At 38.5% G+C, this 72089-nt stretch overlaps 2 protein-coding genes across 4 annotated transcripts; both read left to right on the plus strand.

Moving 5' to 3' along the window:
• The first annotated feature begins 18552 nt into the window (after nt 1-18552).
• On the plus strand, nt 18553-37973 carry LOC110908394 (protein CHROMATIN REMODELING 5). 3 transcript variants are annotated; one of them, XM_022153331.2, is made up of 29 exons: nt 18553-18888; nt 19198-19942; nt 20073-20140; nt 21213-21644; nt 22554-22778; nt 22877-22960; nt 24849-24908; nt 24994-25091; nt 25739-25790; nt 26081-26147; nt 29042-29135; nt 29229-29316; nt 29407-29541; nt 32076-32264; nt 32340-32407; nt 32567-32660; nt 32754-32878; nt 32967-33030; nt 33149-33361; nt 33637-33879; nt 33967-34077; nt 34179-34265; nt 34359-34541; nt 34682-34762; nt 35144-35539; nt 35625-35802; nt 35881-36389; nt 36718-36811; nt 37273-37973. In XM_022153331.2, the coding sequence occupies exons 2-29, from the start codon at nt 19276-19278 to the stop codon at nt 37617-37619; spliced, it is 5052 nt and encodes a 1683-aa protein (XP_022009023.1). In that variant the 5' UTR covers nt 18553-18888; nt 19198-19275; the 3' UTR covers nt 37620-37973. The 3 variants fall into 3 exon arrangements, 2 of the variants coding, with proteins under 2 accessions (XP_022009023.1, XP_022009022.1); XM_022153330.2 differs by having other exon boundaries at nt 19213-19942; XR_002574579.2 differs by having other exon boundaries at nt 18608-18888; nt 19213-19942; nt 35861-36389.
• A 19384-nt stretch (nt 37974-57357) lies between these two features.
• On the plus strand, nt 57358-58374 carry LOC110906684 (uncharacterized mitochondrial protein AtMg00860-like). Its single transcript, XM_022151785.1, has 2 exons — nt 57358-57849; nt 58276-58374. Exons 1-2 carry the CDS (start codon nt 57358-57360, stop codon nt 58372-58374), a joined length of 591 nt encoding a protein of 196 aa, XP_022007477.1.
• Nucleotides 58375-72089: the final 13715 nt, after the last annotated feature.

Consider the following 72089-nt stretch of genomic DNA (forward strand, 5'->3'; position numbering starts at 1 on the left):
CATACTTGGGATCTGTATAAATATGTGTATCTTTTGCACGTATCAATTCTTGTTCGATTTCGGGCTTTAAATCGCTTTCTGGAAGGTTATACGCGATCTGATTCGTAAATATAACCAGTTTAATGCAAAAAACACTCTGGAATAGTGACATAGGCTTAACATACCTTAAATAACCCTTACATAACTTAGAAATAAGTTTTGGATGGTTTGGTATGCCGAAATCAAGTTTATTCGCTTACAGGGACTAAATTCGACAAACTGCGAAAGTATGTCAATTTGAACTGTAATGAACATTCCGGAACATGATCATAAGTTAAACACACTCTAAGTATCCTTCACATAGCTTAGAAATAGGCTTTGAGGTGTTCGGTGTGCTAAAATAAACTTTATGCTCATTCAGGGACTAAAAGCGTCAAAAAGTGCATAAGTTTGCATTTTCGCGCATATTTTACGTTCTAAATACTTCCGGACTTCCAAAAATTTATGTAAGCATCCTTGTATTATGCCTTTATGTTTGGCATGAGAAAAATCCATTCGTCGCGCAATTTGGATCGTCCTTCGCGCTTATACGCATTCCGTCGTAATTAAGCGAACATCGCGATCGTACGACCAAACGAACCGACATCCGTGATATTTTTGAGCATGTTTTGAGTTCCCTACACTTTAACTTCATTTTAGAGCCTTTAAATGAGGTTAACGGGGCTTAAACGTGCCAAAAATGGGCCAAAACACATGTTTCTGAAGTGCAGGGGCTAAACTGTCATTTCTGAATAGTTACCCATGCGGCCCGCGTGAGCCCATATACATATCTGAAGCGGGCCGCCTGAGGTGCCCAGTAACAGAAAACCATTTTTCAAAACAGCAGCTTGTATTCGTTGAACTTGGACATGTTTTTGATCAATCTAGGGGCTGATTTTGATGGTTTTTAGTCACCCCTTGTATTGTAAAACAATGGGCACAAGTGGAGGGCCAAGATTGAAGCTTGATTATTGAGAAACGATCCTAACGGTTGTGCCTTTCCTTTAAATACCCACCTTGTCTTGCTCATTTCCTCACATTTGATCTGAGTTTTTCTCTAAGTGGTTGTGTTTTACACTTCCTACCTGAGATTACTTGGAATCAAACCTTGCGGGGACCTTCTGTAAGTTCTCTTTCGCGTTTATCGTTCGTTTTAGCGTTAAAAGTCAAACTGTGTTTGACTTTCCGCATTGACCAGTTTATGGTCAACGCGAAGTTCATTTGAACTTCATAACGTGAGCGTAATCACGATGGTTATAGTCCCTAGTGACTATACCCACTGATTACCACGTTCTCTAGGCTCTGTGACGAGTCGTAGTTTCGGCCAAAATGCGTTTCCTCGCGTATTTTGTAACCAAACTACTCTAGGGTATCAAAACCGTTTGTTTTGATACCAAACCTGTTTTCTAACTTTACTAAACATGTTCTAGCATGTTTAGCTCGTCGCTTTTAGAATTGTGCTTGTTTAGGGTCGTAAAGGTAAGCGATCTAATCAATCGCTTATACTTTCGAACCCGACCCATTTGGTCGATCATTAGGATCCGACCAAACATTTTAGGTGACCATAGTTAATAACCTTCCGAGGTTATACCTTATGGTCACGACGTTTAAGTAGTTGTATGATAAATAGTTCTTATGCCTTAGGTAAATTACCCAAAATACCCTTTTTACGCCAAAATTCATTTTAAGCCTATGTAACATAATTTTTGACATCTGAACTGATTTAGCAACAATATTAAGCATGTTAAGGCATATCTTGCTTGTCATAGGGCTAGTTAGGCATTCCGAACGCGTTTTACGCGAACGACGCGTTAAAGTAGCGTAAGCTACCTAAACGGGTCGTAACGGGTCGTAAGCACTTAGGTTAGGTTTCGTTTTAGTATGTGGGCTTTGTTAAACTATATTACATAAGTTCCCATACTTATTTGGTTTACAAACCCTCGTACTACCCGATCCTCCGATAGGTTCGGTTATTAATGTAGATACCTATATAGGTGCCGTTTGATTTCCGTGATCTTCTAGCTTTGCTTGGTGGTTATCCTAGGACTGCTAAGCAATCTCAAGTGAGTACATAGATCTCTCTTTTACTGTTTTTCAAACATTTTGGGTGAAACACATGTGCCTACTTGTTACTTTCATGCTTTTCATGATTTCATATCATATACTTGCTATGTTCACTAGTACACTAGTAGTACATGATTTCATTATGTTTTTGCTATGTATGCCCATTGTGTGCATACTTAGTACATCGTTTTACATAACATTTCATGCTATGTATGTTCATCATACTTAGTACATTTTACATCACATGCTATGTATGCCCATTGTGTGCATACTTAATACATCGTTTTACAAGACAACTTATACTTGGTATCATGCTATGTATGTCCATCCGTCGCATACTTAGTACATTGTTTGTGCATTCTTACCTATGGTTTGGTTGTTACATATTTCACTTGCCATACATGACATTTTGTTTACACATTACTTGATTGACATTTGACAACGGTTTAGACATGGGCAATTTACATTGGTGGTTTATGTGGGTAAGTGATTTGAGTAACGAGACATGTGTAATGTGATACAAGCATGGTGGATACGCCGCTGGTACTTCCAATATATAAGTGCTTGTATTATATTACATGGCGTAGCGTTATTTAAATCATTCTTTTGGACTTATACATTTTTACACAAATAACATATTTTTCACAAGACATTGTTTTATAAAACAGTTTGTTTTATACAAACTCATTTTTACTTGGTTATTCATTTAACCATACATCATTCTTTTTAACTATACATATCTATCATCGATTTTCAAACGTTTTATAAAAGCAAACACTTAAACTGGATTCATGACAAGTTTTTGGTTAAACATTTTCTTAAACCTAAGTCATGAATCCTATTTTTCATAAAACCTATGTACTCGCCGGCATTTTTATGTTGACGTATTTTCACATGTGTTTCAGGTACAATAGTTGATGATATTTGATGATGATATTGATGCATGCTCACATAGGATTGGACAAGGCCTTAGTGACATTAAAAGATGCAAGACTAGTTAATTTTTGTTATGTTTCTTTATTGTTAAGACATTGTAACTCATTTAATTCAATAAAACGAAATTTGTTTAATCCATGGTTGTGAAACAATGATTCTGTTACAACACTCCCCGACATTTCCGCCACGTTTTGTTGTTTTACGTGGTCGGGGTGTGACAAGAACGATGGCTTAAAAGAACGCCTACCGGGTAAATTGAAAATGCCTAAACTAGCTAATGAACGTGAATGTGCATTTTAGATATTATGGGATGTTTGACTTTCAAAAAGTCAAACTGACCTATAATACAATAAATGGTATTTTTTTATATGAAATGCGTAAGGTGGAATAATCGTATTAAATTATGATTAAACTAACCACCTTGAAACGATGATTGAAAATAGTTTGACGCTTAACGAGCTAGGTGGAGGCTTGAGAAAGGAAGCGGGTCAAACAAATCAAGAACGGAAAGAAAAGCGTGGCGTGGATGCGAGGTAAGTGAAACTTACACCTTCTTGTAGAATACATAACTATTCTATATGTTATAAATACAATGGAGATAATATTCGAAATATGGTTTCCGACACGAAATGACTTGGGTCGGAATTAGAAACCAATGTTAGAAACCATAGTAATGGCAAACCGGGGTGGAACGGTAAACTAGTCAAGGAAAGAATAAGATAAAATGAGTTTTCGAACGGCTACTTTATGAGTAAGCTAAAACTAGTAAAAACGGTAAAAGGGGATCAAATGGTAATATTGATACCCTTTGACAATTAATGACTAATAAGTGTATGTCGAGTTTCATGCTCGCAGGATGAACGGCTCGTGAATTAGCGAATCTATGAAATAGCAAGTAAGTCAAGACAAGGTATTAAAAACGGGTCAATATGATGATTTGAGCCAGGTACGCATAATTATGTTGTAGTTAAAAGTGCTATTTTGGTCAAATAATTGGTAAGAGTCATTCATCGTAAAAGAAGGACCAAAATTGATCAAAACGCCCTTGTAGGCTAAATTGAACAAACAACGCTTAAGAGTTGTTTGGAAACGAATTTCATGATTAGATAGATACTTAGAATAAGTATAGAAGTAGAAAGATGTAATATGTTAGTTAAATAGCTCCGTTTGAGTCTTGCCGTAAAATAACAATCCGAAGGGCAAAACTCGGAACATATAGATATACACATTGTAATTCAACACACAAAGAGTTGTAGTTGAAGTTTACTTGATAAGAAAAGTCGGAATAAGACACTAGAAATGAATGAAAGCGATTTCAAGCTTTAAAGTGCGTAAATACCCTTAACGGGTCAAAATAAGCATACGAGCGAAAACGGGTTAAAATTGTGTAATAAACCTATGATTAGAACCTAGTATGGTAGGTAACATTAGTTTGATGAAGTGTATGAGATATAGGAATCAAACAAATACATTTGTTTGATAAAATGCATAAACGAGTTAAAATTAGGTAAAAAGGTAACGAGTCGAAGGCTTAGAAGTCTTAAGTTTCTTATGTTGGATGTAGGATTTTAACTCCATATGATGGAGAATTAAATTACGGTCGCGTAGGAAAAAGAATCGCGTAAAACGGATCAATAACGAAGAAGTTATGGTCAATTCCGTAAAAACCGTTGTTGCTGAAAAATGCAGGACACAGCTCTGAACTCGCTGGAAAATCATATATGTCGCGCCACGCGACGGATGACCAGAAACACGTCGCGATACGCGACGATACGACGCGACACGCGTGAGACGAGGGTGTCTCTGTCGCGACCCGCGTGAGATCCCAAAGTTGGCAAATTCATTTTTCTTGTCCGTTTTTTGTATCCGGACTTGTTCTAAACTCATTTTAAGCCCGTATAACTAATCATTTCATGGTTTATGAAATGCAGGTGATATTTTGAACTCCGGATGACAATCAAGCGTCGAGCAAGAATCGAACACGCATTAAATGAAGCTTCTGCAAGTTGTTTCGTCGTTATTCTAAAACGGCGAATTAAACCACATTATGTTGTATCACTTTAAATTGTAAAAGTTTTTAATAAACCCGTATTTTTTTATATAGTATGTGTAGTCTTAAATATACATCTAATTGTTAGTATTTCATGTAAACCGTTAAATTGTAACTAGGGTGTTACATATAGTACTATATTGATTAGATTGATATCGTAAGCGTTGAACAGTATGTTAAATGGTGGAGGGCAGACCAAGTGACGAATGGTAATCCGATCGGATGGCAATCCGATCGGATGGTTATTCGATTGGATGTTAATCCGATCGGATGGCCATTTGGTCGGATTGACATTCGTTTGGGATGGTTGTGTTTGTGTATGATGGCTTTGAAGTTTTCGTTGTAGCATTCTGAAAACAGAGAAGTATCTCCACCTTTCAGGTCGTTCGATAGAACGGTCATCCGATCGGATGGCAGTTCGATCGGATGGTGATCCGATCAGCGAAACATTTCAGTTGAGAACAAGTTCTTAGCGGGATGGTCATTCGATCGGATAGCAATCCGATCGGATGGCAATCCGTTAGAAACTAATGATCTTTGAAAATTTATGTAAATGTTTAAGTGTTGGAGATCCAAACGTCAACCGATTGGATTGACGTTCGATCGGATGGCAATCCGATCAGACGGCAATCCGTTCGACATTCAGATCTTTTGAAAGTTTAAAAATGTTTAAGTGTTGGAGGCTCAGTTGCAATCCGATCGGATTGTTGTTCGATCGGATGGCAATCCGATCAGACGACAATCCATCCCAACGATCTGATCGTCTTGAAACTTGTTTATTTTGAAAAGCTTGCAGCTTGATCGAGACGGTATGACAACGTATTAAACGATGGAACTCCACCAAGGCCAAGTCATCAGATCGGATGGGAATCACCCCGTCCGATCAGTTAACTGTCCTTGGCGGTTGTTCGTGTTCAACCCGTTAACCGGTCATCTGGTCGATAGAAATCAGTTCTCAAACCGACAATTCACTAGAGAATGAGTAGAAGGCCGGAACGAGCTCTGATTCTCTCGGTTTTGAGTAAAAAGTTAAGAAAGTTTGAAGAAAGCTTGAATTACTTAGTTTCGGCTTAGATCTAGGTGAGATCAGTGCTTGCACACCATGGAATCCATTAGATCTGCACTGTTCTTGATGAGATGAGGTCACACTTCATTGTCCCTAAGAACTCCATGATGACATCACCTTAGAACGGCACAAATCAGAGGATTTTACGGTGAAAAAGTGTGATTTGATGGTGGAAAAGATGAAGAAGTGCGTGCAGATCATAGAAGTACAAGATTTGAGGTAGAAACTTACAAGAATCGCGAGGAATCGAGAGAAATAGAGCCAAAAGTGTGCTGGTCGAACGAGAGAAGGTGATGGAGTGCAATGGATGGGATGGCCCTTCGATCGGATGGCCATCCGATCGGATGACCATTCGATCGAATGGTCATTCGATCGGGGGTCTCCGGCGAGTTGCGTTTCGATGTTTCGTTTTGTTCATTAAGCGTTGCGATAGTTTGTTTACACATAATCATACATATATACTTATTATATTTAGTCATAAGGGTCGTATTTACATATTCACATTTCCAAGTCTGCGTTGCGATAACCGAGATTCGTTTCGAGGAGGGTAGAATAGGTCCTCACTCAACGTCATCATGGGTGTTAGTATGTGCGATGTGGTGTGTTATAGCGATAAAATATGCGTAATATGAGAATATACTGCGAAATAGCGATGTAAGCGATATAGTCACATTATGACCCGAATCTCTGGTGCTAGGCGTAGCGAGTGTAACGAGTAGTAACAACGTACGAACGTGCGGGTTGTTACAGTCTCCCCTGCTTTAGGAAATTTCGTCCCGAAATTAATCCTCAAGAAGGGTTGCTACAGTTGATGCGAGTGAGAGTAGTGGTGAAAACGTCAAAATAAGCGAGCGATCATTTGAATTTGACGAGCGAGAGCGTTGCGAAGACTGGGCGATGGCGGCGAGTAAGACGATTCGTATAACAAAAGATGGCAACACACGAAAAGCGATCCAAAAGTGTTTTGAATTCTCGAAAAGTTGATTAATTCAAAAGGTTGGAGAAAACTTATTTATGAAAATCTTCCCAAGGTGCGGCGTTAAACTGTATCGATGTTCGCACCCACGCTATGAGAAGAGTTTTGTTAGGTTACTAAAAGATTTTAGGGTGATTAAAACTCGTTTTACGAAATTTTCTCGTCATGCGGCATTAACTTGAGTCGACTGTCACACCAACGTTAGAAAAAGGTGACAAAAAGTAAGATGTACTCACAAACAGTGAGAAAAAAGAGAATGTACTCACAGTTTACTTAGGTAAAACTAAAGCTTCCTGGGAATCTCCTGGTTATTATCTATTAAAATTAAACAATGTACACGTGTTAGTAAAATAACCCAATTCTCATTAACCGTACAACTCGAGACAGAATTCCAATGACTGAGTCAGGCAGAGCCTTGACATGTATTACGGAATCCTAGATCAATCGGGTGTAACATGAGACAGGACTCCAACAACTGAGTCAGGCAAAGCCTTGACATGCATTACGGAGCCCTAAATCGATTGTGTAGGGTAATAGCAGGTTATAATACTTACAACGAGGCAGAGTTTCGCTTTATAGTGGGTATACTACCCGAGTATAATAATTGCATACAGAGATTGAGAGAGATTTAGAAATTTTGAATGAATTCAAATGAACTCGATCGATCCAATTTATAGGCTTTCCATATGGCGGCTCGCGGCCCGCGAAGACCACAGCTAACTCTCTCGCGGTCCGTGAGAGAGCACGTGTCGAGTATAGCTTAGTCGAGTCAAGGGGCTAGCTTCGATGAGTCACCTGCCACATGGCGGGATGCCTTGACCAGCAATCCAAGCCAGTCGTGGCCCGCAAAGGAAATGGCTAAGGGGGTCGCGCCCCGCGAGAGACCCCTAAACTTTGTTTTTCTTGATTTTTATAAGTATAAGGGTATTTCGGGCTCGTTTCTCGCGTACGGGGGATATTGTAGGACATTTAGGGGTGTCCAAGTATGTTTTAGGAGGGTTGTTATACTAAACTTGGTCCGGATGGAGACTTTTGGTTCGGATGAAGGTCCGGATGGGCTAAATCATGCCCATCCGTCCGGATGGACACCCGGATGAACATGAACAACAACAAAAAGTCATGTTTTTCGGACCAAAAATCTTCGATTTGAACCCTTATAACTTTGAATTTTGTTATGAAAATTTGTAGGGTTTAAAAACACATGTTTGCGCATCACATATAATTCAAAAATTTTTAACCATGAAATTACCTTTAATTTGTGTTTTAAGGTTCAAAAAGTGTGAAAAAGAGAAGATGTAGAAGAAATGATGAATCTGATGAACAAACGACTCTGAATCTGATGAAATCACATGTAATCTTGTAGATTTGATCTGTGCAATCGATCTCCCGCTCTGATACCACTTGTGAACGCGTTGTAGGATTGAATTTAACTCCCGAACCATTGCGAACGACACGTACAACGTGCGGAATCCGTGTACGTGTATGGACCGAACACAAGAACTAATTAACCGATGATTCTATAAAGATATGACAAAGTTTTAAACCTTGAATCACCACCTTTTGCTACTTTCTCTTTCTTGAATCCAAGAGCTCTCCAAAGTAACAAATGAGCAAAAGTTCTAAAATGAAACAATACAATGCCTATTTATAGGGAAGGGTTTAAAGAAGCACTCCTCACTTAATGTAACACCCCGAAAACGGGTTTGGTAATCAAACCACGTTAATATTTATGAACGGGTAAAAATACCGTTAGTGGTGAAATTAACCCGCTAAATATTAGCGATTAGATAAATAAACCTAACATTAAATAAAAAGAAGGATAAATACTTTGAGAAAAACAAAGTATATAAAAAGGGCCCGAGTTAACGAGACTTAAAGTAAAACGGGTTATGAACCCCGGAACCTACTAAGTTAACTAGGAATAATTAACTTAGTTATTAATAGGAAATTAAGTGAAGGAATAAAAATAAAAATCAAGACTTATAACCCTCTTTATAGAAACCTCTAAACATGAGGGACTAAATATGGACAATTAGGAGAGTGTTTTAACTAAAACATTTAAAACAAAAAAAATAAAAAACACACACATGCGTGTGTGTGTTCGATCGACCAGGAGGAGCCAGGAGAAAAGGGTTATAAACCCTAGCTCAACAAATCATCAAATTGAAGCTCAATCCAAGCTCCAAATCAATGCATGAACACGTATAGACGATCACCAAGTCAAGAGGATCGTAAGGTATGTCAAATTTTGTAATTTGGTGATGTTTTAAATTTATGATGAACACTCATAATCAAAATTCGGGAATGAATGTTGAATGTATGAGTGATGTTGTGTTGAATTCATGTTTAGAAACAAACCCTAGTTGAAAACTTGATAAATTAGTGTTAAAAACTAGGGATTTGATGATTTCCCCATATATGTACTAAGTGGGTTTTTATATCATTGTGATGATCACAAGATTCTGTATGTTAAGTTGTGAGGAAACTGATGATGCAATGAAAGATAGTGATATAATTCCTGAATATTAGACTAAGGGCTTGATTTTGATAAAATAAACTTGGTTAAAAGCTAGTAATGAGTTAGATAAAAAAAGTGTACAAATCATGCCCGCAAGGTGTTTGTTAAAATGCCTAAATGATCGTAAAATTGAGATGAAATTAGTAGGAAGTGAAATTTAAACGGTGGCCTAGGATTAGCGGCTACCGGGTAAAAGGCGGAATGCCAAAATGAGTTGTTAAATTTAGTTGTTCAAAACTCTTGTGTTATGAGGTAGTTTAACTTTTAAAAGGTCAAACCGACCTATGATAAGTTCGGTAAGAAAAGTAGTATAACGGTTCATAAGGTATAAAGGTTATGATCTAGAATAACTAACCTAATCACCTTGTGAATATTATATAATAGTTTGACGCTTGACAAGCTAGATGGAGGCTTGGGAAAGAAGCGGGTCAAACGGATTGAATACGCGGAGAAAGAGCAAAAACGGATGCAAGGTAAGTAAAGCTTACGCCCCTTTACATTATTTACACAATATTTAATTGCAAGTATTGTTTATGAATTCTATTAAGTGATTGTAATATGATGTTCCTACACGATTTAATGCGAGTCGGAACAAGGGAGAATGGTAAGAAATCATGAATTATGGTAAAAAGGGTAAAATACTAAATTAGTCATGTAATGATGAACAAATAAGAAACGGTTTTTAAGTAAAACGAGTTCAAGGAGAAAACCGGGAAAGGTTTAAGGGGTGAAATGGTAATTAAATACCATCTCATACGAACGAATGGTCAATTAGACTAAATGGGTCAAATGGTGTTGTTAACACCATTTGACAAACAACTTCTGATAATCGCTTGTTGAGTTTTGTGTTCACAGGAATTAACATAAGGTTCGCATTACTACTAACTAGTGATTAATAGTGAAAGGTATTGAAATGGGTCGATATTATGACCCGAGCCAGGTACGCATATATATAGATTTATAGTTAAAAGTGCAATGTTGGTCAAATACCATAGCAAAGGACTCTTGTCCTAAAAAAGGGGGACTAAGTTGACCAAAACACCCTTGATGGGTAAATTGGGCAAATGACCTTTAAAATTAGTTTAGAAATAAGCTTTACGATCAATTGATTCCTTAGGATAAGTATAAGAATGGATGATATGGAACATTAGTGTCCAATGAATTAAAATGGGTATTTTCCGCAAAAAAGACAACCGAGTGGTAAAAACTCGGAATAAACGATTTGCCACACCGATCCACCACAATTATAATGTGGTGGAAGGCAAGTTGATAAACTAAAGTGGAGATAGGATATAAACTAAGAAGAAGCGTGATTTAAGCTTAAAAGTGTTAAATATCCTCGACGGGTCAAAATGAGTAGATATGCAAAACGGGTTAAGAATTCATAAGAAACCCGTAATTTGAACCTTGAATATTAATAAAATGATATAACATGATGTCCATGATATTTTAAAGGTAATAAACAAGTCTGTTTGATAAAATCACGAACGGGTCAAAAGTGTTATAATTGAGTTTCAAGCCGAGAGCTTGAAATCCTAAAATTTCGGAATTCAGATGTCGGATTTTTACTCCATGAGATGGAGAATTAATTTACGAACGCGTAGGAAAAAGAATCACGCTAATCGGATGAGTAGAACAAAAGTTATGAAACTTTGAAGTTGATTTTTGGTATAAAAATAGGAGCTGGGAATATGCAGCTCAACCAAGAAACCTTATGTCGAAATGAGTCCGTCGCGCCCCGCGACGGAGATGCTAAAGGTTGTCGCGCCCCGCCACGGGTTGTGGCGGCCCGTGAGGGATTAAGCCAAGTCTGTCGCGCCCCGCGACAGACTACTGAACTGGAAATTTTGTTGTTTCTTGTTTGATTTCATAACCGAACTTGATTTAAACACGATTATAAGCTCGTATGAATAACTATTTCATGGTTATGAAATGCAGGTCTAACTTTGGAAGCCGGATGACGATCAAGCTCAATGAAGAACCGAACACTATCAAGTTAAAAGCTTTCGCACGTTGTTTTGTTGTTATTTCTAAACGATGTATTTAATCATATTATGAAGTTTTTATTCCTAAATTGTAAAAGATTTTAATAAACCCGTAGTTAGTAAGCATGTGTAGTCGAAATTACCTATTAAATTTTCGTTATTTACACGGAAATCGTTAAACATTCGAAAAGGGTCTTACACTTAAGCTCTCCATCCGCCCGGATGTGCGCTATCCATCCGTCCGGATGGACTTCCTCTTTAATAAATCTTTGTTAAACTGCATCTTGTTACGTTTCCCTCTACGACGTACGATTAACGGAGGCGATAGACATAAATGCACTCACAGCCGGATGATGATGATGATGATCCACGGAACTTAGTAGGATGCCTGGAAACACATTTTAAACTTTAATTACTTGTTGTATTGTAATTCATTTGTTTTAATTTGTTGTATTTAATTTCAAACAATGTAATTGATTCTTTTAGTAATGAAATCAAATTTATTATTTAAATACCTGTCACAATTTGGCATTATGAAATCTCTTGCAATCTCGTTTTCGTCTCACTCCGATGTTTCCGCCATCGGTTGGGGTGTGATAACTAAGCAGTGTGTTGACACTTTTTAGCAAGTTTTTCAGGTATTAGAGCGTGTCATGGAATCAATTTAAACAAGCATGTGCATCACATGGATACTTATTTGGAAGATTTTCTACTTAGTACATGCGTTTTGTAGCTAAATGCAAGAATATTGTTTCAAAACATAGTTCTTGGGAGTTGTAAAACTTTTAATTAATGGTATCCAAATTTTGATCTAAAGTAGTGTTTGCTTAACCTTATGCCTTATATGCAATGACGTTACCCCATGTGCACGCCTTTTGTTGCGATTTTTCGGGTGTGAGAAATATTGAGAATCCTCCTCTCGTATCTTCTACTATACTTGAACAAAGAGTGAAGTTGAACAAAATTCATACATTGATCTACATCCTAGGAAAATAAGCAAGAAGGACCCAAGACCCGAAATTGTGATTGAAACCCAACTTACAAACCAAATGAATAACCCCATTTGTAGATGAAGTTGCAACTAAAAAACTACCAAAGTCTCCACTAAAAAAACCAGAGTCATTATCATAACAACTGCTGACTCTATCTGATAAAGAACCACAATTTGAACTACAAACTAACTTTCAACCAAGTTCATCTTCTAATCCCAGTACCTCAAGTAATGTTTTGTTTGACATAGATCGATTGCAGGCTATTCATGATAGGTATCACGAGGAACAAAAAAATAACAGAAATTCCAGAAAGATGAAAGAGATTGTTTTATTTTCTGATTAATGATACAATCAAGGGGACAGAATAAATAGAGGAGTCAATAACAAGCATACGAAAATAAATCCTCAAAATATGGAGAGGATAGTAATCAAAGATAATAAATAAAAATAAAAGATCATATCCAATATTCCCCCTCAAGATGAAGCGTGCAAATTTGCAATGCCAATCTTGCCAAGAAGGAAAAGAAGTTGTTGAGATGTGAGCCCCTTCGTAAGCAAGTCTGCAACCTGCATTGTGCTGCTGATTTTCATAGGAATGATTTATTTGGATTCAACACGTTCTCGCACAAAATAGCAGTCCATCTCGACATGTTTGGTTCTTTCGTGGAATACCGGGTTATTTGCAATGTCACGGGCTGCCTGATTATCACAAAATAGAGGTGTAGGCGATGAGATGTTGACTTGGAGCTCACCAAGTAACCAACGAACCCAAATGACTTCACTGACCGTGGACGCCATAGCTCTGTATTCGGCTTCGGCTGAAGAATGTGAGACAACAGATTGTTTCTTAGTTTTCCAAGAAATGGGAGTCCCACCTAGCAATAGGAAATATCCAGTGCGAGACCGTCTTGTGAACGGACAACCCAACCTGTCTGAGTCACAATATGCGGTTAAAACAGGATCTCCCGCACGGGAAAGAAGAATGCCCTGACCTGGTGTAGCCTTTAAATATCTTAAAACACGATTTGCTGCTTCTAGATGATTGCTTCTTGGGTCGGCCACGAACTGACTTAAGACATTTACAGAGTAGGTTATATCTGGCCGGGTGGCTTGAAGATACAGAAGTCGGCCAACTAAGCGGCGGTACTGGTTCGCGTCAACACTTGGTTCATTTTCGCCTTTGTCAAGTTTCAAGCCGTGCTCAATCGGAAATGTACTCGGCTTGCAACCCAATTTTCCACAATCTTTCAAGATGTCCAATGTATACTTGCGTTGGCTTAGGACCAGACCATCTTTGGTCTTGGCCACCTCTATGCCAAGAAAGTATTTTAATGGACCAAGATCTTTCACACTAAATTCTTTATCAAGTTGCATCTTGGTTTCTTGAATCTTCTCGAGACAGTTGCCGGTAATGATGACATCATCCACATAGATGAGGACGACTACAATGATGCTTTCGGTCTCGTAAATAAATAAGGAGGGGTCGGCCTTGGATTGTCTAAAATGCAAGTGCAAGAGAAAGGTAGTGAATTTGTAGTACCAATTACGAGAAGCTTGCTTCAATCTGTATAAAGACTTCTTAAGGAGACAAACTCGAGTTTCCCCGTCATTGGAAAAACCTTGAGGAATCTTCATATAAACTTCTTCATCTAGATCCCCGTGTAGGAAGGCGTTGTTTACATCGAGCTGGTGAATAAACCAATCTTTCTTTACAGCCATGGCCAACAAGGTTCGAACCGTGACCAACTTAGCCACCGGTGCGAACGTATCATGATAATCCACCCCTTCTATTTGTGTGAATCCCTTTGCCACCAAGCGAGCCTTGTATCTTTCCACTTCACCGTTAGGCTTAAATTTTATTTTGTACACCCACTTTGAGTCTATCGCCCGTTTACCCTTGGGCAAGTTTTCCAAGGTCCAAGTTCCATTCTCTTCAAGGGCTTTGATTTCTTTTTGCATAGCTTCACGCCAGCGAGTATCCTGCGCAGCTTGCTTGAAGTTCTTTGGCTCATCATTTTTAAGTTCTTTGGCTCATCATTTTTAGTGATAGCCGTCAAGAAAGCTTTGTGATTAATGGAAAACTTATCATAAGAGACAAAGTTAGAGATAGGGTAGTGTACCGTGGAGGTAACCTGATTGGAAGCTGAAGTCGGGTGTTTGACCGAAGGGGGAACCTGTACGATGAAGTCTTTGAATCTTGAAGGCTGGGTTCGTGATCGAGTAGGTCTACCTTCATTTTGATCTTCGGCTTCATCATGAGTCTCGTTTACTTCAGGTTCATTGATGTTGGGCTGCTCCTCTTCATCTTCGTGGCCCACTTCATTAAAATTGTCATTTTCACTTGTGGCATTTGGGCCGTAACCAGGCTCAGTGTTGTCTGTTTGATCATGGTCCACTTGTGAAGTGGAATTTTGGTTTTCAGTTTGTGTAACACCCGGTTCATCACAACAATGACAATCATGAACAACGATTGGTTCCCCGTTTCCACTATCACCCTCCTTTTCAACATTTTTAAAAGGGAAATGTTCTTCATGAAAAGTAACATCCCTACTAACCACTATTTTCCAGGTCTCGAGATCAAGAATTTTGTAACCTTTAGTTCTAGGAGGATATCCAAGAAAGACTCCTGGCTTCCCCCTTTCATCGAACTTGTCTCCATTTGTGTCGGTATTTTTAAAATAGGCAAGGCACCCAAAAACCCTCAAAAAATCATAGTCTGGTTTTTCATTCCATATTAGTTCAAAGGGAGTCTTATTTTTAATAACCTTGGATGGGAGGCGATTAATTACATACGCCGCGGTCAGAATGCATTCTCCCCAAAATCTTTTTGGAAGATTTGCACTGAACCTTAGGGCGCGACCGGTTTCAAGTAGGTGTCTATGTTTCCTTTCTACGACACCGTTTTGTTGGGGAGTATGAGGGCATGTGGTTTCTAACAAAATTCCCTTTTCATTATAGAATTCTCGCATATTGTTAGATGTAAACTCCCCACCATTGTCACATCTAACTCGCTTGATTTGTTTATTAAACTGTACTTCAACCATTTTGTGAAAGTTTATAAGACATTGACTTGCTTCACTTTTGTATTTAAGGAGAAATGTCCACACGGCTCTACTAAAATCGTCAACTATCGTAAGAAAGTAGTTTGCCCTTGTATATGACGGAACACGATAACCCCCCCCAAATATCACAATGAACCAAATCAAAAGGAGCACTAGTTTTAATAAAACTGGAAGGAAAAGGCAGTCTAGTATGTTTAGCTCTAGAACATGAATCACAAAAATTACCCAAATCAATAGTACTAGTTTTGAGAAAATCCAATTTAGCAAGCTTTCCTTTAGAAGCATGTCCAAGTCTTCTATGCCACGTCTCAACAGTGGTAGCCATAGCTTTTCTTACTTGAGTAATCTTCATTCGGTACAGTCCCCCTTCGCATCTACCCGCACCAATCAAGTTCCTCCTTTGCAGTCCCTGCATAACACAAAATTCAGGAAAGAAGGTAATGCAGCATTGAAGGTCGCGAGTAAGGCGACTAACAGAAAGAAGATTGCATTTGAATTCTGGGACATAAAGAACGCCTTTCACTTTTGCTCCGCTTGGAAGAGTACAATCCCCTTTTCCTTTAACCGGGATCGACTTTCCATTAGGAATAACAACAGGGGGTTCGAAGGGAGTGGACATCATATTAGTAAGGATGTTCAAGAAAGTAATATATTCGGTGCAACCCGAATCAAAAATCCACTCACCGTCATCATCTTCCTTATGAGCCATATTAGCTACGTGTTGTTCGCCTTTACCTGTTCCAGAAAAGTGCTTCAAGAAAAGTTCATAGTGTTCTTTTTGTCAAACCTGGGATAGGACTTGTTTCGGTCTCGACACAACCGGCTTTGGCCTTCGACCTTTCTCCTTTCTTTCCAGGCCACCATTCCGGATACCCGATCAACTTGAAACAGCCCTCACGTTTATGACCATCTCTATCACAGAAGGTGCAGTGTTCTTTGTTCTCTTTCACAGCCCTTGAACCGCCTTTTTCTCTGTTTTGACCCGAAGAAAAGTCACCTCTTTGTGCAGCCTTGAACGCAGCAGATTCTGATGTTGTTCTTCCTTCAGCCGAAATAGTTCTCTGTCTTTCATCCTCAGCCACCATGTGGTACGCGTTTCCAAGTGATGGAATCGGTTTCGTGGCTAGGATTTGTGTCCTAATAACCGTGAACTCAGGATCTAGGCCCATCAGAAACTCATAAAGATGTTCGGTTATTCTTTTGCCCATATCACATTCACATTTGTTGCAAGTACATCGTGGGAAAGGGTGTATGGATTGTGCCTTGTCCCACACGGACCGTAGCTGAGTAAAGTAGGTTGATACAGAAGCACCATTCTGTCGAGTGGATGTAACTTTCTGTTTTAATTCATACGCCCTGGGAGCACTCTCCTTCCCAAAACGTTCATTCAGATCCGTCCATATTTCCGACGCTGTACCTGCATATTTTACGCTGTTTCGTATATTTTTCTCCATGGCGGCTGTCAACCAACCCTTTATCATTGCATCCACCCTCATCCACGGCATGTAATCCTTTGAAGACTTCTCGGGTTTCTTGATCGTTCCATCAACAAACTCTATTTTGTTTTTGGCGAACAAAAAGTCCGTCATCTCTTGACTCCAATCTGCAAAATTACTATCAGTAAGGACTTCATTAACATGAAGCTGTTTGGGGTAATCTGATGGATGAAGATAATAGGGTGAGTCATATGCGATCCCACCACTAGAACCTTCTCCGTTTTTGTTTTGGTTGTCATCTCCTGCCATCTTGTGGATCGAGATCAAGAGCAAGGTTTCAAAACCCGCTCTGATACCATAACAGAAATTCCAGAAAGATGAAAGAGATTGTTTTATTTTCTGATTAATGATACAATCAAGGGGACAGAATAAATAGAGGAGTCAATAACAAGCATACGGAAATAAATCCTCAAAAGATGGAGAGGATAGTAATCAAAGATAATAAATAAAAATAAAAGATCATATCCAATAAGGAAGAGCATGATGATAGATAGTGATAGTGAAGATGATGGCGAGATTGTCAAGTTGAAGAAAAAGGTTGATATGTTTGAACGTGATGTTGTCGTTAAAGATGTTAAGATTCTTGATCTTTCAAAGAGAAATGAAGAAAAGGATAAAAAGATTTTGGAATTGGAGACAAATCTAGGAGATTTGACAATTGTAGTTCTTGATATGAAGTAGAAATTGTTTCAAAGATTTGGGAAAGAGTCTGCTAAGACAACGAAGAAGACTAAATCCTCAGGTTTACCTCTTTGTGAAAATCATGTTTTAAATATTTAGTGTTAAGGGTTTTTATCTGAATGAACGGATAGTTTAACATACTAAGACCACCCGTAGTGGTTAAGAAAAATAATGCCCCCACCATGGGGCATTATCCGACACGTGTCATCCCAGTCAGCATGGGGCGTTATTGCAAAAGTGGCGTAGTAGGAATAATGTCCAAATAATGCCCCTTCCAATTAAAAAAGATAAAAAAAGAAACTTATTTAAAAAGCTGTTTGGTCAGTATGTGTCATCCCACTTGGACCACTAATGCCCCTTCCCATTGGTCAGTCAAACTCCTCAGACTCATCCAAGTTGTTGCTTGAGCGTTTTTAATAAAACGCCGGACCACTTTTTTTTTTAAAATTCTGCAAAATAACGCCTTATGTAATGGTGGGGGAGGCGTTTTTGGGCATTTTTTTTGATTTTTTAAAAAAAAAACACCCCACTACACATGGTCTAAGTCTTATTGGTTTGAATAACAATTGATTCGAATGTTTGATTGAGTTGAATAATCAAATGTTGCTTGAGGACTTCAAAAGATTGCCATCCCTCGGAAATTATCTACTATGCTTTGCAAGAAAATAAAATTTTGTATACATACTATAAACACGTTTGTCCAAAGAAAACTAAGCCTTCCTCAAAAATTCCCCAAATCCCCCCCTCTTTCTTTGTCAGTCTCACACAAAATACGCATTACAAAACCTCTCTTTCTCTCTCACCGGACATTATCAAACAGGTGAATCCAGTCGCCTCCGTCGCTAATCCCGTGTCTAACCGTACACCCGTGAGTCTCCTTCGATTCGTTTTCGCAACACTTCTCTCGTTGTTATTTCCGTTTTCCGCCCGCACCTGTTTTCTCCTCCGCCGAGGCCTTTTCTCCGGCGATTGCTAACTTGCGCCGTGTTTTGTTCCTACACCGACGCACGTAATACGTATAGATGTACATATGTTTGTGGAACGGTGAGTCTTCTCGCTGAATTGTGATACCGTTGTTTAGGAGTCAGTCACACTCTCTGATTGTGAAATTTGACCTAGCTTTAGTGTGTGGATTTATGATTGTTTGTTGTTTTTAGGTTTTGCCATGGTTTTTGATGTTTTATGCACGTACTGTGACGATCCATTGTTTAATCAATTGGATTTAGTTGTTTTTGCGATTTTGATAGCTATTTATTGTATAGGAAAGGTTTAGGCTCCTCTAATTGTATTTATTGGATGTTTTGACTATATGTTTGCCAGTAATTTATATAACTTTTTAACTGTATTTAATAGTATGATTATGTGAAGGTGATTGGGAAACAAGGCACTCGATTTGAATGAAGCAGTGCAAGTGGAGTAACTGAAGGGAGGATGGCCTATTTTGGAAACTACACGAATGGAACAGTTGCAGCAGGCGGTGTATTAAATGACAAGAGCCAGCATGGAAGTATTGATAGAGCTGAAAATAACGTAAGCAATGATGATTTAGATGCAACATTATGCATCGGTAAGGAGTTTGAAACAAAGATGGAAGATGGACGGTACGGGAGTGATGGTGAACCATATGCTATGAGTAGGATGCAGTACGACACAACAGCTGGTAATGGTGAAGGTAGCTTATCAAATTTACAAGCTTCTACTAGTACAAAAAAGGCAGCTGGGAGATGGGGCTCGACTTTTTGGAAGGACTATCAACCCATGCATCAAAAACCCGAGTTAGAGTCCATGCAAGAATCAAAAAGCAGTTCTGGATATAAAAATGAAGAAGGCTCTGACAATGACTTGTCAGAAGTGGATAAGGCACATAAAGGTCAAAATGTGGATGAGATGTTGTCTGATGATTACTACGAACAGGAGGAAGATCAAGGCGATGCCTTGCGCAACAAATTTTTAAATAACGCCGATGGCTATCCTTCAAAATCGCAGTCGAACCTGACTGTAGCTGCTTCCAATAACTTCGTGCGTGGGAAGAAGTCAAAAGCTTCTTATGTTGGTGAATATGAAGACGATTTTGAGTATGAGGACGATGATGTTGATGGTAACTCATGCGCCTTATCTTATCTTAGATTGATATGGAGTTTTGGACTTTGGTTAGAAAGTGAATTTCACCTGTCATTTGCATATTCACTCTCCCTGAAATACAACTTGCTTTCCTTGAATTTCTGCAGAAGATGACCCTGATGATGTGGATTTTGATCCAGACTTTGGCACCGCAAGCGTTGGAAGAGAGAACAAGGTTAATTAATTCTGCCTTATTTTTAGTTGTGTGGTTTCTAGACCTTGATAATTCGATTGCTGATACTACTCATTGGTTGTTTTTTGGTTATATTGTCAGATTATATACATTCATCCTAGTTGTATTTTTGTTTTTGTACTACTGCTTATAAAGAATGTGATGTAGCCTGTCACTTAAACTTTACTGGTGCCACATGATTAAATATGTACTTGATTTGGTTTTAGTTCCAGCTCATAGAAGGATCTTGATCAAGTTCACTTTAGGGTTAAGGTGATTGCGGGCATTATTTTGATAATGTTCTACAAAGCGTCAACTGGAACTAGGTGGTCATGTTATCATATGGCGCTTATTCTTTTAATCATCTAAGCTGGGGCTGAGGGATGTTTAAGCAGACCCATAAATGACTCATTTGAATATATTAAATATGGTTATTATTAGATCATGTACACACATCTGAGTTACGAATCCAGTAATATTATTTCTACAATTAATTTTGTAATTGATCTATTTTTTTTTGTTCCGGTGATATAATTGGTCATGTAGGATTGGAAATATTACGTCGGGCATGAGAGACGATTGAACTCTAGTTGAGCATATCTGAATAATTCTTGCTGAGTATTGTAACACTTAGTTCCTCAGTTACATGCTTAAACGGAGGTAAAATAGATGGCCTTAACTAATTAATTAGTAATTATATCTCTTATGTGTAAAAGTCATTAGTTTTATACTTTTTAGCGTGTGCTATTGCAAACCCACATACTAAATTCTTCGTGTAGCAAACATGGATCACCAAAGTTTGTATAAGTTTCTATACATCATACTGTCTTTCAACTCCTTGCAAGTTTATCATCATACTGTCACATGATAGGTGTGATCTTTTTTAAGCTATTCAACTTGACATAAACAGTAGATGAGTTTTCTTAACAACATGTGATTGAATCTGGACTTCAGTTGGCAACTGTGACATTAGCAACCTTATTTTTTTTAGTGTGCAATTTTGTTCTGGCTCTCATATTATTTGAAACTTTAATTGCGGTAGAACAAACAGACCTCTGATATTCTATTAGAACAGGATGAAGACTGGGAAGGTGGAGACTTTGATGAAGTCGATAATTCTGATGATGATGAATTAGACATTTCAGTTGATGATGATGACGACTTTTATAAGAAACCAAGGCGGAAGGGTGTGCGTGGCAATGTGAAGTCTGGTAGAGAACCTAAATTATCTACAATTTCCAATCGGAGGAAGAGAGGTAGAACAATTTTTGAAGAGGAATACTCATCAGCAAATGATTCAGAGGATGATTTCGAAGATCACTTTAAAAGTACAGGCGGGAGAAGCAGACATATCCACAAAAAAACTAGCGGTCGATCCATTTTTTCAAAAGCTCCTGGAAGTAATAATGAAGTGCGAACTTCTACTCGATCTGTGCAGAAAGTATCGTATGCTGAAAGTGAAGAAAGTGAAGAAAATGATGAAGATATCAAGAGAAAGAGGCAAAAGGTTGGGAAATATCTATGTATGCAGATTAATGAATTTTCTTCTTCATATTCCTATTTCAGCGATCATATGCATGCTGCATTACATAATTCTAAATGCTTCATTTGATATATAGATCTATTTTGAGGTCCATTGAGCAAGTTGTTTTTGGGTCAGAGTTGGCTTTGAGTTCAAACGCTGTAAAATTATGTGCATAGATGTAGGTTGAAAACTGTCTAAGAATAGTTTTATTCATAAACATTTGGTATGACCTGGACACTTTTATACAAACAAAAACACAAATGAACAGTTTATGTGGTTTTTCATCTAAAAAGTATGATATTTCTCTTATTCTCCACTCGTACATTCTCCCGTCTATGAGTTTTTTTTTGTTCTAATCTATTAAGATTATAGAATTATTGAATAGTTACTTATTTAACAATACATACCGCTAATGCGTCTAACAAAAACTTGTGGCTTTCTTTTCAAGTTGGGCTAGTGGATGGAGGTTGTATCATGAAATTACTTGTACTCTTGATGTACTACTGATAATTGGTGGTGGTTTGCTACTTTCAAGGTGTACAAGTTCATGTCATGGTTATACTTGTACCTCAATGTAACATTATGCTATGATATGCCTGGTGGTGATGTGCTCAAACGTATGTATTTAGACACATTGATCTTGGCCAGTAAATGCTTTACATCGAGACTTAAGCTATTTATAGTTATGCACTTGGAAGTTGGAAAGTCGAATAAATGGAGTTTGAATAATAATTATTTTTAATTACTTTCTGATTTCTTCAATTTAGTAGGGTTTTCTGGGGTTATATGGTGTGTAGCTATCCATGTTTCCTTCCTTTTCTTATGATTTCTTGATGTGGTACTCTCATTTTATATTGCGTTTCATAATGTGTTTATTGTTTGTGAGGTAAGGAGGGAAATGAAGAGGAAGATCGTGACACTATTGAGAAAGTGCTATGGCATCAGCCAAAAGGAATGGCTGAAGAAGCTGAACGGAACAACAAATCAACAGAGCCTTTATTGTTGAGCCATTTATTTGACTCGGAACCAGATTGGAATGAGATTGAATTTTTTATCAAATGGAAAGGTCAATCACATTTGCATTGCCAATGGAAATCATATTCGGATTTACAAACAGTAAGTTTTTAGTCTGTGTATTTTTTTATTTGTTTTCTTGATATAATATGGTGTTTGATATTCTTTATGGAAACTTGTACCTTTTTGTTGATGATCAGTTGAGTGGCTTTAAGAAAGTTCTGAATTACACTAAAAGGGTAACGGAGGATATCAAGTACAGAAGAAAAGTGTCTCGTGAGGAGGTAATGTTGACCATCATTCTTTTTGGGAAAATTACACCATTTTTCAGGCGGTGTTCTTTGGCACGAAAATTGACGAGTTTTGTACTTAATGTTTCGAAATCATGCACACTACGTCCTTTGACCCTAACCCAGTTAGTTTTTCTTGTTAAATTTGGTCAAACAGGGGTAGTATAGTCTTTTTACCCATTCATTTAATGTTATTTAAAAAATAAAACAAAATACTTTTAAAAATTATTATTATTATTATTATTATTATTATTATTATTATTATTATTATTATCTCTAAACTCTCTCTCTCTACAACTCTCAAACTTCACCCACCACCACCACCGCCTCTCGCCTCTCACCACCTCTCACCACCACTACAACCACCCGCCACCCACAACCCTTCACCGCCCCCATCCACCCCACCTCCGCCTTCACCGCCACCCCACCCACCACACCTTAGCCTTCACCGCCCCCACCCACCCCACCTCAGCCTTCACCAGCTACCACAAATCACTCTCTCCACATCTTGGTAAAGGAAGCGTTTTTTTACTCCAGCTGGAATCAATAACTGATCATTTACCATAGTACATACACACCCCCAGCCATGAATATGCAGCTACACTGAAATTGCACATGCTAGTGTTAATGTGCAATTGTGCTAATCCGCTTATTCAATGCCTGAATATGCTCACTTCAACACAGAGAAGTTATCCTTAAAGGCTGTTAAAGAACCTCAATGGCAATAAAGATTCAGAAGGAACAAAGAAAATTAAACTTCAATGTATGTTCCTTGTATTTTTGTTATAAACTGGTTTATAATGAGGATACTGTTCAAACTCATTTGAGGAGAGTTTATTAAGGACATATAAAAGTATGTCAAACACATAGCAGAATATCCAGAAGTTAGTTCATCCTTGCAATCACATGTTAACTTACCTTCGTTCTTTTTAATAATACTTGAAACTAGATGGTTTTTTGCCAAAACACTAATAACAGTTTGAGGATGGTTAATCTCAAAACAGAGATACAGCTTTCCGGTAGATTAGTTCAATGATGTGGATAGGCGCAGCATATAATTTTATTTCATGCTTTTAGGAGTCTCCTGTAACCTGTTACCACCACCCACTCTCTCCATCTGACTGTCTCTCTCTCTAGTCTGTCTCTCGGTTTATCTCTCTATCTCACTCTCTCTCTAGATTTATATTTGAAGGCTGATGAGAGTGGTGGATTGTTGAGATGCAGTTGGTGGGTTGGTGACGACGAGGGAGTGGTGGATGGTGGTTTTTAAGAGAGAAAGAATAGTATGGGTGGGAAGGGAGGAGTGGATTTATATATTTTATAAAAAAGGTTTATTAATATATTAAGATGTGAAAAGACAACAATACCCTTATATGGGGGTCCACATGATCAGATTTAACAAGAAAAACTATCTGGATTAGGGCCAAAGGACGTAACGTGCAAAATTTTGAAACATTAAGTACAAAATTCGTCAATTTTCGTGCCAAAGGACACCGCCTGAAAAATTTTCCCTTCTTTTTGTTCTCAGTTAATCTCTTCCCTTCTTTGTCTGTTTATCTTAATTTTGTTTGATGCATAAGCAAGCAAGAGACAATTAATGTTGTGTAAGACACCAAACCTTAACTTGTAGTTACCTATTTAAGGTGAAAGTTGTTAATGTTCACAAGGATATAGCAGAAACACGATTACATAATATTGAGAGTCCCCTTTGTAGTGTAGATTTACGAAACTGAAAAATCTCACTTGCGAAACTTGATTATATATATTGGCAGCTACCTCCTTATCATACCGTAAAATTGAGACCTTTTGTTATAATGTTCTTGTAGCAACTATCTAGTTTTGAGGAGTGTCTTAAATATCTAGTTTTGTTTTCACTACGTAGATTGAGGTAATCGATGTGAGCAAGGAGATGGATTTGGATCTTATCAAGCAGAATTGTCAGGTTTGACATTTTATGTGATCCTCGTGTTCTATTGCATTATTCTTTTCTACTTTCTTTGCCTCAGATTTTCAACTGACCCAATTAGGTGGAGCGGATAATTGCTGATAGACTCAGCAAAGAAGGGTCTGGACCACCAGAATATTTGGTCAAGTGGCAAGGTCTCTCTTATGCTGAAGCTACATGGTATGTAGATGTTTTATTTATTTATTTATTTATTTATTTATTCATCGTGTAACATGGAATTTAGCATATGTATGTTTTTTACTGTAATTTTCAAGAGACAGGAGTGCTTTTGTTTGAACAAATGAGAGTCACTCTTTTAAGTTCATTTACTAATTTTTATCTATGCTAACATAAATTTTGTAACTCTTTATGGTCCATATGGTTTACTTCAATTTAGATGCAAGGTTAAGTACAAGTATGTGTTTAAGATATTTGATTAGTAACCGATTAGTCTGCTTGTTTGTTACCCTTAATAACAGTGCTGCATATTTATGTTTCCTTTTGTTTAACACTTAGAATTTAAATAAATTCACATCCATATATGGGAATGGGAGTGGAATATTATTTTGTTTTGCATATATTAATATGGATAATGTTTTGTATGTTGGTAATTGGTTATAGTAATTGCCTAAATATATGTTGGTTCTTGTTCATAGCTTATATACATGTGAAAAAGGAATGATATGTGTGATGTTTTACATAAGTGGGGAGGTCTCTGCTTTTTATAACCTTTTGGCTTTGCATTCGAAGTCAAGGAGTCTTTAATAGATATAATTTGGGGATCAGTTGCCGGAATGCTTATATTTGGTGTTGTATGACATCTTCAGGGAGAAGTTTGTTGATATTGCTTTTGCTCAGGCAGCTATTGATGAATATAAGGTACCTTCTTTAAGATGTATGTACTCAGTATGCCAAATTTGATAATTTATGTTATTTTTTATAAAAGATTTATTTTTTTGCTCGTGAGTCAGACACTAAAGTTTCTATTGTTTCATACTACAGCTAAATATCTTCATTTAAAGTTACTATCACGGAAGTTGTGATATAATCTCATGTTCTAATTGTGTTTGAACCTAACCCGTGTTCCGTTTTATATTGGCCATCTATCTAGCATGTTTGAAGAATGTTTTTAGTATTTAAGGTTCTCAAATTTTCAAGTTTGGATGCAGGCTCGTGAAGCTGCCCTGACAGCTAATCAGGGAAAAATGGTAGATTTTCAGCGAAGATATAGTAAAGGTATGTTGTATATTCTGAACTAAGATTACAACTCCAAATTTGGTAACTAAAGCATTTTATGAGTCATTACCTCTGCACTACATAACAAATGAGCGTTTTGACTTTGGTTTGGTTTTTAACTAGATCAGGTTTGAGATTTTTCTTAACTAATAAATTCACAGTTCATTTCCTAAACTCTAATGTATACAATTATATGTGTGTCCTCGAGTATTTGTATATTGTGAACTAAAATCACAACTCAATATATTTTTGATATCAAACCTGAGCCAATTATACCGCCTTAGATATTTGGAGATTGCACTTCAGTTATATTTAATGATATGAAGATCTGATTTGTTATTTGTGTGCATTAGTTAATGTTCATATTGCAGTAATATTGACGTCATGTATATTTCCCTACTTGAAAGTAATAGAAAAACCCTAGAAGTGGAAAGCAAAAAGATTTTAGTGGAAGTGTGGAACACCTTTTATAGGACACAGACACATGAAGCTAGCTATATACTCAAAGGCAAGAAGATTAATGTTATTAAGTGAATATAAGTAATTACAAAGGTATGCAATATGTAGTTTGGTCACAAGAGACGGTATAATAACTTAATAAGTTACCACACTTTGATCGGAGAACGACAAAAGAACATGACATCTTAAAAAACATCTGGCTAACCTTGACACATATTATTTATGGATTCATTGACTTGTGAGAATTATGTTTGTATGGAAGTGTAGTCTCTATTGTATATGTATCACAAGTAACAACGGTTTCAGACTTATGCTTATCGAGTTTCTTTTAGTGGGTGAAGTATTTTTTATTCTGCTGCTTTATGATGTTGGAATTGGGAGGGCATGATTTTTGATGCGGTAGTTCTACATATACTTACCTGTGCTGACTACCGGTGACCGGAACACAATATTCTCTGTTGAAGTCTGTTCTTGTCATTTGATGGATGACATCATCACTCCTGCCCCGTCCACTATGACACCTCTGTCAGTCTGTCTACTGGTGCTCTTTTGGTCTTATCAAGAAACCTAATGATTGCTAATTAGGTTAATGATGTGTGTAAGGATGGTGTATTTTCTAGAAAACTTGGTATTACGAATTAAATCAAAATAACAAGAAAAGAAAAAAAATGATGAAAGATCTGATGGGTTATCAACCACACAGGCATAGATGTTATATGATAATAAAAAATATAATACTATTAGAGGACCCGGGGTGGTCCGTGTTCGGCCACCCATCACGCGTGATGGGCAATTTGTACACCGCCGCCTCCATTTTTTTAACGCGTTGAAGTATCACGGCGTGGATCCGAGCACGCGTTGAACTTTGAACTTGTTTGTTGTTTTGTGAATGAGTGAATGAATGGTATCTTGTACATTGTGCATTATAATTTGTACATTGGAATCCCATCACTAGTGATTCCACCCCTCCTACATTTCTATCACTAGTGATAGAATATTGGTTGTACACATGGCATGACTTGATTGGATAGTGAGAGTGATAGATTCTATCACTAGTGAACCACCCCTAGTCCCCTTAGGAAAGTAAGTTTGTTTAGTGATATACAATACAGGCTGACTGTATATGACATGATGGGGTTACTCATAATAAATAGTTTCCTATATATTATCATCTTAGATGAGTTGTCAAAATTGATTGAGGAGACGGTTCCGTGGTGCTTGCTTTTTGCAGATGATATTGTGTTTGTTGCCGAGAGTAAACAAATCTTGAATGCTAGGTTAGAAGAGTGGAGGTCAGCGCTAGAGGGCAAAGGGTTAAGGATTAGTCGATCTAAAACCGAGCACATGTACTGTGACTTCGCTGGCGTAGCCAATGATGAGGACACCCAGATTACCATTGAGGGTCAAGTGGTCCCGCAAGTGACCAAGTTCAAGTATTTAGGATCCTTTTTATAAAGGGAAGGGGAGATAGATAGTGACGTATTACATCGCATTCAGGTTGGGTGGTGTAGGTGGCGAGCAACCGCGGGGGTTTTGTGTGACAGGAGGTTTTCAACGAAATTAAAAGGGAAATTTTTTAAGGTTGCTATCAGACCTGCTATGTTTTACGGGACAGACTGTTGGGGTATCAAGAAAACACAAGCTCGCAAGATGGAGGTGGCAGAGATGAGGATGCTAAGGTGGATGTGTGGACACACAAGGTTAGACCGGATACGAAATGAGGTATTTAGGGCAAGGTTTGGAGTAGCTAGTATATCAGATAAGATAAAGGAAGGGAGCTTGGGATGGTTTAGGCATGTGAAGAGGAGGCATATGTCAGAGCCGGTTAGAGCGGTGGAAAACCTCATTGTGGAGGGGAGGAGGAGTAGAGGCAGACCCAAATTGACTTAGAATGAGCGGATTAGGATAGATTTAATAGGGTTGCACCTCTCTGAGGACATGGTCCATGATAGGAGTTCTTGGAGACGTAAGATTAAGGTTAAGGACTTTTAGGGAGGGGACCGTTTTCGTCTTAGGAGTGTCATTGGATCCTATATTTGCATACATATTAGGTGGAATTTACGTAAGTTGGTTTTTGGTAGCAAAGTTTATAGGTTGTTATGATGTTGTCTATTTGTACCATATACCTTTTCAAAACTGTTGTTATTGGTAGCTCTATATAGATATACTCCTCATGGTCTATTTTAATTATGATATATTTTAGTTGTCTGTTGTGATCTTTGGAGCCGTGGGTCTCACTGGAAGCAGCCTCTCTATCTCTAGGGATAGAGGTAAGGTTTGCCTACATCTCACCCTCCCCAGACCCTATCGATGGCTTTGCTATTTGTGGGATTTACTGGGTTTGGTTGTTGTATATTATCATGTGACTTTTGTATTGCTTTTCTGACTTATCAACTATACTTTTTGGTCAATATTATTTATTTATTCACTTATAGCAAGTTTGAGAAAGCTCGAGCAACAGCCTGAGTGGTTAAAAGGTGGTAAACTTAGAGATTATCAGCTTGATGGCTTGAATTTTCTTGTTAACAGGTATGTTTTTGTCAAAATAAAGTAGATAGCACCTTATAGTGTGTTTCTTCTGGAGTTGGGCACTTCTGCTTATAATTTTATTTTACGGTGCAGTTGGAGAAACGATACTAATGTCATATTAGCTGATGAAATGGGCCTTGGGAAGACTGTTCAGTCAGTTTCTATGCTTGGTTTTTTGCAGGTTGTTATACATTCACTGTGGTTTCTCTTTTGTCTATACATTAACTGGAACTACTGGTCATATTTGGTTATTTTCTTATTGTTCCCACAGAATGCTCAAAAGATTCGTGGCCCATTTCTTGTTGTTGTACCTCTATCGACTTTGTCAAATTGGGCCAAGGAATTTAGGAAGTGGCTTCCTAATATGAACGTAATCATATATGTTGGGACTCGTGCAAGCCGAGAGGTATGTATTTTTTTACTTTTAAGTTTCATGTAGTTAAAATTTTACTAGATTAGGATGCTGCATGATCGTGATTTTGGTTGAAGTTGTTTCATTGATTTCCATGATGTAACCTCAAATCACTTTGATAACTTTTTGTTTCATTCACGCATATAAAAAGATATTTTTTATGATCGTTACTTAGTACTTAGTTACTAGAGGCTCATCCTGTTGAGGGTACTGTGCTTTTTCATTCTCAAGAAGCCGTATGTACAAAGAATGATACACACATTGCAGCTATATGATATTGTAGTGTGATATTTCTTGAAGAAGCTAGTGATTACTGAATATAATGCCTCATTTTCCTTGTTAAAATATGCGAACGGAGACTATATTTGAATTCCATGATCAAGAGATTTGGCTTTATTGATGTGGCTTGAGAGAAATTTGTAATATTGTTTAGGAAAGATGATTTTTATCATCTCAGATGTGACTGACTACATGTTTGTGACTATGTGTTAATGCTATCATATCAAATGATAAATTTTTGTTTCTTTTTCTGGTAAAGTCTTTCTCGGAATACAATATTTAAGATAAGTGGTGGTCATATGAATCTAAGATTTTCATTGAGAATATGCTACCCTATATATATATATAGGGTAAGGTTCCTGCGAGAACCACCTTTATTGCGAGAACCGCGAGAACCAATGTGAACACAACCTAAAATAGCTAAAAAAACCTAACCCCCCCCCCACCCCACCCCCAAGCTAAAATGCTAAAAACTAAACCCCCAAAAAACCTAAAAAATCTAATTTTTTTAAATATTTTTTATGTTAAAATCGCTACTTTTAGTAGCCAAAATTTTTTTTTTTTAAATTAAAAAAAAATTTTTTTTTTGGCTACTAAAAGTAGCGATTTTCTTATAAAAAATATTAAATTTTTTTTTTGTGTGTTTTTTAGCTATTTTTAGGCATTTTTGGTTGTGTTCACATTGGTTCTCGCGGTTCTCGCAATAAAAGGTGGTTCCTAACGGATCTTTGTCCTATATATATATATATATATATATAGAGTAAGGTTAACATACAAAAAGCCTTATCATACATCACGTAGGAGGCAATTGTAACCGTTGGATCAGGGGTATAATCACGCATGGGACCACATAATCACGCATGGGATGCGAGAACCGTGAGAACGAATAAAAAAACCACGAGAACTTGGTCAAAAACAATTCAAATTCAATTTTTTTTTACACTTGTCATTATTATTCGAATACAATGTTAGAAATTAAATTTACACGTTTAAATTTACGTGAATTCGTAAATAACGAAAATTTACTCGTGTTTGTCATTTACACATGTGTAAATTTGTTATATTTACACATGTGTAAAAAATCTAGTAAGAGTGATTTTGAGAGGAGAAATGAATTATTTGATGTTGTGATTTCTTTTTTGATGTATTTTAATTAGAATGAGGTTTGTATTAAAAAAATTCGGTTTTGATTGCTTTTCTCATTCGTTCTCACGGTTCTCGCAATATTTAGCGTTCTCAAGATAACCCTCCCCTATATATAGAGGGTTTAAATGAGAACACGAAATATTGCGAGAACCGTGAGAACGAATGAAAAAACCACGAGAACGTGGTCAAAAACGATTCAAATCCAGAATTTCTTTTTACACTTATCATTTTTATTCGAATACAATATTAGAAATTAAATTTACACATTTAAATTTACATGTATTCGTAAATAAAGAAAATTTAAACATGTGTACGTTTGCCATTTACACATGTGTAAACTAGTTGTATTTACACATCTGTAAAAAACTTAGTAAGAGTAATTTTGAAAGGAGAGATGAATTATTTAAAGAGTAAATTCTTTTTTAATGTTGTATTTTAATTATAATAATGAGGTTTGTATTAAAAAATGATTTTGATTGGTTTTCTCATTGGTTCTCATGGTTTTCGCAATATACATATAGGGGAGGGTTTTCTTTAGAACGCTAAATATTGTGAGAACCGTGAGAACGAATGAGAAAACCAATCAAATTCAATTTTTATTAAATACAAACCTCAATATAATTAAAATACAACATTAGAAAAAGAATTTACTCTTTAAATAATTCATCTTACCTTTTAAAATCACTCTTAATAAGTTTTTTTTACACATGTGTAAATACAACAAATTTACACGTGTAAATTATCTTTATTTACGAGTGCATGTAAATTTAAACGTGTAAATTTAAACTCTAATATTGTATTCGAATAATAATGATAAGTGTAAAAAGAAATTTTGAATTTGAATTGTTTTTGATCAATTTCTCGCGGTTTTTTCCATTTGTTCTCACGGTTCTCACAATATTTAGCGTCTCATTCGAACCTTCCCCTATATATGTGTATATATGCTGCATCTTGATGTTTCTGTAACTGGCCAACTATATTTTCTGCATTAAAGTATTTTAATGAAAAATTTTATATGCTGCATCTTGATATTTCTGTAACCGGCCAACTATACTTTCCTGGTGGTATATTTTTTGTTCTAAATGTTTTCTGTTGGGTTAAAGGTTTGTCAGCAGTATGAATTTTTCTCTGAAAAGACTGGCAAGGGTACGAAGTTTGACGCTCTGTTAACTACATACGAAGTTTTGTTGAAGGATAGGACTGTGCTCTCTAAAATAAATTGGAACTATCTTATGGTTGATGAAGCACATAGATTAAAAAACAGTGAAGCTTCATTGTATACAACACTTAAGGTACTCTCGTGTTATTGGTTCTTATTGGCGACATGACAGTTCTTGTTTCTTATTTAATCAAATCTTATTTCACAGGAATTCAGCACCAAGAACAAGCTTCTTATTACTGGTACCCCCCTGCAGAATAGTGTAGAAGAACTATGGTAACTTTTTTGTTTGGCTACGAGTGTTATTTAGTACAATTGCACCCTGAAATTGTTCTTACTTAGTAATAAGAACAAGCTTCTTATTACTGGTACCCCCCTGAATATATTCTCTTCAATGATTTCAGAATTTAGTGGATTAATATTTTTTTTGGATAGGGCCTTACTTCACTTTCTGGACTCGGATAAATTTCACAGTAAGGACGAGTTTGTTCAAAATTACAAGAACCTTGGTTCATTTGATGAAATTGAGGTAGCGATCAACTTTATTAGTAGGCTTATTAATCTTGACATGGTGTGTGTGAGATAAACACGGTGACTGAAGTGTGAGTTTTTGTTTCAATAGCTTGCTAATCTTCATATGGAACTGAGACCTCACATTCTGCGAAGAGTTATTAAAGATGTTGAGAAGTCCTTGCCCCCAAAGATCGAGCGAGTTCTCAGGGTTGAGATGTCTCCGCTACAGAAACAGTAATATTCTCTTTCATTTTACTGTGTTCTTAATGGTTTTTATCCGTCAGTTTTTAGCCTCACAGTGACATCCTTTGTTTTTATTCAGGTATTACAAGTGGATTTTGGAACGCAACTTTCATGACTTGAACAAAGGTGTACGTGGAAATCAGGTAGGTTTTATGGTTTTTGCCTAGCAATGCCATTTTCATGTATAAATATTATTATGTTAATTCATGTACTCAAATTGATTGACTTCTTTCTTGAAATAATTAATTTGTAACCGTACAGGTTTCTCTTTTGAACATTGTGGTAGAGTTGAAGAAATGTTGTAATCATCCTTTCCTCTTTGAGAGCGCGGACCATGGTTATGGTGGAGACTCTAGTATTACAGGCAGCAGTAAACTTGAAAGAATAATTCTTAGCAGTGGAAAGCTTGTTATCCTTGACAAGCTTCTTGACCGATTGCACGAGACAAATCACCGGGTTTTAATATTTTCGCAGGTATTTCAACTGCGTTTGTGAGGAATGGGCATGTTGGACAGGTGGCTTGTTTTATGATTTATAGGGTTTAAGCTTGTGTTTTGGAGATAGTCAAATATCATAAGCAACGTCCTCTTACATGATTCACAAAATCAATCTTGAATAGTCAAAGCCTTTTGTGTTGACTTGTGTTAGATGCAACAAGCCATCTTGTAGTTTTTCAACTTATTATATATATCAAATTAAGTTTGTATGGTTTTTATTGGCTGATCTTTTTTTTTTTTTTTAATATTCAGATGGTGAGGATGTTGGACATTCTTGCAGAATATTTGTCAATTAAAGGGTTCAAGTATCAGAGGCTTGACGGGAGTACAAAGGCTGAGGTGCGCCACCAGGCTATGGACCATTTTAACGCACCTGGTAGCGATGATTTTTGTTTTCTTCTTTCCACTCGAGCTGGTGGTTTAGGTATCAATCTTGCCACAGCAGATACTGTCATCATATTTGATTCGGACTGGAACCCTCAGAATGATCTGCAGGTTTGGGACTGTATGATATCTATCTCTATTTTTAGATTGCATATCTGATGGATGTTTGTTACATACTGATTTCATGACTTTTGTTAGGCAATGAGCAGAGCTCACAGGATTGGACAACAAGAAGTGGTTAATATTTATAGGTTCGTGACTAGCAAAAGTGTTGAGGAAGACATCTTGGAACGTGCTAAAAAGAAAATGGTATATAACCTGTTGGTTATTTTGTAATCATTTAACTGTCCATTGTATCACTTCTCAGCTCAGCTCTGTTCTATTATGAATTCTGTCCATTGTATCACTAGGTACTTGACCATTTGGTCATTCAGAAACTAAATGCAGAGGGAAGATTGGAGAAGAAAGAAGCAAAAAAAGCGAGTACCTTTGACAAGGTATTTACCTCTCGAAAAAGCTTTTGTATTAAAGGTGTTGATATTTATTTATATAACCTCTTTAAATTACTTTTTTTTCTTTTATTGCAACAGAATGAGCTATCAGCTATTTTGCGCTTTGGGGCAGAGGAGCTGTTTAAAGAAGAGAAAAACGATGAAGAAAACAAAAAGAGGCTTTTGAGCATGGACATTGATGAAATTCTCGAAAGAGCAGAAAAGGTCGAACAAAAGGGAGCGGAGGATGAAAAAGGGCATGAATTACTGAGTGCATTTAAGGCAAGCATATTTTTAGATACATAATTTGGCAGTTCACGGTTTATATACTTTTCGGATTCTTTCTTAAATATGACATTATTTACTGTGTTCTGTGTATATAGATTTACCATTGCATTTGTCATCTTCTACTATGTTAACAGGTTGCTAATTTTGCATCTGCTGAAGATGATGGAAGTTTTTGGAGTCGATGGATAAAACCTGATGCTGTTTCACAGGCTGAGGTATGCACATTTAGTTATGAATGGAATGATTAGGGTTATGTTACGTATCAAACTGGTAAATAAAAGAAGTTAGCTAAGAAGGAAATGGGTCTCCAAAAGTGTATCTCAATGCATAAAACCTCCTAAATCATTTTTTAATAGATATAATTGAAATAATACGATCTTTGTGATTATAAATGACAACACTAAGATAAAAATTGTTTCAGAAATGATTATATATTTTGACTCTTGAGTCCTGATCCAACACATATAGTTTTGTCTCCGTTAACAAGATGATAAGATTGTTTTACTTCTCTTGGCTAGTTATTATTGTTATAACTTATATTCTGAAGGATGTATCTGAGACTACTAATTTAACGGAATTTTCTTTCTGTAATATAGGAAGCTCTAGCCCCTCGAGCTGCAAGAAACAGCAAGAGTTATGCTGAGGTCATCCCACCAGAACGGGTGAACAAAAGGAAAAAGAAAGGTGTTGAATCTCATGAGAGGGCCACAAAGAGGAGAAATGCTGCTGATCATTCTAGTTATTTGCCCCCACCACTTGAAGGAGCTTCTGCTCAAGTAAGAGGCTGGTCCTATGGGACCTTGCCAAAGAGAGACGCTACTCGTTTTTTCCGTGCGGTCAAGAAGTACGGTAATGATAGTCAAATTAGCTTAATTGCAGCAGAAGTGGGTGGGTCTGTTGAAGCTGCTCCTGTAGAAACTCAGATTGAACTTTTTGATATACTGATAGAGGGATGCAGAGAAGCAGTTAATGTAGGAAGCCTGGATCCAAAGGTTGTCATTCATTATTATATACGAGATTTCAGATTCAGATTCAGATTGTTGGTTAATAATTTCAACTGACACCTGTCACGTGTAGGGACCCCTGTTGGATTTTTTTGGTGTTCCAGTGAAGGCAGATGATTTATTAAGTCGTGTTGAGGAGCTTCAACTTCTGTCCAAGCGGATTAACCGCTACAATGATCCCATCTCACAGTTTCAGGCTTTGATGTACCTCAAACCTGCTACCTGGTCTAAAGGTTGTGGGTGGAACCAAAGTAAGTTATACGATGCCTTTATGATTCTCGGGTTATTCTTCTCTAGTGTTAATATTAGCCCTTGATGTTTGCTGTCAGAGGATGATGCTAGATTGCTATTGGGGATTCACTATCATGGGTTTGGGAACTGGGAAAAGATAAGGTTAGATGAAAAGCTCGGTCTTTCGAAAAAGATTGCCCCCATGGAACTTCAGCATCACGAAACCTTCCTACCACGAGCTCCCCAGTTAAAAGAAAGGGCTTCTCAACTTCTTGAAATGGAACTTGTTGCTGTTGGTGGGAAAACCTCGGGGGCCAAAGGTGGGCGAAAGGGTTCTAAAAAGCAGAAAGATCATCTTCCAAACATGCCAGTTTCTCGTAGCAAAGCAAAAGCAGAGCCAATGAATAAATTAAAACTGACACGCGCGCACAAGGAGAATGCTTTGGTTAAAGAGGAAGGTGAGATGTCTGACAATGAACAAGTGTATGAGCAGTTCAAGGAAGTTAAATGGATGGAATGGTGTGAAGATGTCTTGATTGATGAAAAAAAGACACTTGAGCGTCTTCACAGGTTGCAAACCACTAGTGCTGATCTTCCTAAAGAAAAGGTTCACACTATTCTTTAAACTCATTCTTATCATATGCCAGGATCTAGCAAAAAGGTCGGGTTAGGTAATGGGTCGAAATGGGTTTGGGTCAAAGCGGGCTGTTTCCATTTGGGCAGCGGCTGGCAACTAGTAGGTGGTGGTTAGTGCTCGCTTGTTTGGACCCGTTTTGAGTTGGCAAGTTCTGTAATAGTGACACACTTTGATCCATTGTATAATTTGAATAGACCAATCTGTAGACCCAAATGAACCCATAAGCAAACTTAAAATTAACCGATTTCATGAAAATGGTTCATACCAGGCGGTTTAACTTTTTTTTTATTGCCTCCAGGTGCTTTCAAGAATCAGAAACTATCTGCAGGTTCTTGGGAACAGGATTGATCAAATTGTTATCGACCACGAGGCTGATCCATCAAAACAAGAAAGTAATATTTTCTTTTTTATGCATAGCATTGTGATTCTTAGGTCATCATACTCTGTGTGTTCTAAGTAGTCACACCTAGGCATACCATTTCCTTCCAATCTATTGAACTAGAGCAGGACTCAGTGGCATGATTACATGGGTCAAACAAGCAATTCTCATTATAATCGGGTTGGGTTGGGTTGAGCCACAAGCATTTATTATTATTATAATTATTTATAATTTATCAAGCATTTTTGTAATTATATTAAGTAAAACAATCATAGAAGTTGCATACAGTATAAAAAATGCACTTTAGGTGAAGTTTAAACCCATTTCAGTGTTTAGATTACTACCCATTTGGCACGTTAGACTTAAACACAAACACAAACCAAATCGAACCCATTCATAAGTGGGTTGAAAAGTATTCACCTAGCAACAACTTATTATATACGGGATGTCATAATGGTTGGATTTGTTTAACAGGGATGACAACACGGCTATGGAACTATGTCTCAACCTTCTCAAATTTATCGGGGCCCAAACTTCATCAAATATATTCTAAACTCAAACAAGAGAAGGAGGCTGCGGGATCATCATCATCCCACATAAACGGGAAGAGTCAATCATCTACCCTACTTAACAAAGGGTTGGTAGATACGGAAAAATTTGAAGCATGGAAAAGGAGGCGGCGAGCTGAATCAGATACAAATTCCCGCCATGCCACACCTTCTGATCCAACTTCAGGTATTCTTGGTCCACCACCATCTCAAATCCGCCCACAAAGGACCCGCAACACGGGTTTCGGTTCAAAACAGGTAATTCCGCCTTGATCTAAACGGGCAAATGGTTTGCGGTTTTCACAAATGTTTAGTTGCCTGAAGCTGCAAAGCATCTTCAGAATGCGCACATGTGTGAAAATTTATATCTGCTTGAGTTGAGATGAAACAAAACAAAGGACAAAGTGCATCGAATCAATCATGCAACCTTAATACTTTCTTCCTTTATTCTCCTTTTTTTTTCTGATATAAATTTAGATAACTTGGTTTATTTTGTATATATAATGGGTAGTTAAATGAATTCTATGGTCCATATTGGGTGGGATATAGCTTCTTTGTATTGGTATCTTCAACTTCTAATATTCGGTTTTGAAATCCAAGTGTTTTCCGATGCTTTTAATGGTACCATGGATTATTTGAATACTTAATGAACTGATACAACTGAACTCTTAGACTAACAAAAGTCCATGTTTCTATTGAACATTACAGCTTATTAACATGTCTTGTTTTTCTTATAATCCTATAATGACAATTGTATCAGATAAACGTGCAAGTATATGTTTCAACTGATCATTTTACCTCTGTGTGAAACAACCTATACGAAGAGTATAAATCTCATAGTTTTCTGTACCTACTAAAAACGTTGGCTATGAATAGTGTATACAATTTTTATTTTTTAAAACTTCATATTTTTATATATTTTTTATTATAATTATAATTAATTTTGAGCACATCTGTTTATCTTTTATAACTTTTAAAGTACAATGTTCGACAAAATTCGTAGTATCATGTTGCTATATATATATATATATATATATATATATATATATATATATATATATATATATATATATATATATATATATATATATATAGGGAGGGGCTCATGCGAGAACCACCCTTATTGTGAGAACCTTGAGTGTTAGTATGAGTGTTAGTGAGTAATCTCCTTGCTAAAGGAGAATATTATGTAAATATCAAGAAGTTCTTCCTTAGGGAAGAACAGTTATGAATAAATATCAGTTTCCTTTTTATCCCTTTGTTCATCTTTAAAGATTTTTGCAAAACCTGGAGCCCTGGAGCCATAAAAAGTACCGTTTAGGCAGGAGGCCGTGTAGGGAAGAATTGGTTGGGTTGGTCACTTGGAAAAATCAACTTAAAGATTTACCTAGTCAAATAAAAAGGAAAGGTATGTTCTATTCTAACTGTTAAATTACTTCGAAATATTTATATTAATATCTCCTTAAGCATTTTTATAAACAACTGTTTTCACAAACAAACACAAACATAATTGATTAACTAATATCGAAATCAAATGATTTATACTATCATAAACTTTAGTCAATAAATGACTACAAAAATGAATATAATATTCAATTTTCCAAATCAATTCATCGACAATTTACTTCAAATTTGTCATCTATCGATTGGTATGGCATCTTTTGGCAAATTAGAAATCATGAACGGTATCGTTTATTTGAACATACCTACTACTACTACACAAAAGTCTACAAATGAGGACTATGTTAGCCCCCCCCCCCCCCCCCAAGCTAAAATGTTAAAAACTAAACCCCCAAAAAACATAAAAAAATGTAAAAAAAATCTAATTTTTTTTTGAATTTTTGGGGGGTGGGGGAGGGGGGTTTAGGTTTTTTTTTTTTGGGGTGGGGGGGGGGGGGTTAGGTTTTTTTTAGGTTTTTTTTGGGGTTTTAGTTTTTAGCATTTAGCTTTGGGGGGAGGGGGGGTTAGTTTTTTTTTTTTTTTGGGGGGGGGGGGTTTAGTTTTTTTTGGGGGGTTTTTTAGCTATTTTAGGTTGTGTTCACATTGGTTGTCAAGGTTCTCACAATAAGGGTGGTTCTCGCATGAGTCCCTCCATATATATATATATATATATATATATATATATATATATATATATATATATATATATATGGTGGAGTTATTGTAAAAAAGACCAAAAGTGTGAGAAAGGTAAGAAAAAATCTCAACCATTAGATTAAAATTAATTGAAAAGGGTAGGATTGTAAATGCATTAACAAATTCAAATATGGTAATCCTTGATTTAAGGATTTGGAGAGAGAAAAACCTGGATTTTAGGACTTATAACCGTCCATAAATATAACACCATTCAGAGCATGTTCATACATGGTGTTTTAAATATAACACAATTCAGAAAATATAACACCATTCAGCTAAAAATAACACCATTCAGCACAAAAATAACATCATTCAGCAGTAAATAAACAAACATCATTCAGTACAAGAAATATAACACAATTCAGTACAAAAATAACACCATTCAGCACAAAAATAACAACATTCAGTAGTAAATAAAAAAAACACCATTCAGCACAAAAATAACACCATTCAGTACAAAAATAACACCATTCAGCATTAGATAAAAAAACCATTCAGTACAAAAACAACACCATTCAGTACAAAAAATAACACAATTCAGCACAAAAATAACACCATTCAGTACAAAAATAATACCATTCAGCCCAAAAATAACACCATTCAGCATTAGATAAAAAAACCATTCAGTACAAAAACAACACCATTCAGTACAAAAATAACACCATTCAGCATAAAAATAACACCATTCAGCAGTAAATAAAAAAAACACCATTCAGTACAAAAAAACACCTCTGTATCATCTTCTCCACTTCCGGCACCACCACTGGCACTTCCGACACCACCACTGCTGCACCACCGCTGCCGATCCGCACAACCACTGCCGCTGCCCGCTCACCGTCGCCGCTGCCGCTGCCGCTCGCCGTCCCCGCTGCCGCTCGCCGTCGCCGCTGCCGCTCGTCGTCGCCGCTGTTCTATCAATATGGAGGTTTATCGGTATTAGGGTTTTGAAATTGTAGAGAGAGAGAGAGAGAGAAACTGTACGACCAATTGGAGAGAGATCGGAATTATGGGAAGTTTGATTTACAGTTTCCTATTTTGAATGGATATAAAGACTTTATTACCCCTATAATTTTCAATTCAGTCCAAATTAAGAAAAATATTAACCATTTTGGTCCCTATTGATCTCAACCATTAGATCAAAAGATCTAATGGTTAAGATTCTTTCTTACCTTTCTCACACTTTGGGCCTTTTTTACAGGATCCTCTACCTATATATATATATATATATATATATATATATATATATATATATATATATATATATATATATATATATATATATATATATATATATATATATATATATATAGAGTAGGGTTCCTGCGGAAAGTGTGTTTTTCCTAGAAAGTCTAGGAAGCAATAAGAACGCGACATGTGGCATTGAAGGATTTTAACTAAAAGGGCAATTGTGTAATTTGAATATTATTTTAATTATGGATTATTTTATTAGGATAACTAACTATGGAAACTAAATATTCCATTTAAATCAAATTGGCAGTTTCAATTTAAATGATACAAGACGCTGTGTTTCTTGACAATGTGTTTTAACAGCAAGCAGATTTCTTGACGCTGTGTTTTAACTGCAAGCAGATTTCTTGACGCTGTGTTTTAACAGCAAGCAGATTGCTGGAGGATTATTGACACTGTGTTTTAACAGCAAGCAGATTTCTTGACATTGTGTTTTAACAGCAAGTAGATTTCCTTGACAATGTGTTTTAACAGCAAGCAGATTTCTTGACGCTGTGTTTTAACAGCAAGCAGATTGCTGGAGGATTCTTGACACTGTGTTTTAACAGCAAGCAGATTGCTGGAGGATTCTTGACACTGTGTTTTAACAGCAAGCAGATTTCTTGACATTGTGTTTTAACAGCAAGCAGATTTCCTTGACACTGTGTTTTACCAGCAAGCAGATTTCTTTACGCTGTGTTTTAACAGCAAGCAGATTGCTGGAGGTTTCTTGACACTGTGTTTTAACAGCAAGCAGATTGCTGGAGGATTCTTGACACTGTGTTTTAACAGCAAGCAGATTGCTGGAGGATTCTTGACACTGTGTTTTAACAGCAAGCATATTTCTTGACATTGTGTTTTAACAGCAAGCAGATTGCTGGACACACTGTCATTGTCTTCGTCTTCAACACAACCCAGTGTCTTCGTCTTCAACACACTGTCATCAATCAACATTAAAATGGTAAAACACATAAACCTAGAGCCCATCTAACATGTCAAACATTGAGGTCCATTAACTAAAAATAAGAACCCGATTCAATGATAGAAAAAAAAATTGAAACAAGTATGAAAAACAACCGATATATGACTAATCGGAGAAGAATATTTGCAGGAAAAATGGTTGGTTCTTCTTTGGTTGCGTTAAGGGAGAGAGAGAGAGAGAGAAAGAGGGAAATCCCATGATTTTAGGGATTGGTTATTAATATGGCAGTTTCTTGACTAATTTAAAACACTTCCAATTACCAAAATACCCTCACTATATTAAAAGTCTCTAATTATATAACTCAAATATTACGAAAATGCCATCCATTAGATCTAAGCCATTAAAAACACCAATCGGATGGCCCAGATCGCTTCCTAGACTTTCTAGGAAAAACACACTTTCCGCAGAACTCCTACTATATATATATATATATATATATATATATATATATATATATATATATATATATATATATATATATATATATATATATATATATATATATATATATATATATATATATATATATAGGGGAGGGTTTAAATGAGAACGCTAAATATCGCGAGAACCGTGAGAAAGAATCAAAAAACCGCGAGAACTTTGTCAAAATCGATTCAAATTCAAAATTTCTTTTACACTTGTCATTATTATTCGAATACAATGTTAAAAATTTCATTTATACGTTTAAATTTATGTGAATTCGTAAATAAAGAAAATTTACACATGTGTAAGTTTGCCATTTACACATGTGTAAATTTGTTATATTTACACATGTGTAAAAATTTTAATAAAAGTGATTTTGAGAGAAGAAATAAATTATTTGATGTTGTAAATGCTTTTTTTGATGTTGTATTTTAATTACAATGAGATTTGTATTAAAAAAATTAGTTTTGATTGGTTTTTTTATTCGTTCTCACGGTTCTCGCAATATTTAGCGTTCTCAAGATAACCCTCCCCTATATATATATATATATATATATATATATATAGGGGAAAGATAAATCGAAAACCCATGTGAGTTGAGAAAACCCAAATAAACCCTATGTAACATTTTTATTTTTTTCTAAAAAAAATAGGGAATGTAATATAAATGTACACGGACCTATTTATGAAAAAAAATGTAAAAAACGCTTACTATTTTAAAAAAAAAAATGTTGAAAATTTGTATGTTACATTTTTTTGGACATATATATTATGTAACCTGAAATTTTGTAACATTTTTTTAAAAAAAACTACTTGGCGTTTTTTTGTGTTTCTTTTTTAAAATGTTCAAATATATGTATATTACATTTCCTATTTTTTTTAGAAATGTTTCTTGAGTTTACATGGTTTTTTTACAAAGGTTTTCTGAGTTTTCTCAACTCAAGTGGGTTTTCGATTTATCCTTCCCCTATATATATATATATATATATATATATATATATATATATATATATATAGGGAGAGGATCATGAGAAAACTAGATATAAATGAGAAAACTAGAAAACTAACTAAAATCCACTAAAAGGGAGAGGGAGGGAGACTTTTAATGAAGGAGGGGGGACTTTTAATGAAGGAGGGGTAAAATTGGAACAAAAAATATATAAATTTTCAAACATTTCCCATTTCTCCATACGTTATCATTTTAAAACAAAAATGGCACCATAAGATCACAAATTTTCTTATCTTTCATTCAAGTATATTCGAGCATATTTTTTATGACATAAAAAAAGATTTATGGTGTCGTCTTGTTTTCTCCACTATTATTATAGTAGTGCACATGTGCAATGTAACATGTACTACAATTGCATTACATGCTTAAAATTAGCTTTTTGAGTCTAGTTTAGCTTTTAGGGTTAGTTTTTTTTGGAGGTTTAGGATTAGGATTAGGTTTTTGGGTGTGGGGGGAGGGGGGTTTAGGTTTTTTTTTGGGGGTGGGGGGGGGGGTGGGGGGTTTAGGTTTTTTTTCGGGTTTATGTTTAGTGTTTAGTTTTAGGTTTTTGGGGGGTGGGGGGTGGGGGGTTTAGGTTTTTGGGGGGTGGGGGGTGGGGGGTTTAGGTTTTTGGGGGGTGGGGGGTGGGGGAGGGGGGTTTAGGTTTTTTTTTGGGGGGGGGGGGGTGGGGGGTTTAGGTTTTTTTCGGGTTTATGTTTAGGGTTTAGTTTTAGGTTTTTGGGGGGTGGGGGGTGGGGGGTGGGGGGGTTAGGCTTTTGGTGGGAGGGTGAATTTAGGTTTTGGGGGGTGGGGGTGGGGGGGGGGGGTTTAGGTTTTTGGGGGGTGTCGGTGGGTGGTGGGTTAAGTGGTTTAGTCTTTCCGTATTAGTGCACATGTGCAGTACAACAAAATTTTTTTTTTTTTTTTTTTTTTTTTGAAAATTTTTTTCCATACATATAAAGTAGCGATTTTTTATTAAAAAATTGTAAAAAAAAAAAAAAATTTTTTGGTATTTTTTTTGGTTTTTTTTAGGTTTTTTTAGTTAGTTTTTTGGTTTTCTCATTTAAACTAGTTTTCTCATGATCCATCCCCTATATATATATATATATATATATATATATATATATATATATATATATATATATATATATAGGGGAATGTTCATTTGAGAAGAAATTTAATGTGAGAAGAAAAAGAAGAAAGAGCATATTAGTAAAACTAGGTTAGTTCCCCGTGTGTTACACGGGTTGAACAAATTTAAACTATATAGTATATATATTTCCTGTAAATGCAAAACAAAGACAGAGACATTTACATACCATATTGATATAAATGAGTTAATATAAATGTAACCCATCAACTCGTACATATTAATTAGTGTCGTAGAGTTCGATAAGACGGCTCTAATGTCGGTTGAATGATGTCAATCAGAGTCTATTTGTCTATTTGATACCCTTTGTACGACTTCTTATTTTTTGAATCTTTGTATTTGATTCTAAACCTATTATTAATATTATTGATATATATATTATCAATAATATATATATAAGATTCTATTGAAGTTTTAGTTTAACAATAGGTTATTGAATTAATAATAAGAATTTGTATTAGATTAGATTAAATATTATTATTATTATTTGTATTAGATTAGATTAAATATTATTATTAGTATTATTAATAATTTTAATCAATTAAATGAGAGAATGACAAGTGTCCCAAAACAGGTTTCTTTTATTATATAGTATAGATGTTATTTCATTTATAACTCATATCATTAATTTTTCTCTCTTTAATTAATTAGTTAAGTAATCATTAATTATCCTACATATAATCTACAAAACCTACACATATCAAAATTTTCCTACATATACCCTACACATTATAGAATTTTATCCTACACAGTCGAAATTTATCCTACACACCTCGAAATATATCTTACACAACTCGTAATTTATCCTACACAACTAACAATTTATTCTGCACTTTAAATTAAATTGTTTTTTTAATTTGGAAAAAAGTATATATTTTGAAAAGGAGTTACAAATTTAATATAGATAGTTATTAAAGGGAAAAATACAAATTAATGATTTATGTAAGTTTACCAATATACCCTTATATTAAAATTAAATACAAATATTAAATGAAGTAGAATAAAACATTCTTATTGGTTGAAACTTCTTCTTTATTCTTCTTACAAAAAATTCTTCTCATTTGAACCCTCCACTATATATATATATATATATATGTATATATATATATATATATATATATATGTATGTATGTATGTAGGGACCGGTTAACATACTTCACGGCTTATCCTACTTCACGTACGCGACAAGCGTAACCATCAGATCAGGGAATTAATCACGCATAGATCAGTTAATCACGCATGGGAGTAGTTAATCACGCATGGGAGCATTTTATCACGCATGGGGGCAAAATCACGCACGTTCAATTGAACAAAAAATAATCACGCATGTTATTTATATATTATCACACAAGTTAAGGCGTTTTGTACATTATACTTTCTATATATATATATATATATATATATATATATATATATATATATATATATATATATATATATATATATTTGCAACCGTGTTGTGAGTATGATAAAAACTAAACTTGGCTTGCTTGATTGAAATAAGAAAAAACTACAGATAGTCCTGTTCAAGAAGATTGCTCTCCGATTACAAGGTTTAGAAACCTTGATAACTAAAACAGACTTCTAAACAAGAAAGGAAATTTGCTATTAATCCTATTCTAATTTGACGGTTCTTAAGTTACCCCCCCCCACACACACACACACTTGCCTCCTGTGAATTCTCTGGATCATCTCCCACCCTTGTTTTTTTTCGCGTTGTCCAATTCCACTCTTATCTTATTCCCCTATATCCAGCTCAAATGGGCCTGCCTTGATCCAATGTGGCCTAATCCTAACATTGAGTTCGTATCAATGCAACCTTCCTGGAGAATTAACCTACCCTCAAGTCGGGTAATAGAAAACAGAGCCCCTGGTCTAACGGTGGTTCAATAGTGAGGTGTCAGAAGGTAGCCGATTGTTGGTCATGGTGGTAACCCCGACAATTTGTATTCCTTACCATCAATGGTGAATGTAAGGGACATATGGATGGTATTGAGTGTTGCCAGATCAACCCGTCCTAAAACAAAAAGGGTAGAGGTCTTGAATCATCTGGAGGTCATCTAACTGAAGTCAACACTTCTACAAACACGACTACAACATTTGTATTCCCGACCTGGACACCGAATAGGGCATTAAACTGTGTTGTTATCCTTAAATTGCTCACAAACTTATCCGAAATGAAGTTATGTGTCAACCCGCTGACAATTATGACTAGAACCTCTGCTAATGCTAATTCAAGAATCCATTATAGCTTCATGGTAGATGTTGCTGATTAACCAAAGAGAACATCAAGGCTTATCTCAGCCAATTCACTAGAGTAATTATACTAAGTTGTTGTCGGTGCTTGTGTTCCTCTTCCCCTTCCGTGATTTAACAGTTTGAGGCTCCCTGGTTTGCAACGATGCTGATGTGTGAAAATGTGTATATTAAATTCGGAACAAGTTTTAAAATGGAATCACTAACTAAACCACACACAACCGGCAAGTGTACCGGTCGCAATGTAACAAGTAGGCAAGACCATATATTAATTCGTGGACACTATACTGCAACGTTCGCTAACTAAGCCTCTATCGACTCCTAGCCTATTTTCAAGAACTTGGGTTGGTTTCTATCTAACAACTGTGAAAGAAACTAAAGAAGAAAGTAGGAGAAAAAATGATGGTGGGAAAAACTTGAAACGACTAAATTCGAAGAGTTGGCTGATAAGAAAAGCCACCTAGGTAAAGAATCCTATTGATAAATTCACAACTCTAAAAACTTGAATAACTGAGCTATCGGTTCTAAAGATATGACAAACTTAAGCCACTACGGAATGCAGATCACCTCCAGGTCTCTCCAACAAAATTGCAATAACATACCTAAGAAAGCGTGTACAACTTACCGGTGTAGGAGTTTAGATCACCTCCCGGTCTCACTAAACTAAGAATTCTAAGTACTCGAAATCTGGATATCCTCCCGGTCCCACCAGAAACACTACATTCAAAAGGGTAAGGGATGCAAGGAATAGTCTTTCTATCGGGTTTATGACTCGGAATCGCTAGGAACCTAAAGACGCGCTAGGAATGGATCACTTCCCGTCTCAGCGTAACCGAACACCTAAAGATCTAGACAACGCGACATACTATCTCCTCCCGGTCTCAAGAATGGTAGAACACTAAATCACTAAATAACACACACTTGTTCCTAACCTAGTCTAGCAAACACCCGATATAACCAAAAACACCAAGTCAACGATAGTCACACGAAACCTAGATCAACTAATACACAATTAATTAACCAAAGGAATATGTGGAACAGATATACGGTCATTAATAATTCAACATGTATATATGTCAAAAACCACAACAGATAACCGTTACTAAAACATTCGCCAATCAATTAAACAAATTTGAGAATGTTTCGTTCAAACAGTATTCATCAAAACCTAGGTAGTTCAACGATTTAGCTACTCATCATGTTCATAAGCAAAACAAATCCAAAACATGTTTGAATGGAATGAAAACCAAACAAAGCATAAAACAATGAAAAGCAAACCCATTGCACCCCAATGAAAAACAACATATTCTTGTCATCTCCCTTGCGTTTCTGTCACCATCTCACTTAAATACTGAACCCTAGGGTTCTTTACCCGTTTGGGCCAATTTGGATCGGTTATGACCCATAACCTTTTAGGGTGCACAACCCATAATGAGCCAAAAGCCCAATAACAACACTATGAACGCGCCGGTGAAGTTTCGATGAGTACGACCCATAACCACTTTGATGAGTACAACCCGCAACTTTAGAATTAGGGCACACGAACCCCAAAATTTGGACCTGGCTCGTCAAAGCAATCAAGATTCATATATTACATGTACCGTAACTCATTTCCTAGCTCAAGATATGGCCTATTGAAGTTGAGACTCTTTTCCGTCGCACTGTTTTGCCTAGTTTTTCCTCGTGTGCTCGTTTCTTCATGATTATGATTTTGACTTGATTTCTACTCCTTCTGCACACGAATACCTGTAAAACATCAATCCACTGAGTACAAGCTATAATTGACCAAAAACGACTCGAAAATATTGAAAACATATACAAAATACAAGGGAAAAATGACGTGTTTTGCAACACATCAAATATCCCCCCACACTTGAACCTTTTTCATCCCTGAAAAAGTTGAAATGGAATCATAACTAGGATAGATGGTTTTAAAAACTTTAGATTACTTAATTAAAAGATATAAACATGTATAACCATGATTACCGATATTATTTTTCACATAAACCCAACCGCCAACTCATTAGGCCCCATTCATGCTAGCTTTATGTTCAACTTAACAATCAATCTAAAGGTCTTATACTTAGAATCCACAAATCCACCTAATCCCGTATCAAGCTTATAAGGAAAATAGTTAGACTCTACCAACCCATATGTATTAAAAGTATAATTTTATGGATGATGGATGAAGTTTGTGAGCTTTGATATATTTTTTGCTTATGTTTAATTCAGAGGGTATATCCACCAAGTCGCCATCTCGGAGGGTAATACCACGAGCTTCACATTTTTTTTCTTCACAACTCAACCTAGAGGGTATATTCATCAAGTCACCATCCCGGAGGGTAATACCATAGGCTTGAGTTACATATCTAGCTCAGTTGATCGACATATGAATTTTTTTTCATGCAGGTGCCACAATTATGTGCCATTTAATTAGAAATACTTATGGGTTATTTGACAGTTGGCACTTTTCGTGTGATTTCCGTACAATGTGAACAATATTTTATATTATATGGTTGTGCATTTTGAACTTATGATGTGTATGATTTCATGAATCACATTTAAAGAACTCACAAAAATATTTCATGATGCATGACGTTTATTATTAATGATTGCGACTTGAAACAGTTTAAACAGTGCACAGAAATAACTAGCACACTTATCAGATAAACTAGTAGTACTGACAGGAGTTCAGTACTCAGACAGACAATATGTTTAGGGCACATATTGAGTCCCAGAACCCATGTTATACTAGAACCTTATGTGAGAAAGTAAGGGTTTATGATACAGCTTTCCGAGTGACAAGTGAACACTAGAAACTGGCCGAAACTAGCTGAAACAATATAATTCAGCAAAATTCAGCATCTTATAGCTTTTGGAGTGATCAGAAGTAGCCAGAATGCTCAGAATAACTTAAAAGATGTTGAAAACATTAACACGACATAATCACATATTACACCATACAAGACACTAATGCTAACCTTTTTAAGCGATCCGGTAACCAAATAAACACCCGAACACAACTAGAAGCAATATGTGAACTAGTTAGCATTATTTTCATAACATGAAACTAGTTTAGGGTCATAAACACCATGTTATGAATCAAAACATCTAAACACCTAAACTACTTAACTAACCATCCTTATTGCCATCTTTTAACACTTAACTAAATTTCAAACCAATCAACACCCCCCTCTATTAACCGTCCCCTTGGGACCCACCCTCATAATTGGTGTTGACTAATCCTTGTGTGGTTAAAGATGCCACATAGAAGACCACGAGATAAAAGTATGGAGGGAAAGTTTTACCCATTATGTTAAATACCTTATCCACAACTTAAATTCTCATTCTCATTATCATAACATTCACCAACACACTCTCTTCTCCCTCTCCTTGTTCTCGGCCGAAACCACACACCCACCCCTTCCTTTCATTCAATCAGTTCCTAGTTATTTCAAGCATATCCTAAGGTGCATCAAGGTGATTCAAGAATGTGTCAAGTGTTGGATATTGAAGGACCGCTCTTTGGAGCTTTTAACCATCAACTTTGTGTCATCTTCTCCTCATCCTCATCATCTTGTTCTACCCTAGCCTTGTGCTAGTAGTAAGTGCCTTATGAACCCATTTTAAACCTTGCTTTAGGATTCTCTCACGAAAATTTTTTACAACAAATAAAATTTTTTCATTGCATTTACGAAAACGCCAAGATCCATGAACCAAATATTTTTTTCAAAAAGAAACAAGGCAAGGAAATTAGTTGGAGTATAGTCTATATGGGATAGACTTGCCGAATAAGAAATGACCCAAGTAGGAACAATGTGAATACATGTGATATGCTTCCTTTACTTGCTTGTGTATAATAAGTAACGTTATCGTTCATTAATATATATACAAATATGTGCACGGGTTATTTTTGACAGGATGCCATGTCATCTTCTGAGAGCAGCGGTTTGTCTGATGAGCACGATCCTATGACTATCGTCTCCGATGATGAGGTAGCACACGCCCCCCGAGATCTTCACGTCTGACTCCGAGAGCGACTCGGAGATGATGTCTGACAAAGACGATGATTTCCAGCCCTTCGCCTCTACCAGATTTTGGCGATGACGTTCCTTTTGTTGATGATGTTCTCACTTTACCTTTACCCCTCCATGACCAGCTTATCATCGGACATCCTGATGGTGAGCATCTTGTTGAGCCTATTCCGATTCATGCTATTCCCCTTGCTGCCATCCCTGCTGAGGATTGGCCTTTCGTTGTCAATTTGGATGATGATGTTGATGTCCCCGTGATTGAGGTGGAGCACCTTGACGACGATCTTGGCGATGGAGAGGTGTACAACATCGCTATCCTAGATGTAGCATCCCCAGTTGTCTCTCTTATCAATATCTCTTCTGATTCTGATCTTGAGTCTGATGCCGACTCCTTTGAGTCAGTGACATCCTCTGCCCTTCAAGCCGCTGGACTAGAGGCTTATCCTGCTGATGATGATGATACTGTGTCAGTTGCACCAGCTACTCCTGTTCGTGTTCCTACACCCACTGGTACACCTCCTCATACCCTCATTCGAGCTACCAGTGGCAGCTCTTCACAGCCACCTGCCCCAGCGGACCATTCTAGTTGGATGCGTAGTGTTCGTGATGATTTAGCTTTTCCTTATACCCCTCCTACTCATGGGGGAGAGCCATCAGGTCATCCACATATACCTCCACCCGAGTCGAGTCCTTGTCCTCAGTTACCTCGATTATTCCCTCCATATACTATGTCGTTGTCTGATCTGTATCATACTTCTCATCATTCTGGTTACACCACAGATGATATTTTGTTATCACTCTAGTTGCAGGTAGAGATCCTCTGCCGCATAGTTTATGAGATAGAGAGCGAGGCCGACCTAGGTGACCTCCACCACCGGATTATCCCCCACCAGTCACACCACCACCACCACCATCTTCACCCCCATCAGTGTGTCCACCACCACGTGTTCATGCACCAGTTGATAGTCATGCTGCTCGAGTCCTTGCACTAGAGCAGCAGGTTAGTTTCCTGATCCGTCGAGTCCACGAGCTCGAGGACGAGGTAGCTCATCTTCGTAGCTTGGATTTTCCTACACCTCGATCTCCTCCAACACCCTAGACACTTTTGTATGCAGGTACCTTTTGTGTGGGAGTTCCAGACCCACTTGCATGTATATGAAGACCAAGATTGAGCTAGAGACACTTGAAGAATATGAAGACCAATGTAGGAGAAAATACTTGCTACTTTTGTATTATGAAACTTGTACGATCGAGGCGATGTAACCTCGAGTCCCTTTTGTTTTTCTTCTATAAAAACAATGTATCAAGTTGTCAGACATATATATGAAAGCTCAGTGGTTGTTTTCTTTATCATACATTGTTGCTTATGTGTGCGTGTGATATTTATGTGATTGTTTGTTTGGATGATGTGATGATCATTTATGTTATATATATATATATATATATATATATATATATATATATAGGGAGCCGCTAAAATGAAAACCACCTCTAGTTGTAAGAACCATGAGAACCACTCTCCACCAATCATAATCGGCCAACGAAAAGGGTAGTTTGGTCATTTACCCTAAATGTCTAATCTCACCCCTCTCTCTTCATTTAATTCACACCTTCTCTCCTCTCTCCTCTCTACTATCTTTTCAATTTAAAAGATGCAGACTAACCTATCCATTTTTTAACTCCTCAACCTCTGTTTCTCTCTCTTTCAACTATCATCACCGTCGCCATCGCCGGCGCCGGTGGTCGTTGCCGGCGTCCCCACGGCGGTGCTGCAGCCGCACAATTCCTCCGCCACCCCTCTCTCTCTCATCGAGTTTCTCTCTCTCCGTCCCTTTTCTATGTCTGGTCGCTGCAGGCTGTCACTCACCACCACCGAGTGGTGTTTGGCAGTTCAAAAGACGGTGGTGGGTTCAAAAGACGGCGACTGTGGCAGTGGTGGGGAGAATGGGGACGGCGGCGGCAGGGGTTGTTTGGTGGTGCACAGTGGGTGCTGAATGGCAGTGGTGCGGTGGCCCGACGGTGGGTTTGTGGCTGATTGGTAGTACACCTTTCAAATATATGCAGATCCGTTCAAGGAATGATGATGATGATGATGATGATTGATGGTGGGTGCCACCCCTGTTTGCCGGCGACCCACTCCTGTTGTCGGCTACCCCAAAACACCACACCTTTTTGGCTGATTTTGAGGGGGTTGAGTTTTGGGGGTTTGATTTTGGGGGTAATTAATGGCGGCCAGATGTGCCACCAGGTCATGTATGCTCACCACTAGAGAGTCGGATAGAGAAAGAGGACGGAGGCGGGCCGGCGGCAGCGCCGCCGTGAGCGGCGGAGGTCCTGGTCTCCTCCCGACGTGTTGATTTTTGGTATGTTCTTGATATTTTTTTGATTTGGTTTGAATGATGCTACTGTCCCTTTTCTGGTTGAAACATGTTCCTGTTCCTTTTTGGTTTGAATGATCTGGTTTGAAACATGTTCATGTTCCTTCTGGTTTGTATGATCTGGTTGAAATTTTTAAGTTTTACGAATCTGATGGTTTTTGATATGTTTGGGGGGTTTTGATTTGTGTTCTATGAATCTGTGGGTTTTGATTCGATGGATGGGCGGCGATGATGCAAAAAAAAAAAAAAAAACTAGATTTTTGATGACGATGGCTCGGTAACGTTGGTGGAGGGTAGGTCTTTGAACCCGCAACCCCACTTTGCAGCCTTTTAATTATCGGAAAAAAATCTGAGCCAAACCCTTTTTTTTCGAGATACACTTTTGTTTTTTTTGAGATACACTTTTGTTTTTTTGTTGTTGTTGGTGTTTTATATTCTTCCCCCCCGTCGATGACGATAAAAATCTATCCGAGACACCTGCCGACTTTGTGATTTATGGGTGCGTTCGTCTTTGCGTAAACAAGTTTTCGTGTAAAAAAGTTTTTGTGAAAAAAAAGTTCAACCGTAAACTTTTACGTAAAACGTAAAAAGTTTAACGTAAAACTTAAAAAGTAAAATGTAAAAAAGTTTAATGTAAAACTTAAAACTTAAATTTTTTTACATAAAACGTAAAATTTAAAAACATAAAAAGTTTAACGTAAAACGTAAAATGTTTTACGTAAAACGCAAAACGTAAAACCGAAAAAAAAGTTAACGTAAAAAACCCGGGGCGTAAAACGTAAAAAACCGACGCGTAAAACGTAAAAAACCGACGCGTAAAACGTAAAAACCGGGGCGTAAAACGTAAAAAACCGACATGTAAAACGTAAAAAACCGACACGTAAAACGTAAAAAACGACACGTAAAACGTAAAAAACCGACATGTAAAACGTAAAAAACCGGGGCGTAAAACGTAAAAAACCGACGTGTAAAACGTAAAATAACGTTAACGTAAAAATTGGCGCGTAAAATGTAAAAAAAAAAACGTTAACGTAAAAAACCCGGGGCATAAAACGTAAAAAACTGACACGTAAAACGTAAAAAACCGACGCGTAAAACTAAAAAACCGACGCGTAAAACGTAAAAAACCGGGGCGTAAAACGTAAAAAACCGACACGTAAAACAAAAAAAACCTACGCGTAAAACGTAGAAAACCGGGGCGTAAAACGTAAAAAACCGACACGTAAAACGTTAAAAACCGACACGTAAAACATAAAAAACCGACGCGTAAAACGTAAAAAACCGGGGCGTAAAACGTAAAAAACCGACGTGTAAAACGTAAAATAACGTTAACGTAAAAATTGGCGCGTAAAATGTAAAAAAAAAAACGTTAACGTAAAAAACGGCGCGTAAAACGGGCCGTATGAACGGCGCGTAAAAACGGGACATGAAAACGACGTGTTAAAAAAACGGCGCGCAAAAAACGACGCGTAAAAAATGGCGTTAAAAAAACGGCGCGTTAAAAAAACGGCGTAAAAAAACGGCGGTAAAAAACGGCGCGTAAAAACGACGGTTGAAAAAACCGGCCCGCAAAAAACATTGTCTTCTGTTAAAAAAATTTGAATTTAAAAATGTTTTTACTAAAAAAATCTTTTAAAATAATAAAAAGTAATTTAATAAAACTAAAAAGTAATATAATAAAACAAAAAAGTAATAAAAAAATAATAAAGACAAAAAGACAAAAAAGAGTTATTTTAGTTAAATACCTTTTTGGATTAAAATAATAAAGACATAATAAGACAAAATCTATATAATATTAATTTTTGTTACTTTTAATCTCATCCATTCATCTTGTTGATCCAAAGGTTAGAAAGTGGTTCTCATGGTTTTTACAACTAGAGGTGGTTTTCATTTTAGCGATCCCCTATATATATATATATATATATATATATATATATATATATATATATATATATATATATATATATATATATATATATATATATATATATACACACACATGTACCCCATAGACATTTATTTGGTGAATATTGTCTAACCTACCCGATACTTCTTGATAGAAGAAAATGTCGCCCAGACGGAACACAAACACAAACCTGTTACCAAGAACTAAAGCAGAACTTAACGAGCGTATATCTCTGGCAATAGCGCAGCACGAAGCCCTCCACTCTGAACAAAGCTGTGGCACTTCAGGAAACAATCCTCCAACTGGTAATGTTAAGTCACCCAATACACATTACAAATCTTTTAGGTATTTCCATTTGTGCTTTGTTAATGCTCACTCGTGACATGTTTCAAGCTACACATACAAACAGTTCATAGACTATAAGCCCTTGAACTTTGATGGCACATGAGGTGCCGTTGCATTCGTTCGGTGGATTGAGAAGACCGATACAGTTCTGAGGATGAGTAAATGTTTGCCTGAGCAGAGAGTTACCTACATTTCGGGATTGTTCTTGGATGGTGCACTCTCTTGGTGGAACCTTCAGGTTCAAACCAAGGGTGAAGCTGCTGCTTACGCAATGAGCTGGGACGAGCTCAAAGAACTGATGAGAAAGAAATACTGCTCAAGGGCCGAAATTCAGAAGCTTGAGAAGGAATTTTGGAACTTGAAAATGGATGGGCCGAAGATTGCTGAGGACATCCAACGTTTTCATGACTTATCAAGGGTTGTTCCCTTTTTGGTTGAGCTTGAATTTAAGATAACTGAGAGATTCATCTGGGGTCTTGCTCCAGAAATCCTGAGCATGGTCACTGCTTCGATGCCTCCTACCATCGCAGAGGCTATTAGTTTGAGCGTTGCACTCACTAAAGAAGCACTCCGCTTGGGAAAATTCTCGAAATCTGGTGCAAACAAGAAAGAAACTCATGTGGAGTCCTCAAATGACAACAAGAGAAAGTTCTCGAACTTTAAAAAGAGCACGCGAGCAAACAATGATTCCAACAAGCGTAGGGATGCAAACCCGCCAGCAGAGGTCAAGACTGACACAACAAACACTGAGGCTAGTGGAAAAGGGTATGCGAGTTTCCTGCCTAAGTGTGATAAATGTCGATTCCATTATACGGGTCCGTGTAGGACCAGTAAGTGTGAAAATTGTGGTAGGATTGGGCATGCCAAAGATACGTGTTGGTTTAGTGCGGGACGCGGTAATAGAAATCAAGGAGAAAATGGTAACCAAGGTGGTAACGATAATCAAAATGGTAATAGGAACCAAGGTGGGAATGGTAATCAGGGAGGAAATGGAAACAGAGGCGGAAATGGTAATCAAGCTGGCAATGGGAATCGAGGAGGAAACAATAATAATAATCAAGGCGGGAATGGTAATGGACGTGGGTAGGCCTGTTATGGCTGCGGAGACATGGGGCATTTCAAGAGAGATTGCCCTAAAGATAATCAAGCCCGTGGAAGAGTGTTCACAATTGGAGCGCGAGAAGCACGCCAGGATTCGAATGTGGTTACGGGTACGTTCCCTATTAACCAACACTATGCATCTGTTCTGTTTGATACTGGCGTCGACTTTAGTTTCGTATCTATAGAATTTAAGAGACACTTGGCCTAGTTGCAAGTAAGCTAGACATCCCATATTCTATAGAACTGGCAAATGGAAAATTAGTTGAAGCAAGAGAGGTGATTAAGGGCTGTACACTTGAACTTGGAGAGCGAGAATTTTCTGTTGATCTTTTACCCGTTGATTTGGGAAGCTTCGACATTGTTGTTGGGATGGATTGGTTGTCCGACAACCGTGTAGAAGTGGTTTTCCACGAGAAAATCATCCGCATCCCACTGATGAATGGAGAAACGCTTGTGATTCATGGGGAGAAGCGTGAAACGCCCCTACGAATTATCAATTGCATGAAGGCATAGAAGTGCCTTCAAAAAAAGGCTGCATAGCCTTCCTCGCTCATGTCATCGACAAGGAGACCCAGGAGCCAAAGTTAGAAGACATCCCCGTTGTGCGAGAATTTCCAGAAGTCTTTCCCAAAGACTTGCCTGGAATACCTCCACAACGACAGGTGGAGTGCCAGGAGCGGCACCAGTGGCGAAGGCACCAAACCGGCTAGCTCCATCTGAGATGCAGGACCTTTCGACTCAACTGCAAGAGCTGCTTGACAAGGGATTTTATCAGGCCGAGCTTCTCACCCTGGGGAGCTCCAGTGTATTTTGTTAAAAAGAAAGATGGCAGTTTCCGTATGTGCATTGATTACAGGGAGTTGAATAAGCTAACCATCAAGAATCGGTACCCCTTACCGAGTATTGATGACTTATTTGATCAACTGCAAGGTTCCAGCTACTACTCCAAGATTGACTTGAGATCGGGATATCATCAATTTAGAATACAAGAAGAAAGTATCCCCAAGACGGCCTTTAGGACTCGCTATGGGCATTATGAGTTCCTGGTCATGCCGTTTGGCTTAACGAACGCACCGGCGGTATTCATGGATCTCATGAATCGGGTGTGTAAGCTGTATCTGGATAAGTTCGTGATTGTTTTTATTGATGACATCCTTATATACTCGCGAACCAAGGATGAGCATGAGCAACATCTGCGAGCTATTTTGGAACTCTTGAAGAAGGAACAACTATATGCGAAACTTTCAAAGTGCGGATTTTGGATTCGCGAGGTGCAATTTCTAGGTCATGTGGTGAATGAGAATGGAATTCATGTCGACCCTGCCAAGATTGAGTCGATTAAAAATTGGGAAGCACCTAAGACCCCAACTGAGATACAACAATTTCTGGGATTAGTGGGTTACTACAGACGATTCATAGAGAACTTTTCAAAGATTGCCCAACCGCTAATGTCCCTAACCCAGAAGGATAAGAAGTTTGAGTGGGGTGAGAAACAAGAAACGGCATTCCAACTGTTGAAAGATAAGCTTTGTGACGCACCAATTTTATCCTTACCCGACGGTACCGATAGTTTTGTGGTTTATTGTGACGCGTCCCAACAAGGTCTTGGTTGCGTGTTGATGCATCGAGACCAAGTCATCGTGTAAGTGTCTCGTTAGTTGAAGGTGCACGAGAAAAACTATACCACGCACGACCTTGAGCTAGGTGCAGTGTTATTCGCATTGAAGATTTGGCGCCACTACTTGTATGGAACACGTTGCACAATCATTAGAGACCATAAGAGTTTGCAACACATTTTCGATCAAAAAGACTTAAACATGAGGCAACGAAGATGGGTCGAGCTATTGAACGATTACGATTGTGAGATAAAGTATCACCCGGGCAAGGCGAACATTGTAGCAGACGCCTTGAGCCGTAAGGAGTGTGCAAAGCCTCTAAGGGTGTGAGCCAAAGAGCTGACCATACAAACTGATCTCACTACTCGAATTCGTGAAGCTCAACAGGAAGCGCTTAAGCCGGATAATCTACTAGCCGAATCATTGCGTGGAATGGAAGCGCAATTGGTGCCAAAGGAAGATGGAACATTGTACTTCATGGAGTGAATTTGGGTTCCATTCTTCGGCGATCTGCGCGCACTTATTTTGGACGAAGCACTAAGTCAAGGTACTCTATACATCCGGGATCCGAGAATTTAGGTGTAGAAACCGCAAACTCTCGATTAAATCATTCGTTCGGCGCACCTTTTTACTATAAACACGAGAATTTGGGTTGAATCGGGAGTGAAATCCATACTTCGACGCAAATCTCCTTCTCTATCTCGTGATTCTATCAAACAAATAGGAATGCGGTCATTAAGTTAGGGATGAAACCCGAATCTTGATGACAGGTTCCGCTCTCTATTTGGTTTTACAAAACTCTCACCAAAGTCTCGATGGATTCCAATGACTCGAGTTATGTGAATAACCGAAGGGATGAGTGACATTCACTGTATGCCAGTGAAGAGAGCACAGTCTACTAGGCCAAACATGTACTCGAGGTCTTTGAGAATAGTCGAATCACTTTGGGTAGTCAATGTCTAAACACCCAAGATAATCTATTTTCGATCGCTGATTTTATGTGTTTCGATTTTGAGCTCGCCGCCGCTGACTCTGTGATCTACCGCTTTAAGGTGTGGAATTTTATGTGTTTTGATTTTTGGAGATTTATACGCTTTTCACCGTTCGCTTTGATAAAAACACACAACTCGCACTGCACATCTATCTCAACACGTTAACAAATCGCATGCTATGTTACTCGCTTACGCTATGCTACTCGTTGTGTACTCGCTATTCGCGCTCGCTACTCTCGAACGCGCTCGCGAAACTTGAATGATAGGTGAATATGTGCAATATATGTAGTTGAATACGTGCAAAATATAGCTGAATATGTGCTTCTGTGCTCTACGTGATTATGTGCTTCTGTGCTTATGTGCCTACGTGATTATGTGACTATGTGTTATATGCCGACGTGTTCCTGTGCTTTATATAAAGTAGATTTTGGGAAGCGCGATAGACTACACTAGATTTAATCGAAATTGTGTCCGAGTCCTGTGACGATGTCTGTTGAAGACAATGTCGTCATTCAGATCACACACCTCCCGTGCTGCCCGCCGAAACCACGCTGACAAACGCATCGCCTCGCTAGTCGCCAAGCAAATGGCTAAGGTCATTCCGCAGACTGTCAGCAAACTTAATGAAAACGGTAGCAAGTCCTCTGAGGAATCAAGGACCGACTCTCCCCGTGGTACTTTTAGCTTCAAGCTGTTTAAGGCCTGCGGCCCTAAAGACTTCACTGGTGAAGACGGGCCTACTGCTATGTTTCAAGGGTTCGATTCAATTGAAGTCCCTCTGCGCCAAAGCGGTTGTCATGATAACCTCCGCACTGTCAACGCAACCGGCGTTTTCCAGTCCAGGGCTCTGGATTGGTGGACCGCTGAAAGGAACAGGCGAGGGAACGACGCAGCCTATGGCCTTACTTGGGAGGAGTTGAAGGAAATCATGATGAAGGAATTATGCCCTCCCCATGAGCTTCAGAAGCTGGAGGATGAGTTTTGGAACATTAAGCAAGAGGGTGGCGACAACGCTGGTCTAACTGCCCGCTTTAAGCAGCTAGGCATCATCTGTCCCGGCCAAGTCTGTCACACCCCCAAAATCCACATGCGGAGTATCACCGCTTGGAGGCGTGACTGACCAGGATCAAGCCACCAATCATATTGAACACAGCGTATAAGTAAATATAAAAAACCCAACCACAATATAATTGGTGTCCAAATAAAACATAGTTTAAGTAATCAGCGGAAGCATAAAGTTTAAAACCCAAAACATAAGTTAAAAGTTCATAAGTTTAACATGGAACTCAACAGTCCATGTCCCACAATGACCTCGCCTCCTCGTGCAAGCTCCATCTACGCACCTAACGACCTGCAAGGCATGTAACAACGAGTCAACAACAAAGTTGAGCGAGTTCACAGTTGGTGTTCATTATTAAGTTGTTTCAAAACCAGGAGTTCATTTGTAAGTTGTAAGTTAATCCATTTACCCTGTTTCCCAAACATATCCATAGTTGGTCGGGGCTTCCCCATGTTAACCACTAGACCCGTTTACCATATCGACCACTGACTAAAGTAAGTTGGTGCCCTGACGTCAATGTCTATCATCATTGACTAGTGCCCAGATCCATTAGTTCACGCCCGTCCTCTGCGGCACGGTGTGAGGCTTGTCAGACCTAAATAGCGCTATCTAACTAATGACCCGCTCGCCATTGGCCCGGCGATTAAGTCGATATAAAAGGAGGGACTTCATGATAGAGAGTTTTGGTCTAGTATCCGTGTTGTCACCCTTTAGTGAAGAGGGTGTGTACGTAATCCCCAAACCAGGAGATTACGCAGGTTCCGATTATATTCTTATCATGTGTTGTCACCCTTCAATAAAGAGGGTGTGTACGTGTCCCAAACCAGGAGATCACGCAGTTTCAGTTTAAATCCTTTACCCATTCCCAACCCTTGGGAGTCCCATGCCTTGTGGAAAGTGTGAACTCACCTTGGTTTGCTCGGTATGCTAAATTACGTGCTCACAAATAATCAGTCAAGGCCTATAGTATGCACGTATACACAATCAGTTTACGCTCGTAATGACTCGCATGCAAATCTCATACCACATAGAATGCTTGACAATTAACATCATGTATTACGCGAACAGTTAATCAAATTCATACAAATTCATGTTCCACATAATTGAGTTCTAGTCTATTCTAGCATGAGTTATCAATTAACAAGCTTAACAGAGTTTAATAACTTAACAGAATTAATAATCTAACAGGATTAACATACTTAATAGAATAAACATGCTAACAGAGTTAAGAAACTAACAGAACTACTAAACTAAAGAGTTAATAAACTTAACAGAGAACACTCGACGAAATCACTTGCGGCGAAAACACCTTTGGCGAAATCCCTTGTGACGAAAACCCTTCAGGTGACGAAATCCCAAGGGTTTTCGTCGACTTGAGGTATGACGAAAACACTTAGTGTTTTCGTCTGGTCCTGTGATTTCGTCTAGTCCCTGTGATTTCGTCTGTGCAAGAGCATGTTCATCATCAACGCTTATACACACAGAACCCAAACGATTCATCTAACATTACACAGGCTTCAATAATAACTCGTTCAATCATATCAGTTTCATTTACAACATGCACACATACTGTTTCATTCACATCATGCACACATACTGTTTCATTTACATACCTAAACAATATTTAAATACAAGACTAATGGCCGACAACTACAATTCTAAACTCAAACCTATTGGGCCGCAATTCCCTAACATGCAAACAGAATAGTTGAATCATTATGGCACATCACTGATTTAATATCATAAATGCTTTCTACAATTATCACATGGCCACTCAATTTTAGTCTAATTGATTGTACCAAATGTTAGTGGGTTGGTTTCTTTAAATCTTGATATTTGAATCAATTCATGCTACTCACTGGGCCGACAAAACTATTATTATTTCTCATGTGATTGGACCGAATACAAGGACTCACACAATTAATCAAAACAACAATTATTAAATCATGCCATCACATCCTTATCAACAACAGTTTATCACAAACACTTTTTCATGGCCGTTCATTACTTATATGTGCACATGGGTTGATGGAAATCAGGAAAGCATAAATTCATATGAGCCGTCATTCCATTAATCAAGGTTAAACAATCCTATCCGATTACTGCATGCAAAAATATAAGACCCTTTTTTTTTTCTAATAATACATATATTCAAAGCAAACACAAATTAAAAGAACATGAATTAATACTAACCAATATTGTATGGAGAATGTAATGATGGTGATCAGATCACGAGGGGGGGGGTATACTGCCGCCGTGCGTACGTAGGGGATGTAACCTTTCTTGTGTTTTAAGTTTTATCTCCTTAAACGCCATAATGCGTATTCATATAAATAAGTAGTTTGGGGTGGTTTAGGTTACAACCGAAGTGATAGGTAAGTAATGGGCTCAAGCTCAATCGTATAAACAGGAAAGGAATAGGGTCTTGCTATGCGTATAATTTGTGAAGTATACACAAGAAGTCTAATTGGAAAAGGTGATTGAGTGGGCCGAATAACAAGGTGCAAAGCCCGAGGGGAGTGGGCTCAATTCTAAAGTTCAGTTGGGATCTAGGCCTAATCATAAGTCTGATGTGATTTCACGTATACACATGCGGCCCAACACATTTTAGTTAATCGAGTTATCACAAACGTATAAATTTAACGGTAATGATTAAGATTACAATATAGCACGTCACTAACCGTGAACGTTCGGGTTGTCACAAAGTCTCTACTCCTGATATCACTATCAAGAAATACATTCGTGCTTTACCGGATTGTGTTGCTGATTTCGTGCAAGCCGCGAAGACGACAACCATCGAAGAGACTTATCTACTTGCTGCAGAAATCAATGACAAGCGAGTTAGGACTGGTTACTTCAAGAGTACCACCAATAGTCTCCATCAAGTCACCGCTGCTCCCACCGCTGAAACCGCTGCACCGCAAGCTTCCAAGTCTTCACGTCGCAAGCGCAAGAACAACAACAACAACAAGAATTGTGCTTTCACAGCCGCTCCTCTCAATGCTATCCCTGCTCAACCCCATAACCAAAACCGCCAAGTAGCGGCACCAGTGACCAATGCACCACCGGCTAAGCGTGCATATACTGGTCCACACCCACTGTGCCCTACCTGTACTTATCATCATCCTGTTGGGAATGCTTGTCGCTTTTGTGTTCATTGCAACCATTACGGCCACTTTACTGCCAACTGCCGTACTGGTCCCCATCAAGCTCAAGCTCAAGTTCAAGCTCCTGCACTGCCAGCTCCTCTTCTCGCTCCACAGGGTCAACAAGCAGCTCCTGCTCACGCAAGAGCCTGCTTTGCATGTGGTGATCCTAACCACTTTGCAAATGTCTGCCCAAACAAAGTGGTGAAGTAAGAGCCACAACAGCAATCAGCGCAGCAACAACAGCAGCAGCCTCAGGAGCAGCAGCCAGCAGCCCGCGGACGAACATTCAACATCAACGTCCGCCAAGCGCAAGCAGACAACAATGTGGTTAATGGTACGTTTCTTGTCAACGGTATATATGCTTCGTGTTTATTTGATACTGGAGCCGATAACTGTTTTGTATCGTTAGAATTCGAAAAGCTCCTAAATCGTAAACGCGCTAACCTCCCGACGACGTTCGACGTTGAAGTTGCCACTGGAAGAACCGTCACTGTTCATTCTGTCCTCCGTGATTATACGCTTGAACTCAACAATCACGTCTTCCCTAGCGATCTTCTCCCGATGCAGCTTGGTAGTTTTGATATCATAGTAGGCATGGATTTTTTTCGCTAAAATCGTGCTGAAGTCGTTTGATTTGATAAAATGATTCGTTTCTCGCTCGCTAATGGTGATCATCTCTGTGTCTATGGCGAAGTCTCATCGAAGGACCTCAAACTCATGTCGTGCATACAAGCGAGCAAGTATCTCCGAAAGGAATACAAAGCTTTCTTGGCACACATCATAGTAGCAGAGGAAAAGGAAAAGAAGGCAATGGATAAGGTGCCTGTGGTTCGTGATTTTCCTTCTGTTTTTCTGACGATCTACCTGGTTTACCCCTAAGTCGTGATATTGATTTCCGTATCGACCTCATTCCTGGAGCTAATCCTATTGCTAAAGCTCCCTATCGCCTCGCTCCGTCTGAAATGCACGAACTCTCGAGTCAACTCCAGGAATTGCTTGATAAAGGCTTCATTCGCCCTAGCACCTCTCCTTGGGGCGCACTTGTCCTTTTCGTCAAAAAGAAGGACGGATCATTATGGATGTGCATCGATTATAGGGAATTGAATAAGCTGACTATCAAGAATCGCTATCCCCTGCCCCGAATCGACGATTTGTTTGATCAGTTACAAGGCGCGACGTGTTTCTCGAAGATCGATTTATGCTCAGGTTACCACCAGTTATGAATCCAGAAGGAAGATATAACCAAAACCGTATCCCGAACCCGATACGGCCACTACGAGTTTGTTGTTATGCCCTTTGGTTTAACCAACGCACCCGCGGTTTTCATGGATCTGATGAACCGCGTGTGTAAACCCTTTCTCGACCGTTTCGTCATCGTGTTTATCGATGATATCCTTATCTATTCGAGATCGAATGCCGAACATGCGTAACATATACGTTTGTTCTCGAATTACTCTAAGGGAATCGACTCTATGCCAAGTTCTCAAAGTGTGAATTTTGACTAGAGGAGGTTCAATTCCTCGATCACATCGTCAATAGTCAAGGTATACATGTCGATCCTGCGAAGATTGAAGCAGTTAAGAGCTGGGTTGCACCAAAATCACCATCCGAAGTTCGTTCGTTCCTTGGATTGGCGGGCTATTACCGACGATTCATCGCTGACTTTTATAAGACCGCTGTTCCGCTTACTTCCTGGATGCATAAAGACAAGCCTTTTGTTTGGGGAACCGAACAAGAGACTGCCTTTCAGACTCTCAAGCATATGCTCTGCAATGCTCCTATCCTCGCATTACCTGACGGAAACGATGACTTCGTAGTCTACTGCGATGCCTCTAACCACGGTCTCGGTTGTGTCCTCATGCAACGGGATAAGGTTATCGCGTATGCCTCTCATCAGCTCAAGATCCACGAGAAGAACTATACAACCCACGATCTCGAGCTTGGTGCAGTTGTTTTTGCGTTGAAGATTTGGTGACACTACCTTTACGGTACCAAGTGTACGGTCTTCACCGACCATAAGAGCCTGCAACACATCCTCAATCAAAAGGAACTGAATATGCGCCAACGCCGATGGGTTGAGCTTCTTAACGATTACGACTTCGTTACCACCCTGGCAAAGCTAATGTCGTTGCCGATGCTCTAAGTCGACGAAGCAATTTGCATAGCGTTCATAAAACTCACGCCCAGCACGACCTCGGAGCTCTAATCCTTGACGCTCAACACGCCTGCTTCATTGAGAACACCTTGCGAGAGGAAATGGAGAATTGTGGTGCTGAAACTCAATTTGTCACCAAATCGAACGATATTTATTACTATCTCGATCGCATCTGGATACCAAGTCTCGATATTCCATTCATCCCGGTGCCGACAAGATGTACCATGACCTTCGTCAACGGTACTGGTGGCCGGGAATAAAGAAGGATATCACTATCTATGTTTCGAAGTGCCTGACTTGTTCGAAAGTCAAGGCTGAGCAACAATGTGACAACTCGAATTTCTAAGATTGATTTCATACGTATTACACGAGCATGTGTTTGACTAATTACTTAATTGCACATTTGATTGATATGAAAGTATATATATATGTTTGATTGCTTGATTGTGCATAATTGTTTGATTGTGTATAATGGGTTCCATATTGTGAAACTTGTACTGTATGTTAGCTAGTTAGTGTGAATCATGGCCCAACCTACGAAGGATGTTCCACGAAACATGATGCATGAATCGAAGGATGTCGAAACATATCTTTCGATTCGAAAGGTCATCCTTCGGATTGAAGGTCTCGAAACATATCCTTCGCGCTCGAAACATATCCTTCGATATGTTTCGGCCCAGTTACTCTAATGGGCTTGGCCCATTTCTGTGAAAGGTTTAAATACGTATTGCATGCATAATCGGCAGTTTTAGGAAAACCCTAGAACACTTTCACTTGTGACGGCAACCACAACTTACGGAGATTTTTGCTGATCAATTCTTTGTTTCTCTACCCCGGTTAGTGTCCATGTTGAATTGGTGATTATGTGTTTTGAATTATCAAGTATGAATGTGCTTAACCGGCCGGATCGTTTGTATGATGTAAACCCGATTAATCAGTTGTGTGTGATTTCATGTTTTATCAATTACCTTGCAATATGTGGTTTGCATAGATATCGGATATAGATTAATTGAATTGTCCAAGGTGTAATCGGTTGGTATGTACGATTTGAAAGATAGTTATGTTAATCGGATTGTCGCATCATGGATTCGCATATTGATCTTGATTGGTTGTAAACTTGTCATGTTTCAAGGTTAACCTGATAGAATGGAATAGGATTGTGTTCATGTGTGTTAGATTAGGGTTCTTGAGAAACAACTTGAACTCCGCCTGTTTGATCGATGATGTATTGTTGGAACTGTTAGGATGTTATGTTGACCGAAGGATAGATTTGGTCGAACCATTGTTATGTTGGATCGAAACATAGTTGACCGAAGGATAGCAGTTGGACCAAAGCATAGTTGACCGAAAGATGGCTTTGACCGAACCACATCTTTGACCGAAAGATAATTTTGGTCGAAAGATAGTATTAGTTCGAAACATAACCTTCGGACCGAAGGATCATTTTGATAATTGTGTTAACTGATGTGTAATCAAAAGATAATGGCTGGATTCGAAGGATGTTAGGGTTTATGAATATACTTTGACTGATTGAATATATATGCTGGACTTAATTGGCATGCCATGCTTTGTGATGACTGTTAACATCTGTATTCGTACAAGGTGAATTAATACATGTGTGCTGATATGCAAACTGACTGCTATGTGAACCATTAAATTGCATGCGTATCGTTATGAACATGAACTGATTTGTTATACGTGCATACGATAGGACGTGAATAAATTACTTGTGAGTGCATAACCTAGCATACCGAGCAAACCAAGGTGAGTTCACACAGCCAAGGCATGGGTTCCCAGGGTGGGAATGGGTTGGATGATTACTTGTGCATACTTTGATACTGTAACGAACGACTAAACTGTTGATGCTTACGAACTACTCAACTGCCTTCGCACACACCCTGGTCGGTAAAGACTATGGTCGCGAACTGATCAATTGCCTTCGCACACACCCTGGTCGGTAAAGACTACGGTCGCGAACTAACGAACCTAATCTTCGCACACATGCCTGGGAGGCCGCGATACAAATAAACCTAGTCTAGAATACTCGGGATGAACATCCCCTAATATCTTCGCATACCTGCCTGGGAGGCCGCGATGGGAACTAATACGATACACGACATAACGAACGAACATACTAATACTCACACTGTACTTTTACTGAACTGTTAACTGTGAACTCGCTCAACTAGTTGTTGATTATCTGCTGCATGCCTTGCAGGACCTTAGGTACTTATGAAGCTTGCACAAGGAAGGAGCAGGTCGTTGTGGGCAAATGAATCGTGAACGATATTGAACTTATATATTATTTTGAGTTACATTACTATGCTTCCGCTACTTAAACAATGTTTGGTTTTGAAACATCAATCATGTCATGGTGACTTACCTTAATTACTTTTATTATTATTAAATGCTATGGTTGATATGATTGATGGCTTGATCCTGGTCAGTCACGCTCCCAAGCGGTGATACTCCGCGTGTGGATTTTGGGGGTGTGACAGATTGGTATCAGAGCCATTGGTTATAGAGAACTTGGTTTTAATATGGGAAAACGTTTTTTATTAAAACCAGACTATAACCAGAACAGTGCTCTCAACGATCCACAACGACGCTTCGCTCCACGTGCAAGACTCGACATCCTAGGTAATAAGGTTTATGTTTATTACCAGCTTGCTAGAACTGCATAGAATTTTGCTCGTAGTATGATTGCCTTACTTTGCTCACTACTTTATACTGCTTGAGAACACCTATGTGCCTACACTTTTCTGTCATCGCACTACTCGCGAACTATTCATACATATGCTACCTTTACTGTTCGATCATGTCTGGACGTGTTGACATGACACAAGCCCAGTTGACGGCTCTCATTAACGAACAAGTCGTTGCGGCGCTTGCAGCCGCACCAGCAGGAGGTATAACCTGCTATTCCAAACCTATCCTAGGACGTTAGATCCTACTCTCGTGACCCAACTCTCGCGCTTAATCTCGACCCATCTTTCTCGCGCAACGGGTCAGAACGCACATCAACCTCTCTGCACATTCCAGAACATCATGGACTGTCGTCCAAGCACATTCAGTGGCACATTCAAGAACTTCATGTGTGAACGCCCTGAGGCTCGCAGGGTCAAGTACGCCACTGGTACTTTGGTAGGAATCGCGCTAACCAGGTGGAACGCGCAAAGACAGATACTAGGGTTGGCAGCTGCTAACGCCACCCCCTGGAACGAATTCAAAGAACACATTAAAAGGGAATACTACACGCGTGATGACATCCACAAGTTGGAAGTGGAGCCTTACCATTTGAAAATGACGGGGTCAGAAATTGAAGCTCATACGAAACGATAGAACGAACTGGCCATCTCGTGTCCAACCATGGTGGACCCTCCAAACAAGCGTATCGAATTGTACCTCAAGGGTCTAGCCTCAGAGATTCAGAGCCATGCTACATCGGCTAACCTCGACAAAATCCAAGACATTCAGTGTCTTGCTCATCGCCTCACGGATCAGGCAGTGGAACAGAACAGGCTGCCTAGTTGTATCAGCGCTATTACTACCGCTACCACTTCTGCTACTCCCGCTACTCCTAGCGACAACAAGCGGAAATGGGATGGGTATTCCAGCAAGGGTTCAGCTACCGTTCGGTCTCAAGCACAACAGCAGCACAAGAATAGTGATCACCAGAGCACAGCAGAAGCTAAGGATTCAGGAGCCCACGGCTTGCACATCGGAATCGCCAGCAGCAACAGCAAGCAGAAATCCTATACAAAGAAAAGATTGTTCGCATTCCTCGTTCTGGTCAAGAACCTCTCGAAGCTCAAGGCGACAAGAGTGGTGCCGTGGTTGGCATCACCTCATTCTTGAAGGCTCAGAAATGTTTGCGGAAGGGCCACACCGCAACTTTGGCTCTCGTTACTGACTCATCAGCGAAAGAAAAGAAGTTGGAAGACCATTCAGTTGTACGCGACTTTCCTCAGGTGTCTCGCAAGGATTTACCTGGTCTACCGCCGCATCATCAGGACGAATTTCAAATCGAGCTCGCTCCAGGAGCAGCACCCATAGCTCGAACACCGTATCGCTTAACTCCACCAGAATCGGAAGAACTATCGACGCAGCTACCAGGAATCTTGGATAAGGGATTTATCCGACCTAACTCTTCGCCTTGGGGAGCTCCAGTGTTGTTTGTGAAGAAGAAAGACGGTACGTTTAGAATGTGCATCGACTACCGTGAACACAACAAGGTGACGGTGAAGAACCGTTATCCTCTTCCACGCATAGATGACCTATTCGACCAGTTGCAAGGGTCGTGTTATTATTCCAAGATCGATTTGAGGTCAGGGTATCATCAACTGAGAGTCCGGGATGAGGACGTCTCCAAAACTGCTTTCAGAACTCGCTACGGTCACTACGAGTTTCTGGTCATGCCATTCGGGCTTACAAACGCACCTGCAGTCTTCATGGATCTCATGAACAGGGTGTGCAAACCGTATCTCGACAAGTTCGTCATCGTTTTCATCGACGACATTTTGATTTACTCCAAGAATCAGGAGGAGCATGAGCAGCATCTACGTCTTATCTTGGAACTCCTTCGAAAAGAGCAACTGTACGCAAAGTTTTCAAAATGCGACTTCTGGCTTCGTGAAGTCCACTTCTTAGGCCATGTGGTAAACAAGGATGGGATTCATGTCGATCCATCCAAGGTTGATTCGATCAGAAACTGGCCAGCACCACGTACACCGACAGAAATACGCCAATTCTTGGGTTTGGCAGGTTACTACAGGCGATTTATTAAAGACTTCTCCAAGATCGCGCAACCACTCACTATGCTTACACGGAAAGGTGTCGTTTACAGATGGGGTAATACACAGGAGACCGCTTTTCAGTACTTAAAGGATAGGCTTTGCAGCGCGCCTATTCTCTCACTGCCCGAGGGCACGGATGACTTCGTGGTTTATTGTGACGCATCGATACAAGGGCTTGGTTGTGTATTGATGCAACGGGATAAAGTTATCGCATACGCCTCTCGGCAACTCAAGGTTCATGAACGGAACTACACGACGCACGATTTAGAGCTGGGAGCTGTTGTTTTCGCGCTTAAGATATGGCGACACTACCTGTACGGTACCAGGTGCACGATTTACACCGATCACAGGAGTCTCGAGCATATCCTTAAGCAAAAGGATTTGAATATGCGTCAACGCAGATGGGTTGAACTTCTAAACGACTACGAATGCGCCATCAAGTATCATCCAGGCAAAGCCAATGTTGTGGCTGATGCCCTCAGTCGAAAGGACACTTTACCTCGGCGCGTGCGAGCGCTACAGCTTACGATTCAGTCTAGCCTTCCTGCACAGATACGAGCTGCTCAGACAGAAGCACTGAAGCCCGAAAACGTCAAGGCTGAAGCCTTACGCGGCTCACGACAACAAATGGAACAGAAGGCAGACGGCGCCTACTATGTAACGGGGCGTATTTGGATCCCACTTTATGGCGGCTTACGCGAACTTGTGATGGATGAAGCGCACAAGTCTCGCTACTCGGTACATCCAGGGTCGGATAAGATGTACCACGATATCAGAACAACTTATTGGTGGCCAAACATGAAAGCTCTTATCGCAACTTACGTCGGCAAGTGTTTAACTTGTGCAAGGGTTAAAATCGAGTACCAGAAACCATCAGGCCTGCTTCAGCAGCCTAAGATACCGCAATGGAAATGGGAAGAAATTTCCATGGATTTCGTTACGGGCTTACCTAGATCCCAGCGTGGGAATGACACTATTTGGGTGATCGTTGATCGGCTCACAAAGCCTGCTCACTTCTTGGCTATCAAAGAAACGGATAAGTTTTCTACTTTAGCAGACATTTACTTGAAGGAAGTTGTTTCGAGGCACGGAGTGCCCACCTCTATTATTTCGGATCGCGATGCACGATTCACGTCAGAGCTTTGGCAAGCGATGCACAAATCCTTCGGCTCACGGTTAGACATGAGCACAGCATATCATCCTCAGACAGATGGGCAGTCTGAGCGAACTATTCAAACTCTAGAAGACATGCTTCGAGCGTGTGTTATTGATTTCGGCAACGGCTGGGAGAAGCACCTCCCTTTAGTGGAGTTTTCGTACAATAACAGTTATCACACCAGCATTCAAGCCGCTCCATTCGAGGCATTCTACGGACGTAAATGCCGGTCACCTCTCTGTTGGGCAGAGGTGGGGGATAGTCGAATTACGGGTCCAGAGATTGTAGTGGACGCTATAGAAAAGATTGCACAGATACAACAACGCATGACGGCAGCACGCGACCGTCAGAAAGCCTACGCGGGCAAGCGTAGCAAGCCTTGGAATTTCAGGTCGGGGACCGGGTTTTATTGAAAGTCTCACCCTGGAAGGGTGTGGTTCGATTTAGTAAACGAGGCAAACTCAATCCACGGTATGTTGGACCATTTGAAATCACTGAAGGAATAGGCCCAGTAGCCTACAGACTGAACCTACCAACTGAACTCGGTGCAGTTCACTATGTATTTCACGTGTCGAATCTGAAGAAGTGTCTGTCAGATAAGACCCTCATAGTTCCTTTAAGGAACTCACTATCGACGAGCGGTTGCAGTTCGTCGAGGAACCAGTTGAAATCACGGACCGGGATGTGAAGGTCCTCAAAAACAAGAGAATCCCTCTTGTTCGAGTTCGTTGGAACTCCAAACGTGGTCCAGAGTACACCTGGGAACGCGAAGACAGGATGAAAGAAAAGTGTCCCCAGTTATTCGAAACCAATGCATCCACTTCTGAGGCTGAAGCTACTACTACCGAATTTCGGGACGAAATTCCAAATCAACGGGGGGATGATGTGACACC

Source organism: Helianthus annuus, chromosome 14 (assembly GCF_002127325.2).
Source record: "Helianthus annuus cultivar XRQ/B chromosome 14, HanXRQr2.0-SUNRISE, whole genome shotgun sequence".
Classification (NCBI taxonomy): domain Eukaryota; kingdom Viridiplantae; phylum Streptophyta; class Magnoliopsida; order Asterales; family Asteraceae; genus Helianthus; species Helianthus annuus.

What these genes read in the sequence shown, in the direction of transcription:
- LOC110908394 (XM_022153331.2), top strand. Translation starts at nt 19,276, where the DNA reads ATGGCCTATTTTGGAAACTACACGAATGGAACAGTTGCAGCAGGCGGT. An exon ending in TTATCAAGCAGAATTGTCAG is followed by an intron (nt 24,909 to 24,993) that starts GTTTGACATTTT and finishes TGACCCAATTAG; the next exon opens with GTGGAGCGGATAATTGCTGA. An exon ending in GGACTCGTGCAAGCCGAGAG is followed by an intron (nt 29,542 to 32,075) that starts GTATGTATTTTT and finishes GTTGGGTTAAAG; the next exon opens with GTTTGTCAGCAGTATGAATT.
- LOC110906684 (XM_022151785.1), top strand. Translation starts at nt 57,358, where the DNA reads ATGGATCTCATGAATCGGGTGTGTAAGCTGTATCTGGATAAGTTCGTG. An exon ending in ACGGTACCGATAGTTTTGTG is followed by an intron (nt 57,850 to 58,275) that starts GTTTATTGTGAC and finishes GAAGCTCAACAG; the next exon opens with GAAGCGCTTAAGCCGGATAA.